General features: G+C 42.4%; 3 protein-coding genes across 3 annotated transcripts; 2 read left to right on the forward strand and 1 right to left on the reverse strand.

Annotated features, from left to right (window-relative positions):
• The first annotated feature begins 1,384 nt into the window (after positions 1–1,384).
• LOC120059970 (KATNB1-like protein 1) lies at positions 1,385–2,021 on the forward strand. Its single transcript, XM_039009048.1, has 3 exons — positions 1,385–1,471; positions 1,589–1,704; positions 1,922–2,021. The coding sequence occupies exons 1-3, from the start codon at positions 1,385–1,387 to the stop codon at positions 2,019–2,021; spliced, it is 303 nt and encodes a 100-aa protein (XP_038864976.1).
• Positions 2,022–4,199: 2,178 nt separating this feature from the next.
• Positions 4,200–7,581, forward strand: LOC120060232 (fibrinogen-like protein 1-like protein). The gene is made up of 3 exons (XM_039009393.1): positions 4,200–4,365; positions 4,579–4,743; positions 5,430–7,581. Exons 2-3 carry the CDS (start codon positions 4,596–4,598, stop codon positions 6,122–6,124), a joined length of 843 nt encoding a protein of 280 aa, XP_038865321.1. The 5' UTR covers positions 4,200–4,365; positions 4,579–4,595; the 3' UTR covers positions 6,125–7,581.
• Positions 7,503–25,281, reverse strand: LOC120060231 (muscarinic acetylcholine receptor M5-like). The gene is made up of 2 exons (XM_039009392.1): positions 24,676–25,281; positions 7,503–9,392 (listed from the first exon to the last, which is right to left on the reverse strand). The coding sequence occupies exon 2, from the start codon at positions 9,300–9,302 to the stop codon at positions 7,716–7,718; it is 1,587 nt and encodes a 528-aa protein (XP_038865320.1). The 5' UTR covers positions 9,303–9,392; positions 24,676–25,281; the 3' UTR covers positions 7,503–7,715.
• Positions 25,282–72,089: the final 46,808 nt, after the last annotated feature.

A 72,089-nucleotide genomic window follows, 5' to 3' on the forward strand; every position in this document is an offset into this window, starting at 1 on the left:
AACGGCCCCCCAATGCCTCCACTAGCGCACCGTAGTCGCCCCTCTCGTCCGGGGCTAGCGTTAGCAGGCATTCCGACGCCTCCTCTGCCAGGCTCAGGGCAAGCTGTAACGCTTTCGTCTCGTCAGACCACCTCCCGGCTCTAGCCAACAACTCGAATTGAGTGAAAAAAACTTCCCATTTACCTTGTCCATTGAACTTTGGTAGTTTAGCCGCTACCGTGGCTAATGGCAATAGGTCGCTGCCATCTCTGTTTACATAAGCAGGCCCAGCCATTTCCGCACCCGGTGACGTCGATATCCCCGTCGCCGTGACGTCTGCTCTCGAGCGGTGTGAAGGAAAACCCGCCAGTTCTGCCATCTTGCTGACTGACAATTTAACTCCCGCCAGGTGGCTCTTCAGCTTTCCTACGGCAGTCGCCGCCTGACCCTCCCGACCGGGTACCCCCGAGCCCACAACGGACACTTTGTCCGACTCTTCCTTAATTTTCCGCCTCGCCCCAAGCATCATGACCGTAGATGCGAGTCACGCTAAAGCCAACCCGGCCTATACTGAACAGCTAACTCGCCTAGTCTCTATCCCGTAGTTCGAAAGCACTTCTGACACCAATGTAATGACCCGGCTGGGTCATAAAGGGAAAAGAGACGGACTCTAGGTGTGCAGGTCAGAACACAGGTTTATTCCTAAACTGGGCTATTGTTCCGGCCACAGCCCACGCCGTTAAATGCCGAACATACACAATGTTACCCTGTCGAGTTAAGGGTCACTCTCATATGAACAGATCAAGGCCCCGAACAGAAAAGAAAGAAAGATGATACAGTAATCCCTATTTATGCATTTCCAAATCCCGCGGGATTACCCATCATACCCCCCCAACCTTTCCATCTGTCCTGACATATTTAACCCCTGCTAGTAGCCATGAGAACCATAACACACCCACAAACACAGAACACAATACCGGGTCGTTACAATATCATAGATGGATCCATAGCTCTGCCTATGAATTTGAGAGTGGTTCCATTTCTCCAGCCCCATCCTTCAGCTTTTCTACTGATACAGAGGCTGGGAGATGGCTTTGTTATTGTTAACTGCTGATGAAATCTTGAACTGGAACAACCCTCATAACTTTTTTCATTGCTTCATATAACTGATGATTGAATCTAGTATGTCTGAGTATTCAACCATGTCTTTGTTTCATAGATGTCTGGCAGGTCGTTCAAGGAACAACCCTGGAAGACTGAAGGGGGTTGTGTCGTGTACTGTAAGTGGAAGACCCACCATCCCACTATCATTCGGAGGAAGCAGCGAGCCACAGGGAGGACTTACGATGTGGCCAACAAGAAGAACGAAATGGCCTGTGTGCAGAACATGTAAGAAATCTTCTACATGGACCCATGGGAGTTTCCACCCACTGCCCCCAATGCTAACAAGACTGACAAGGCTGGTTCAAAAGACAATGACTACTTCACAGAGGTGTGAAATGTCAGTAGTCAATGTCAGTTGCCTTAAGGGTTGATTGTCTCATCATCGTGATATGCTTGGTGTCACAAATATTTGAATGTATTCCACCTCCGGTCCGCTGTTTTTCAGTTGTCAAAAGACCACAATACAATGACGGAGGTGCTCTTTGGAAGAAATTTGAGACTAAATCTAGCCTTGACCCTGTGGCGAAGAAATGTTGGAGAACTGCTTACATATTTTTTAAGGTACAGTAGAACTTGTAAAGATTGAAATATCTGAGGCTTTATTGGTCCAGGGATTTGATTCTATAATAGCATAGCCCTTTTGTCCTACAGGATCAAAGACACTTGTAAGTAATAACAAAAAGGTACATTTCTAATGTTTTTTTCCTAGTAAAAAACAATGATTACAATTTAAGTTTAATGCCATTTATGTATTATTTATCTAATCTTTCCCCGATAGTCTTGACGATGAGTCAGAGTCATCCAGTGTTTCAATTGGCTGTTGTGTTGACCTTTTCCCTCTAGTGAAAAAGGTCCTCACTAGTCCATATGAAGAGTGAGTACCACTGTTAATGACACACTATCCATTACAAATTCTTGACAATCCAACCAAACTGATACCATGTTGTCTTGCAGCTACCTGGTAGTTGGTTAACGATGGGTACAATCAGTGTTGAAACATTGGTGGCCAAAGCTCTCAACAAGTCGAGGTACTAACGCTCAATCTATGGATGGGTAGGTTTTAACAGAAAATATATGGCAATCTATCGTAACTTTGGTAATTTATACTTGAATAACTTTTAAAAAATGTATTCATATACAGTATTCATTTATTATGTCTGTGTCCATATTGTCCATGAGTTTAGTAGATAGACCATACATAGTTCAAGAGAAAATAGCCTAATTAATGAAAAAAAGCATCTAATCAACAATGACATTATTTTCAATCAATTCTGCAACTCTTCCAACATTTACTTTTTCCAAACTGCCACCAGTTTGATGCCAAAACAGTTCCTAGTAATATACCCTCCCTTTGCAACACTATTTAAAATACATGATCATTTGAATATAAGTACAAATAGTGTTTGTGATGTATGTGACCTTCGTTCTTGTTTTTCAGGCTATAGACTCTTACCTGTTTCAGTTGCCATGCTTGCAATGGTGGCCCATGTCAAGCTCAAGTCCTGATGACTTTGTTTCCAAATTCCCATTGTGAAACAACTCATAAGAACAAAATGGACTTGTGACTCAATGAACTGCACTACTTGAAGTTTTATGCTTGGAAAACATAACCTGGTTCATTTGAGGGCTGCTAAAGAGTGTCTATCTGACTCAGAGAGACACTCCAGACAATGATCGTGCCTTATTCTTTTTAATGACACAGTGCAGTCAAACAGGATTTCCCTGTGTTTTATATACTGTATATTTCCACACTATGAGGTTGGAATAATAATGTGAAATTGTGAAAATTATAATAATGCCCTTTTAGTGTAAGAGCTGTTTGAAAAGACTGACTGAAATTTCTGACTGTTTTAGTGGGATGGGGTTTTGGTCTTCCATGGTACTATCACCATGCGGTAAATTAGTTAATAGACCAATGAGAAAAATAATTCCAAACATCTCTGCCAATGACAGCTAATTTCCACTCCAACCACTCCAGCAAAGTTCTTGATGAAAGCAATTGCTCTTTGCTAAGAAGCTATTTTTGTTTCTTTTTGACCATTTTAATTGAAAACAGTCACAGTAAAGTACTTAGTTGTTACCCATAAGTGATTTGATATTGAGATAAAAATGGCTGCATTGGATCTTTAAAGCATTTTCATTTAATTAGAATTTGATATGACCACAATGCTATCATGATTTCACCTCAATGGCACAACATTAATCCAAAGGATGAAAGTGCATAGAACTGTCTGGTTACAGTAGTGAACCATTTGAAGTTGTATTTAGTTCATTAAAATGGTACTTAAACTTGTTTTATTGTAAACAAATAAATGATTTAGATATAAAAATGTCAGCCATAAAATGTTATCCTGTGTGGCTCAGTTGTTAGAACATGGCACTTGCAACAAACATAGCACTTGCAATGCCAGGGTTGTGGGTTTGATTCCCATGTGGGACCAGTATGAAAAAAAGTTTGAAAATTGATAAAAAATCTAATCAAATCAAATTGTATTAGTCACATGCGCCGAATACAACGGGTGTAGACCTTACAGTGAAATGCTTACTTATGAGCCCCTAACTGACAATGCAGTTAAAAAAATATGGATAAGAATAAGAGATAAAAGTAACAAGTAATTAAAGACCAGCAGTAAAAAATAACAATATATATAGTTTAAATAAAAAAAATAGCTGTAAAATAGCTATTTGCATAACAGGGACATGGTGATACAGTATGTGTGAGGATGGGGGAACACATTTAGGGGATGCCAGTTCTAAAAGTTGTCTTGTTTGTTGTTCCACTTGATCAGCTAAAACAAACTGACATTGCAACACCAAGACAAAGGTTACAATCGCTTCTTCCCAGCAGTGGAGGAAGTGTTCGGAAGGTGAGATATTAGGCAACCATCCCACCTGACACAGATAAGTTGAAGGTTGCTTTAACCCATGGTGTTTCCTATTGTGACGTGAAGCTGAGGCTGAAGTCCAGTCGTGACTGGCCTGTAGAGGCTGTGTGGAAGGGACTGCACCGCAGTGGACTGGTTGGCAGCCTGGGTGGCCTTGTTTGCTCTCTCTCTCTCTCTCTCTCTCTCTCTCTCTCTCTCTCTCTCTCTCTCTCTCTCTTTCTCTCTCTCTCTCTCTCTCTCTATCCATATAGTGCTATCAAAGTACAATGTGTGTATAACGGTTTATGGTCACAGAGCGCAGCACACACACACACACAGTGGAACAGTAACAGTGAAGGTAAGTGTTCATTCTTTACAACATTTCAGTAAGATTCATTGTTCTTAAAGTACCTGTTCTAGACATTGTATTCAAAAATGACAGATTTTTGTCCATGTATGAACTTGTCAAATACATGTATCTCTTGAATGGGCGTAACACAATTGTTAGAGAAATTGCATTACCACTCTGTATGTATGGTCAATTGAATCCACATGTCTGTTTACCCTGAAGGAACTTCCCGTTAGAAGATGCAGAGTTTTGGGACATGGACAGTGGCAGTAGCAGCAGCACTGGTGATCAGTCTGATGGGAGTACACACTAAACACCTGGTAGCTGAGAACACCCATCTCCTGACCTCTGAAGAGCACAAGATGGTCCTCAACCAGGGAATGAAAGGTATGGAGGACATTACTGTATTATTATTAATGGAATGTAATTACCAACATAATGTAGAAATGGATTCTACAGTAGGATTTATGGCTGTTTCTGTAGCTGTCATGTGTCATTTCAGTGGGATTTAATTTGGGCATCAAATTGTATTAATAGCCCTACGTGTGGTGCTTGAAGTATCATATCTTTGCTGATAGACAAACCCGTTTGTTTTGAGTCTGTAATTCTGGAGGTAGTTCAAATGCAAAAGCCTAGACCGAATTACTTACTGACCCTTCTACACTTCATACTTGACAACAGTGTTTCTATAAACTTCTTTCACGTTTCTTACCTGCTGCTGAGAACAGTAGTGTATTGTAGTGACACACTTTTGTCAGACTTAACAGCAGAGATGCTACGTTAGAGCATCACGGTTTGACTACGCTTGTCATGGACACGGTGAAATCCCATAGATTATGAAACTGCTAACAGTCATGAAGATTAGCCCATTGATGATAAGACAGGGAGTGGCAGGTTAATCATCGTGGTCCGTCATCATACAATACCTTGAATAGGTGTACACAATGATTAGAAAAATAAATCCAGATTATCTGCTTTGATTTACTCAACTTGAACTCATGTTACTCTTCAACTCTTTGTGCAATTTGCGTATTGTGGGTGTTAATTCAGTTTGTTGCTATTTCACCCTTCAGAGTACCCCAGGGACTGCTATGAGATGTTGATGGGTTCAGGGGGTCAGGCCAGAGATGGAGTGTACTTGATTCAGCCAGCTGACTACCCCATCCTGGCCTACTGTTTCATGCAAGATGGTGGTTGGACCGTAGTGCAGCACATCACAGTTAACAGCAGCGTGGACTTCGACCGCACCTGGGTCGAATACAAGCAGGGTTTCGGGGTACTGAATGGTGACCACTGGCTGGGGAACGAACACCTCCACCATCTCACCCGAGGGCCAGGACGCTACAAGCTGGGGGTCAAGCTGGTGGACAAAGATGCCGTCGCCAAGATTGGCGAGTATGACCCTTTCATGGTGGAGGACGAGCGGTCTGGGTTCAGGCTGCGTCTTGGTCTGTTCCAGGGCTCTGCCTTAGACGCTCTCACACAGGACACAGAGAACTACCTGCATGACAACCAGAGGTTTACCACCAAGGACCGAGACAACGACAACTACTTCCAAAACTGTGCTAAGCTGCAGTTCCAGGGTGTGGCGGGAGGGGGCTGGTGGTACGACGCCTGTGCTGGGGCCAACCTCAACCGCAGGAACGTGATCTACTGGCAGAAGGACTGCAACAAAGAGCACCTGTGTAAATACGCCTGGATGATGGTAAAGCCCTCAGACACAGTAAAGGTGGTCCACACTGGGGACTGTAAGAAGGATGAACTGTGAGTCTTGTCTGGAGATTAGGTTGATCCATACCATCTGTGGTTATTCTAATGCAGTGGTTCTCAAAACATTGTTTACGTAATAGAGACAATAGTTCAACACATTTAATTTAGAAATACATAGAGACATATGATCACAAAATGCTGGAAAGAAAACAGTTCAGTATCAACTGATTTGTCACGCATTTTTTGTAAGTAATAAAAAAAATCTATAGTTATTTTGGGGACTTCATACACTTACATCTCCCCCTCTACCTTTCCCCCAAAATTGCAAGTGCAGTTTTCTGTCTAAATGATCACAGACCACATTTTGTGGTCATTATATCATAGCTTATTACACATGTAAAACCACTTCTGCTGTATTTATTTACTCACTCACCTAATATCACTGAACGAATGTGTTGGTTGTTGGCACAAAAAACAAGATATACTGGATCAAAATAAGATTCACTCCAGTAAGTTTACAGTAGATTTTCTGATGACACATTTGATGGTTTTTTGATGGTTCTGGTCAATTGAAATTCTGTAAATGTAATGTCTAGCAATGGGGACATGAGAATTATACAGTGCAGCACAGAATGACCAAAACAAAAGCCTGTCTCCTGAGTACAGACAGACGTTAAACACATTCTAATTAATACATGACACAGAACAGTGCATGAATCAAACTCTACTGTCTCCCACTCAGTATGGATGTAAATGTTGAGGGCTATCACTGTACTGAGTGACTTATAGTGACCCTGGACAGATTAAATCACTCCCTGATATGATCCCATCCATAGGCCTGAACTGAACCCACTATGATTGATTAAAGGCTAATCCTTATCTGACAAGTCATTTGTCAGGTGTATACTTTATGCGGAAGTGTCCGATAAACTATTGCATGAAATCACGTGTTTTACACAGTTTATGTGCACATTAAAGCTGCTGAGTTGAGTAAGACTAATCGTTAATAGAATTTGATGTTGCAAACTCAGCATTTACTTTAATCAAATCTTTTCCCCTCTGTTTCTGTGGTGTCTGGATTCATTTGGATTGAGGGATGAATACATTTGTACTGTATATGTGTTTGTGCTTGTGTATTGGTGGAAAGATTGGCTGTTGAATGTTTGATTATTAGTATCTGACAAAAGTCAATGGTACATGTGAACAAGGCTTTGATGATCAGAGTGTACAATCGTTTGTTATCCAGCTCACTCTGAAATCAAGTCAAGAACTGTGATAGCCCTTAAAATAAACACAATGTAGTCTAACATAATACCTAGAAAACATTCAGAACATGTTTTTCTATGAAATATCGCTAACTTTTTTGTGCATGTTGGGTTATTTTTATATTTACATTTTCAATTATGTATTGGTGTACAGTATCAGCATTTGGGGCAAGATTATCAAACACTTTTGAATTCCTTGTGAGTAGTGATCAAGGTATTGATTAAAGAACAATACCATTGACAAACTAGAGTCTTGTCTCTAACCTTTGTACTTTTGACACACCCTACTTGTAGACATAACTCAAATACTGACAGAAATATTTCCACATCTATCTAGTCATATAGTCTTCATACTCGTTCCTCTGTAAGGAAGGTGTGAATGGCTCATGTTAGCTTGCTGCTCACTACAGGGTTTTGCCCGTACCAGTAAAGTTTCTCTTCCACTCTCTTCTTCTTCCACTGACAGAGCAGCAGCATGCGGAAGGTCTTCTGGAAGGTCTTGTTACAGAGGGCGTAGCACATTGGGTTGACTGTACTGTTGACATAGCACAGCCAGTAGCCCAGGTGCCAGAGAGACACAGGGATACAGTCAGAGCAGAAGGTGGAGATGAGCACCATGATGTTGTATGGTGTCCACGTCAGGATAAAGGCCAGCAGGATAGCACTGAGAGTCTGGGCAGCCTTCCTCTCTTTAATCAGCACCATCCTCTTCCTCTTGGTCAGCTGGATCTTCAGAGTGGTGTCTATTGGCTTGGAGGAGGAGGTGGAGGGTGGGGCACTCATGGAGTCGGCTGAAGAGAAAGATGATGGGGCCATGTTAGTGTCCCCGTTCTTGCTTTGCTGGGCAGCGCTGGTAGTGTCTTTGGGAACTGGTTTAAACTTGTAGGACACACACTTCTTACTCTTCTGGGAGTTGGTCTTTGGTGGCGTGTGGAAGAAGTTGTTCTCCTCATAACTGCTGAGCTGTTCTTTATCACAGCCTGCTGCACCCGTGCTCTGCCTACACTCCTGGTTCCGGCAGGTGGGCTGAAAGACCCCCGGGGACACGGGCCGCTCCTCGTCCTCCGAGGAGGCATAGCTGTTGAAGGTGGTCAGCTGGTCACTCTTGGACCACTCTTCGTTTGTGGCTGCTGCTGATTTGGCTGCATTGCTCCTGTTGGAGGAGGACCAGGAGGCCTGGGTTCTGTCCCGGGAGGCAGAGCTGAGCTGCTTGCAGTTGAAGCAGGATCTAATGATGGTTTTCTGGGGCTTGGTGGTACCAGCGTCTGTGGAACTGTTGATGCCCTGGAGCTCAGCGAGGTCCTTGGTGCGACGTTCCGTCTCCTTGTAGATCCGACAGTATAGGATGGTCATGATTGACACTGGGATGTAAAACGCGGCAATGGCTGTCCCAAATGTTATCACTGGCTCCGAGAAGAACTGGATCTGACACTGCCTTTCAGGGACTGTCCTTTTCCCCACAAAATACTGCCAGCACAGTATGGGAGGGGCCCACAGGATGAGGGACACCAGCCAGGCCATTCCTATCATGACCCCAGCCCGTTTGGGGGTGCGCTTGGCTCTGTAGGTCAGGGGTCTGGTGATGGAGAAGTACCGGTCAAAACTGATGACCAGCAGGTTCATCACTGACGCATTACTGGCCACGTAGTCCAAAGCCAACCAGAGGTCACAAGCCACACTCCCCAGTGCCCAGTATCCCATCAGTATGTAGGAGGTGTAGAGGTTCATAGAGAACACACCTATAATGAGGTCAGCTACAGCCAAACTCAGCAGGTAGTAGTTGTTGACTGTCTTCAGCTGGCTGTTTACCTTAAACGACAGCATCACCAGGACGTTCCCCACTATCGTAATCAGGCTCACGATGGCTGACACAGTTGCTATGGTTATGACCTCCCATAGACTGTGTGTGACAGGGTGGATGTCTGATGCATTGCCATTTATGGATAAGTTCTGTATTCCCCCACCTTCCATGTTGTTTCTCTAACGTTGTCCTTATTGTGGTATGAGTGGTATGGCTATGAGAGAGTAATCTGTTGGGTATGCCATCTTGAGTAGGCTATCCTAGAAAGAAGAACAAATAAAGTGAGTTAATAAAATAACAAATGCAGTTTACAAGTGATCTTTTCATGCAAAGTCAAACTCCATGCACAGTATATAAAAGAAAGGGTAGTGCCACAAATAGTCACTAGATGGCAATAATAATCAACAATCATCCCCATGTGAGTCTAGTAGTAAGTAGAGCACCAATGCTCACACTGGCCAAATATGGGGTCCATGCACCTTGCAAAACATCTTGTCTTGACAGTTTAAGACCTATAATGTAAATAATGTGATAACAGCACCTAAAAAGTATGCATGTTTGTGCTGTGTCATATTAAAGTGTATGGTTCTATTTTTGCTGCAAAAAGGTCTCTCACAGACAGTTTGTTACACTACAGAGGTACATTAGCAGACAAAGAGGCTTAGCAGATTGACACATTGTTGGCAGTCTAGCCAAATTACACTTTTTAAATCCAGGTCATTAAAATAACTAGTTCGTTGCTCATCAATATCAGCAAGCATGTTTCTTGTCTGTATTAAATGGATATAGATGTCACAGTATTATCTCAGTGGCTCTCTGTAACCAGGGTTACGATGAAGTGATTGCTTCTGATTCTGAATGACGAACACTGATATCAGTGGAGCTAAATAAAATGTGCTCAAGCTTTGTACTGATGGAACAATCAACAAACAGACAAAAGATGGCCATCACATTTCTGTCCCAGAGGTTGTTTGAATTGTCTGGCGAGGCGGTGGTTTTATCAGGTGTTTTCTCTGCCTCCTGGCTGAGTTTACCCAGCTGAAGAAGAGCAGCATCCCAGTTCTTGGGACACGTAGCACGCCATATGTACTGACCGGGATTGATAAAACACAATTAAACCTGGGCCTTTGCAGTTTCTCCACACACCTTTATGAGATGAATCCACCTCAGATCACTATGGCGGTGCTAAATCCCAATGTCTTGGTCTCTATTTTTCTATCTGTTTTCCTGGCTTCAGCCTCTCCACTCTGCTTCTGAATGGGCTGACTGGGATGTTTTATTTTAATGTCAAGACTGTTATGGTTTGTGATTAAGTAGATTGTAAATTAGCAACACATTACAGGCTACCAGGCTACCAGAATTGTCCTTTACACTTAACACTTTTTCTCCAAAGTGACCTACAGATTCTGAAGTGTCATATGTCAAATGGCCTCCATGGTAATTGAACATGCAACCTTGGATTCGATTCTAACCAATTGGGTTAAAAAAGAGTCCTACATCTAGCCCTGGAGACAGACTTCAAGTGCTCATTTCAACATTGCCCATTTCTTCCTGGCAGGTTATTCAGTGTAATGATCATGGACTCAGGCATTATGTCAATGGAACAGCACCCTTAGAGACTGTGGAATGAAATAATGATTGGAGTGATTGCTATCATTTATTCTTCTCTGTGTTTCTCTGTCACATCTGACAGCAATCATTTCTCCTTTCATTTCATTTTGTTCTTGACAATACTGAAGGAAGGAAAAGAAAACCACATCTCTAATAATATTGAGATGAAGAAATGGTGTTGTTAAGAGAGATGTGAGCAACATTTAGTGAGTCATATTTGATCTACATTGAGTATACCAAACATTAGAAACACCTTCCAGTTGAGTGTGAAAAACACAGCAACGTTGCAGTTCTTGACACAAACCGGTGTGCCTGGCACCTACTACCATACCCCGTTCAAAGGCACTTCAATCTTTTGTCTCGCCCATTCACCCTCTGAATGGCACACATACACAACAAGTCCATGTCTCAATTGTTTCCAGGCTTAAAAATCATTGTTTAACCTGTCTCCTCCCCTTGATCTACACGGTTTGAAGTGACATCAATAAGGATCATAGCTTTCACCTGGATTCACCTGGTCAGTCTATGTAATGGAAAGAGCAGGTGTTCTTAGTGTTTGTATACTCAGTGTATAGGGTTGACTGTGTCTACTACCATGAAAATACATCTAATGGGAGATCAGGATGGTAGCGTTTTTAGCATGTGCCATTGCCAACCTGTGCCTATGTTTGAAACCTGTGTCTATGTGTTACCATGAGCCTAAGTATGCAATGTCCCAGGTCATCTCATTGCTAACCCAGTGTTGCTGGAGAACTTCCAACATGGGTAATGTCCATTTTGTTGAGAGGGGATGAAGGTGGCATCACAGATGCTGAGTTTAGGGCCTTGTTAAATGGATATCCACTGTACACCTTGTCCATGATACTTAGGATCAATGGGATCACTCAGTAATGGAAGGATTCCCATTATCATCCATAAAGTAGACACTTGCTTAGTCATTCCCTTCCTCAAAACATCTGCATCATCAGTCTACTAAGAGATCTTTGTGTCACACACCAGATGCTCTTCAAATACATTTTGAGTCCTGCCGTAAGTTGTAACAATGGAAACATTGACAGTTTATTACATAAGACGTAGTATGGTGTGAAATATCTTGCTTAACTTGCTGTCTCAATTTTAGCTTTGCTGTCTCAGTATAACTATTATGATAGACTATCACATCCTCCATTTCTGATCCTGGATACCTGAATAACTCATCTGTTATCCTCTCAGCCTTGGAAGATGAATCTATACTCTGTCAGTTCATCTACCAGTAGTATTTTGACCCTATCGTGACCTATACTTCTGAGTAACTTCTCCACTCATTGGTATTCTTTTGGCACACCGTGGCAGCCTGAGGTCCACACAAATGACATTCCACTCACCACATGGAGGCTCAGCGAGCCCTTGGATCGCCCTTCAGCTTATTACTGTGACATTTTATATCACTCACATAATCAACATCACAGCACTGGAGAGCCCAGGTATCACTTGACAGCTGTTTTTCTTCTTCTGTACTGTCCCTTTAGATGATGAATTAATCTGTCTCCCTCTCTTTATTTCTCCTTCAATCTATCAGTCTCGCTCTCCCTCTCTTTATTTCTCCTTTAATCTATCAGTCTCTCTCTCCCTCTTTATTTCTCCTTCAATCTATCAGTCCCTCTCTCCCTCTCTTTATTTCTCCTTCAATCTATCACTCTCTCTCCCTCTCTTTATTTCTCCTTCAATCTATCAGTCCCTCTCTCCCTCTCTTTATTTCTCCTTCAATCTATCACTCTCTCTCCCTCTCTTTATTTCTCCTTCAATCTATCAGTCTCTCTCTCCCTCTTTATTTATCCTTCAATCTATCAGTCTCTCTCCCTCTTTATTTATCCTTCAATCTATCAGTCTCTCTCTCCCTCTCTTTATTTCTCCTTCAATCTATCAGTCTCTCTCTCCCTCTCTTTATTTCTCCTTCAATCTATCAGTCTCTCTCTCTCCCTCTCTTTATTTCTCCTTCAATCTATCAGTCTCTCTCTCTCTCCCTCTCTTTATTTCTCCTTCAATCTATCACTATCTCTCCCTCTCTTTATTTCTCCTTCAATCTATCAGTCTCTCTCTCCCTCTCTTTATTTATCCTTCAATCTATCCGTCTCTCTCTCCCTCTCTTTATTTCTCCTTCAATCTATCAGTCTCTCTCTCCCTCTCTTTATTTCTCCTTCAATCTATCAGTCTCTCTCTCTCTCCCTCTCTTTATTTCTCCTTCAATCTATCAGTCTCTCTCTCCCTCTCTTTATTTCTCCTTCAATCTATCAGTCTCTCTCTCCCTCTCTTTATTTCTCCTTCAATCTATCAGTCTCTCTCTCCCTCTCTTTATTTCTCCTTCAATCTATCAGTCTCTCTCTCTCTCCCTCTTTATTTCTCCTTCAATCTATCAGTCTCTCTCTCCCTCTCTTTATTTCTCCTTCAATCTATCAGTCTCTCTCTCCCTCTCTTTATTTCTCCTTCAATCTATCAGTCTCTCTCTCCCTCTCTTTATTTCTCCTTCAATCTATCAGTCTCTCTCTCTCCCTCTCTTTATTTCTCCTTCAATCTATCAGTCTCTCTCTCTCCCTCTCTTTATTTCTCCTTCAATCTATCAGTCTCTCTCTCCCTCTCTTTATTTCTCCTTCAATCTATCAGTCTCTCTCTCTCCCTCTCTTTATTTCTCCTTCAATCTATCAGTCTCTCTCTACCTCTTTATTTCTCCTTCAATCTATCAGTCTCTCTCTCTCTCTCCCTCTCTTTATTTCTCCTTCAATCTATCAGTCTCTCTCTCTCTCCCTCTCTTTATTTCTCCTTCAATCTATCAGTTTCTCTCCCTCTCCCTCTCTTTATTTCTCCTTCAATCTATCAGTCTCTCTCTAGTAGCAGGCAGTTTACTCTGGGCACCTTATTCATCCAAGCTACTCAATACAGCCATAAGAAGTTTTAACCTTTGAGTTGATTCTGTTTTAACCCTGTAACACAGAATTAACCCTCTTCCTCCATGAGTCAAAGGGCCAGATTCAAACCCATGCCGTGTCAGCGTGCATTGCGCTCGGCCCGCCACAGGAGTCGCTAGCGCCCGATTGGACAAGAACATCCCTGCCGGCCAAACCCTCCCCTAACCCGGACGATGCTGGGCCAATTGTGCGCCACCCCATGGGTCTCCCAGGTCACGGCCGGCTGCGACAGAGCCTGGACTCGAACCAGGATCTCTAGCGGCACAGCTAGCACTGCGATGCAGTGCCTTAGACCGCTGCACAACTCGGGAGGCCTGACTACATATATTTCTACTGTATACAGTATTTGTGTCTTTTTTATGGATTTGGCTGCCTTCTTTATCTTTGCATTAGTGTGTATGAGTTTTAGCTCAACTACAATCACAATAAAACCTGAAAGTGACATGGATTCTAAGGGCTAGATTCAATCCGAAGCGCAAATTGAAATGAAAAGGTAATTTTAGATTGAGCCGACATATACAGCAAGTACCATGAATGCAGTCGTCGCCAATGCAAGAACATTGCCTTAAATTTCAATCATGCTGTAGTGCGGATCTTCTCTTTTTATTTGAGGTATTTTCCTCTCTGCACCTCATTACATTGGTCAGGTGTGCGGTCAGGTGTGTATCAATGAACCGTATCTATGGCAGCACTCAGAGTAGATCTCAGGCTCATTACCCAAGTCCATTGGCAGTCAGCCATCAGCCTTCCACTGCCATGGCTTCTCTGTCCACTTGTCTCCACACGCACCGGCACTGACCACTCCTCAGAGTCACGTTTAACCTTTCCCTGCACTGCAGCGCTGCTCATGTTTGTGTGCTTGGGTAAAGCTAAAAGTGTGTGGGGATGAGGGTGTGTTTGTGTGTGTGAGAGAGAGAGAGAGAGAGAGAGAGAGAGAGAGAGAGAGACAGAGGGAGAGACAGGGGGAGAGAGAGTGCACGTGTATGTTGTTCTGTGTGCACGCTCTGGAGAGCGGCCTAAGGCTCTTTGGCACAGTGCATTCTGCATGCCTCAAGTCGGTCCAGTGACCCATGCTTAAGATCCCTGGATACAGTATCTTACATTCTGCAGGGGGACCTATGACAGGCTTCCCTTGAGGCAGGTTGTAGTGTAGTGGGTAGAGGGGGATTATATGCGCAAAGAGACAAATATCAGGTACAGTTTTCGGGATTATTAACCTCATGCTTAAGATAAATCAGTCCTCTAAAGCCATCTACACGCTGTGATGGTACATACTACTGGAGCTGGTTGACATGGTTTTCATCAATCTTTTAACATTTGTTTCATACCAATCATTTATAGCTATTATGCATTATCTATCTCCTAATGTACCATTGAATTACCTTCAGTGGGTGCTAATTTTCCCCTCCAGTACGCTAAGTGTCTTTTTACAACTGTGATGACAAACTTTGTAATGGCATTTCAATTCAGACGAGAGATGCTAAGTATCATTATTACATTCATTTTATGATCAGTTTGATGGATATGACAATAGCTGTCTGCTGTCTGCTGATGATACTCATGACCATATTGACTGTCTGTGTAACGATTTTCCTCCTCTTCAGACGAGGAGTATGAAGGATCGGACCAATACGCAGCGTGGTAAGTGTCCATGATAGTTTAATAAAACTGAACACGACAAAATACAAAAATAACAAAGTGAATGATAATGAAAACCGAAACAGTCCTGAAATGTGAAACAAACACTAACACAGGAAACAATCACCCACAACACACAATGGAAAACAGGCTACCTAAATATGGCTCCCAATCAGAGACAACGATAAACAGCTGCCTCTGATTGGGAACCACACCAGGCCAAACACATAGGAAAAACAACAACCTAGAAAAAAGAACATAGACTGCCCACCCTAACTCACGCCCCCACCAAACTAAAATAGAGACACAAAAACGGAACTACGGTCAGGACGTGACAGTACCCCCCCCCCCCCCCCCTCCAAAGGTGCGGACTCCGGCCGCAAAACCTAAACCCATAGGGGAGGGTCTGGGTGGGCATCTGTCCGCGGTGGCGACTCTGGCGCGGGACGTGGACCCCACTCCACCATAGTCTTGGCCCACTTAAGTGGTGCCTTTGGAGCGACCTCGGACTGGGGACCCTTTCAGCGGGCCCCGAATAGACGGGAGACTCCAGTCGCGCCGGAGTGACGGGCAGCTCCTGACTGACGGGCGGCTCTGGCAGCTCCTGACTGACGGGCGGCTCTGGCAGCTCAGGACAGACGGGCGGCTCTGGCAGCTCAGGACAGACGGGCGGCTCTGGCAGCTCAGGACAGACGGGCGGCTCTGGCAGCTCCGGACAGGAGGGAGACTCCGGCTGCTCAGGACAGGAGGGAGACTCTGGCTGCTCCGGACTAGAGGGCGTGGCTGGAGGCTCGCCTGCCCAAACACTCTCTCGCCACGGTAAGCACGGGGAGTTGGCTCAGGTCTCCTACCTGAGTCCGCCAATCTACCCGTGTGCCCCCCCAAAATAAAATCTGGGGCCGCCTCTCGTGCCCGTTACCTCGCGCCAATTCCCCGTAGTGGAATTGGATACTTCAACTGGTGACTATCATCCATTACCCCAGGATACTTCAACTGGTGACTATCATCCATTACCCCAGGATACTTCAACTGGTGACTATCATCCATTACTCCAGGATACTTCAACTGGTGACTATCATCCATTACCCCAGGATACTTCAACTGGTGACTATCATCCATTACCGCAGGATACTTCAACTGGTGACTATCATCCATTACCCCAGGATACTTCAACTGGTGACTATCATCCATTACCCCAGGATACTTCAACTGGTGACAATCATCCATTACCCCAGGATACTTCAACTGGTGACTATCATCCATTACCCCAGGATACTTCAATTGGTGACTATCATCCCTTACCCCAGGATACTTCAACTGGTGACTATCATCCATTACCCCAGGATACTTCAACTGGTGACTATCCGGGAGAATGAAGAAAAATTAGTGCTCTGTTGCTGTGTAAATCTGATAGATTTATTGACGGGACAAACAAACAATAGGTTTATGTTTCGGCATGAATCACCTTCATCAGAGACTTCAATAGGAAAAGGTTGGGAGGCACCTATATACCCTTACAGGGGAGTGTCCCACTCTTCATGTCACTCAAACATGTCAATACTGTCAGTAGAAGTAGCAACTACACCGGTTATTCAAACAAGAGTATGATCATCATTCAAGATTCCTACACATTCATTCCACTTAAATAACAAAAGACAAAGAAATAAACAAAGAAGAACGTATTTACAAAAAAGATGAGAAAGAGAGCTGTTCATTCAGACCCTTTGGCTCGACGCAATCTAAGCAGTCGATCCAAAGTGCCTCTCTGTAACAATTTCCTCACAATATTATTGCACCCTTATTCCCCAGAATTTCAAGGCAGAGGAGGAGCCATGATTAGCATTCACATAGTGCCACGCAATAACATATTCCATATTCTTGTACTACAATTTATGAAGTCTTTTATCTTGTATTCTTTACGAGTGTGGGTGGTAGAATACTTTTGTGTCACTTGAGTTGGAACAATGTGTGCAATGACCGCAGCGGTAGAAGTCATTAGGGGGACCTGTGGGAGACAGGTCCCCCTTCTTCTTCATTGCTGGAGTTTAACGGTGGTTGGCATCCAATATGTTGCATTACCGCCCCCAACTGAACTATAGTATTAATTCATTACACTGTGATACAACATGGGAAAAGGGTAAAAAAATAAAATACAAATATATTAAAAACTGCCCTGCCAACTAACTACACTCATTAAAAACCCACCACCCTATTCCACTATTTAACCCTATCTGATCCTACCCCAGGCCAACGACCTGAGAGGACAGGACACCCCCACTCACACCCTGTAACTCTTCTGAAGTCAAATCTTGAGCACCCTAGTACTTCTCTGCAGCTGCCACCACAACATCTATTTTCTGTGACTCATGTTCCATCTCTGTGGTACAGTTCACAGCCATTGCTATGAATGCTAAGAAGCCAAACTTACTGAAACATATATCACTCATTGGCCTCTCCCTCTGATCTGACACAGATCTACTATTCACTCTTGCTCAACCCTCCTCTACCTTCTTCATTGCCTCACCATACGACATCTTCTGCTCTTCTCTGACCACCTCAACCTGCCTCTCTCGCACCTGACACCTCCGAAACTAAACACTCCTCTGTCCCATGTCCTCCTGCACACTTCCCACATCTTGGAATCTCTCTCCTACACACTGCTGCGACATGCCCATAAACGTGACACCTATAATACCACAGTGTATTCAGCACAACAGCTCTAACATCATAACTCATATATCCTAACATTACTTTGTCAGGTAAAGACTCCGAATCACAACTCAAAGGAACAGACTGTGTCACCTCTGTTTCACCACACTCCCCACCGGATCTGCATCGCACCAACGGGCGGGCGTCACAAACACCAAGAATCTTCAACTTAAATTGCTACACCTCCACACTTAACGCTACCCCGGAAATCCCTCCCTTCAGTGGTGCTCTGTACCTAAGCGCAAAGCAAGATACAGGTCTTTCCCCAAGGTGCGTTGCACGGAGTGCCTGCTCCCTCTGATTACGGGTTACCTTCCCCGATTCAACAGCACTCACCATCTTTTCCACCCAACCTGAAACCACCCATGAAACCACCCATGGATTCTCTTCAAAAATCTCACTCCCACTGGACCAAACATATCTTTATCACAACCATGTCCATCAATGCAAGGCTCGGGCTCCGAGCTCCTCACAACACCTTCTACCACTTCCATTTCACTTTCAGAACTCGAACTGGCGTCCGGCTCACTCTGTTTGAACTTGACACCAATATTCCTCGACATACCCTCATACAACAAAAATCTACTCAAATCCTTTTCTGTGCCCCTCCTGACTACTAGAATATCATCAATATATAGGTGCCACATGACAATATTAGAAAATAATGGGTTAGATACAGCATTATTAATGATTTTTTCTTTACATTTACATTTACATTTAAGTCATTTAGCAGACGCTCTTATCCAGAGCGACTTACAAATTGGTGCATTCACCTTAGGATATCCAGTGGAACAACCACTTTACAATAGTGCATCTAACTCTTTTAAGGGGGGGGGGGTTAGAAGGATTACTTTATCCTATCCTAGGTATTCCTTAAAGAGGTGGGGTTTCAGGTGTCTCCGGAAGGTGGTGATTGACTCCGCTGACCTGGCGTCGTGAGGGAGTTTGTTCCACCATTGGGGTGCCAGAGCAGCGAACAGTTTTGACGGGGCTGAGCGGGAACTGTACTTCCTCAGAGGTAGGGAGGCGAGCAGGCCAGAGGTTTCTTCCCAGAAACCCAGAAACAAAGGAGCATAATTTGGCGCTCCCATCACTGTTCACTGGCGTTGGAGGTAAAAAGAGCCAGTATATTGAAAAAAAGTTAATAGATAATGCAATTTCCGATAATGTCAAATCAAAACCAGAAGGGGGCAGCAGACCTTCAAGGGTGTGTATCTAAAGTGGGATAAGCCTCCTGCATGGGGAATGTTTGTGTAAAGACTTTAAACATCCATAGTTACAAGTATATCATTAGGTTAAACTTTGACATTCTCAAGGAACTTTAGCACATCAGGGGTGTCGCCCAAGAATGCTGGGAGGGAAGGAATCAACTTTGTAATGAAAAAATCTGCAAAATGGGATACGGGTTCTGTGAAGCTATCATTACCAGAGACTATTAGCCCCTCTCCTTTTTAGTAATCCAACCTTGATGCATACAATTCACTCAATACGATCCGTAGGGTTTGCGTGTAAGGGGACATAGAATTCTCTATTGTTCATAATGCACTTGTGATATTGTTCATAACTTTGTACCACAACAGCACCCCCCAGGGCTAATTACAAGATTACAGTTGTTTTGTAGACCTTTTGAGTTCTACAACCTCTTCTGCGCTGAGGTTTCCTTTGAAGTATTTATGCTTACTGGCAACTTCTCTAAGGTCATTTTCAACCAGGTGTAATGGCTGCCAAAAAGTCACTAGAACTGACAAATACCTAAGCTATGAATGACATGATTAAATACAGTAATAGATTAATCCTATACTTGCAGGTGTTGCCTAACAGAGGAGAGTGGGGTAAGTTGAGATTCTCTTTTTACATTCGGCATCACTCCAAGTGAAATATAGTGAAAGTGAAATATAGTATTCTTCTAACAAATATATCTACATATATTTCAGGATGCTGTGTATCTCTGGAAATAATCCAAATTCATGTAAACATTACAATTTTGAAAACACGGTAACACTTTATTTAGATAGTCCATCTGTAGATGCTCTACAGACTATTTACAGACTATCAGTAACATTTCAACTATCTACTAGACCTAGCCCTAACCTTAACCTTAACCCATATCCTAACCCTAACCCTAACCCTACCCCCAACCCTAACTTTAACCCTAACCTGTTATTCTAAACCTAGCCCTAACCTTAACCTTAACCCATATCCTAACCCTAACTCTAACCCTACCCCCAACCCTAACTTTAACCCTAACCTGTTATTCTAAACCTAACACTAACCTTAACCTTAACCCATATCCTAACCCTAACCCTAACCCTACCCCCAACCCTAACTTTAACCCTAACCTGTTATTCTAAACCTAACACTAACCTTAACCTTAACCTTAGTAAGCAGTTGCTTATCAACAGGTAGTTTATTGATAGTATAACCGTCTGTAAAGCATCTACAGATGGACTATCTGGACTATCAAAATAAAGTGTGACCGAAAACATAGCTTGTGCAAAAAAAGTTCTAAGCTAACATGTAGAATTGTTTTAAAATGGTCATACCAAGGATCATTTAGCTATTCGATTTTGAATTTTAAGACCTCCAAAAGTATCAACATATTTTATAATTTTTTGGGGGTGATGAAACATTGAATTTGGCATTATTGCTATTAGCCAATAGAAATGCATTGAATTCACTACAGATTCACTACATGCAACAACAGATAGTTCCCCAAAAAATCTAAAAGAAGTTTGTTCTGAAGTTTCTGTCCTCTACATCTGAGAGATGTATGAAATATCAGGAAAATATATACTGTATATATTTTTTACATGCACTGTATTCATCCCCTTAATTTCCACAGAGGGGTCATATTAGTGTGTAGCCCAAACTGTTCGGACACTACAGACAGAAGTTGTCAGATGAGGCTGTACAGACTTCAGATGAGTCTTGTGGGACGTCCTGGAGCAAAATGGAGAACACTATCATATTTGTGAGAGTCCCATCTCTCAATGGAGTGGCCATAATAGTTTATAGGTTAAACCTTTCTGACGCTAGAGACGTTTTCATGAGAAGACCGATTTTCAGGATGTCTCCTGGTCTGACAAACATAGCTCTAGCTCTGCCACCTTTCACTGCAAATGCGGAAAAGCGATATCGGTGGATTGAGACGTAGCCCATGCAAAATCACATATTTCTGGCTTAAACAGACAGATTTTGATGGGGATGTTTTATTATGTTAATTAGATAACCTAGGGGCTGCAGAAATAGTAGGCCAAGGGTTAAGCATATTTTAACACAGGCTTAACACCTAACAAACACTTTGTATTTTTTTTTACACTTTTAACATAGGCCAGGCCTAGTCGTTACCTCATATCCCAGCGAAAATGCCTTGCATTGCAAATGGGAAGAAAACACTTAAATATGCTCAACTTGCCATTGGCTCAACTTACCCTCATATTGAAGCTTATAGAGACCCCAACTGATGTATAGAACAATCTTAAAATTATCTACTTTGGTTTAGATATAAGCATCATGAATCCTCTACAACACAATAACACAATAAATGAATTTGACCTATGTTGCTTCGCACTGGGCACAGACGTCAGATCAATGTTTATTTTTGATTTGCATTTGGTTGAGTTGTCAACTAATGTTAATTCAACATGAAATCAGCAAAACATTTCACCATGACATTGGATTTAGGTTAAAAGTTGAATGAAAAAAATACGAAATTCCCCTACGTTGATTACTTTTAGCAAATCAATCAGTTTTCCAGTTGATTCAATGTCAAAGCATTGAATTTATTTGTTGAAATTATGTGGAAACAGCATTGATTCAACCAGTTTTTGCCCAGTGGCTTACCACTTTTTCCATGTGGTTTCTTCCTTCACAGACTCAATGAAATGATGACCTCTTCCTAAATATTTAGTCAAATTATCCATTTTATGTGTGGTTTCCTAGAAACAGGGGTGGATTAACTTTCTCCTTTGGCTCAACTTAACCCACTCTCCCCTATAGCAACTCTAGTGAACTCTGGTTCTGATGATATACAGTCTTGTAGAAAGCCTTGACTTCTCCCCAGACATGATTCCTAATGGCCTCGTAATAACATTGAGGTTCTTTTTGTTCCCATATGTGAGGCTCCAAGGTCTTTACCACTGTCACATTTGTCATGTCTCCAAGTTTGGCAGATCCTTCCTGTTTTGTGGCAACCTATCCCTGAATATTTGATAGCCTTGTACCTCAACACATTTCTTTAACGCTCCACCAAGTTTGAGGGCTCTGCAAGGACTCGTTAAAATCACGCTCCACTGCTTAATCCTTTTTTGTCATTTTCATTCAGTCAAAGAGCAGAGCAGGGGATCGAGGGCTGGAAGGGTCACATAGCCCCTTCAATGGGTAAAATAAAGATTTCATGGTTTTGAGTGGTGGAGGAGTGTAACCTTAGGATGAGAGACAGCCTACGGTTGTACAGTAGCTAGATTTCTTGGGACCATTTGGAGACAATTCCACTGTGTACGAAATTCAAATGAAATGTTATCATTTTTCTGTTGAGTTACAAGATAACAAGTTCTAGGGCTTTAGTGTTATTCTCTTCATTTGCTTTTTTTCTGCACATGCTCATTCTTCTGCACCTGTCCCCTGCCTCCGGGGGAAAATGAGAGGTAAAGAGAAGAGACACAGGCAAAGGAGAGATAGGGGGAGGAGAGTTGGTTAATTAGAGGAGAATAAGAAAGCTACAAAGAGCCAGAGGGATGTGAAAGGAAGCAAGACTAGAGGAGGGAGGAAGATGAAGAAAACATGATAATAAGGAAAGGGAGAATAAGATTTTGAGAAAATAAACAGAAGGATACTTAGTGGGAGAGAGGTCAGGGATATATATATACAGTGGGCTCCAAAATTACTGGCACCCCTGACTGGCAATGCACAAACAATACTTTAAAAAATATAAACAATATAATTATAGAGATAAACTCAAAATACCAACATGTGAGAAATACTGTACTTTATTAATGTTTCAATGGAACCCACCAAAATCATACAATTATTTATTACAAAATACATTTCACCAAAATCAAGGTTTCATAATTATTGGCACTCCTCATTTAGTACTTAATGCAACCATCTCTGGCAAGGATAACAGCATGGGGTCCTTTCCTGTAATGTTTGACAAGGTTAAGGAACACATTTGGAGGGATTTTGGACCATTCCTCTAAGCAGATCCTTTCAAGATCCTTCACATTCTTGGGTTTGCACTTATCAACTACCCTCTTCAACTCAGCCCACAGGTTTTCGATTGGATTGAGCTCCGGCGACTGAGATGGCCATGGCAGAACATTGATTTTGTTGTCACATAACCATTTCTGTGTGGATCTTGAGGTATGTTTTGGGTCATTGTCTTGTTGGAAAGTCCACATACGGCCAAGTCCCAGCCTTCTGGCAGAGGCAACCAGATTGTCAGCCAAAATTGCCTGGTACTTGGTGGAATTCATTATGCCATCAATCTTAACCAGTGCCTCTGGACTTCTGGAATTAAAACAACCCAAAAACATCACTGACCCCCCTCCATATTTCAACGTGAGTATGAGGTGCCTCTCCTTGTATGCATCTCTGTTTCGACGCCAAACATGCCGATGCTGTATCGTTTGTGGATCTTCTTGTAGCCATTACCAGATTTATGATGGTCTACGACCATCTGTCTCTTTTGAACTGCCAGTTCTTTTGTTTTCTTCATGGTGTTGGATGACAAAGGGATATTGCATGCGTGTTACCTCATTTTTATACCCTAGTGAAAAAGGAAGTGATATAATGGCTCAAAATAGTTCCTTAACACTTAGATAAACTTAAATAAGTGGAATTTAATTCCTGGTTTAATTTTGGTAGATGTTATTTACAATAATAGTATTTAAGGGTGCCATTAATTGTGAAACCTTGATTTGGAAGACATTGATTTTTTAATTAAATCAATAAATGATTTTGGTGGGTTCCATTGAAACATTAATAAAGTACAGTATTTTTCACATGTTGGTATTTTGAGTTTGTCTCTATAATTATATTGTTTATATTTTTTTAAGTATTGTTTGTGCATTGCCAGTCAGGGGTGCCAGTAACTTTGGAGCCCACTGTATATATGGGATGTACAGGGGGTGGAATACACAGGCGGCTGTCAGAGGAGAATATAGTGATGGAGGAAGAGGAAGATTAAAAGTGATGAATGGGGAGGAAAATTAAGTAAATGTATAGAAATGTGACGTGAGAGCAAGGTATAGAGACATACAATACATGTGCATAAACGTGACCTGAGATAGAGGTATGACTTTTCCAAGAGCTGCTACCTCCTCAGGAAAGCTGTCTGTATGTAATTCATCCGTGATTCACTGTAGAAACCTAAATGTGTGTGCTGCTATTTGATACAGTTACCCTACGTGACTGCCTGCTCCTTTTTCACTGTAACTCTTTCTCTCTGTTTGAGCACCACCTAACTGTTCCTTTCATGAAGGTAAAAGGATGCATTAAATATACATGCTAAGACCTCTCAGACATGCTCGCAGCAGTTTCCGCTCGCCTTTATAGAGGTCAAACTTCTGTGCATATAAAACTCCCAGAAGAATCACTTGTGTTCCTCTAGAAAAAGCAGAGCAAGCCACAGACACATACTCACAGTTGACTTTCACTATCCAAGCGGCCAAGCCCCGTTGCCTTCAGTGTGACAGCAGGATCTGCTTGATGTGTGAAGATAGATTCTCCCAGTTAATATTTAATCCCTTTGTTTTGCTCTGAACTCTCAAGGTTAATCTCAGGGCTGAAAAGTGTAATCACAACCCTGGGAAAGAGCATGAGGATGAGGTCACAGCGGATGAGAAATCTAACTGACAGTATCCCAACATGCTACAGAAGTCCAGATATATAGATCCCAAAGTGTAGAGTAATATTGTATGTCAGGAAATTGAAGGCTTTAGTTGTCACCGCTCAGACATTGACAACAGAGGAGAGGACATCTCTTCGGAGAGAAAAAATGTAGAGAAATCAGTCAACGTAGCAGTCCAATGAAGAAAATGATCCACAAGTTGCATGGTATCCTTACTTTGTTATTTGTGAATTAACCAATGCTCTAGAGGAGTAGAGGAAGGTTTCTGATGAGGAGAGAGAGAGAGAAAGAGGAGGGGTGAACTTTCCCCCTGAACTGCTGTGGACTAGCTGGTGACGCTCACTCCCTTTCAGTGAAGTTGGATCTCAGTCAGTGTCTGTGGCAGAGAGGAAAAGAGATGATGCTTGATCCCTGCTAATACTACTGTCCTCCCTGACAGACACAGATGTAGCTGACGCTAGCTGGGAGGAGAAATTCCCATAGGGCTGATTGGTTCATCATGTTTCGGGACAGTGAGCATGCAGCCCAGCCACGGAGCCAAGAAGAGAGGGAGGAGAGAGGGGTGGATCTGAGAGGAGGTTTGGAAGGTGAGAGCAGAAGGGAGAGGAGGGGTGTGACTGGGAAGGAGGGGGGGTGGAGAGGGGTGATGGTCTATCTGCATTTCTGTGAGTACGCACAGCACTAACGAGCAGAACAGAGCCGACTCATACAGAGTGAGCCCGTTAATTAGCCTTAGGGCACAGCTATTGTCTCCTCCCCAAAGAGCAACAGGGAGACACAGCCCAGGTTATCAGCCATGATTGGTGTCTGTGTATTGAAACAGCTTTGGGTGAGCAGCACTGACTCCAACTGTAGCTTTCTGTGCCGCTCCATAAATCACACTGCTTTTCCCCTTTTTACAAGCAGCATTGACCTGGACTGGCCAGATAAGGATGTTGCTGAGGCTACAGCGTTTCTCCATGGGACCTTTGTCTGTGTTTTTGTGCGCCTGCATGGCTGGGTTTTTATAAACTAGATGGGATACAGCTTATCTCAGAAATAAAATAAAAACTATTTTAGACGTCAATATGACATGAACTGTATCCCATCTAGCCATGACCCGGCTGCCGTGTGGAGAAGCATTTGTTGGGCATTATTAGTAGGGAAAGGCTAGGGCTGTGGCTGTGGCCAGGGCTTTATCAGACTAAACCCCTTATGTCTTATAATCCTGACGATAGGTGCTGATCTGTCCCATGTGGCCCCATTAAATCACCAGGGGAATGACACAAAGAGATATTGACAAGCACATTCAGAGATGGAAACAAAGATATTAGTACATCACATAGAAAAATATAATCATCATCATCATCATAACAATGGTTTCGTCAGAAGGTCAGTGCTGTATAAAGGCTTTCAAATAGGGCACTATTCTTTCTTTTTATGTCTTACTAGTTCCATCTGGAATAATGTTGTATAGTTCCCTGGTCAGAAAATGCTTATTCTGGAATTGTACCTATTATACATGTATTGGTGTTGGTCAGCCGAGACGACGGTCGTTACACACAACTCAGTGGATGGAGATGTGTTTTAACTGGCTTTCAGCTCCCTGAGGGCAGAGTGAGCTTACCACTGGCCCAGAGAGACAGATGACAGTCCCGGAACCCCCCACATCACTCCAACCACAGAAGGAATTATGGGATGTCTCTGTCTGAGATAGTAATGAGGCCATGGAACAGTTATATAGGAATGACATGCTGGGTGTTTTTCATTAAACCCTATCACCACATCTGTCCCCCAAATCTCCCTCAATAATGCCTCTGTCAGGCGCCAGGTCAAGGGAGAGGCACACCTGGACTGGGCTTATCTGAGATGTACCGCTGACTGGTTCTTGGTTTATGGCTTGATCGTCATGAGTCTACCCTCACCCTTCACACACATGCATATTTTCAGCCTTTTTTTAATCATTAATGCTGAATGGTTTGTATTTTCCACAAAAATCTATTCAAATCTACATGACCTGCATTATTCATGACTTTGCCAATAATGCATTAGATAACACATCAATAAATCAGTGATTTCAATGGCCAAAACATGTGCTTGGAGGAAGTCAAATAGAACATCTGACCTTTTACTGTGAGTAGAGCAGTAAAACATCTGTTTCATGGCACCAGCTAAATTATGCCTAAATGATGCCAAAACCCCAGTGTTTCTCCTTAGACCTAGTGGGGATGAGTTGTAGTATAATCTCTCGTGGACAGATCTACGTCAACATAACTGGTAGCCTACCGTAGAATCTGTCAGGAAGGAATAGGATGTGTGGGCTAATGAGCAGCAGTATTTCCGGTGTTTGGGTTTTCGTCGCTGGTTATTTGGACAAATCACCTGCGTATAGAGGGTGGAGCTCCTCGTTCTGGTTCCGCTCCTCATTCTAGCATCTATTAATAATCCCTTCTCTTAACATGTATGGACCCAGACCTTAATCGAGCCGCTGACCAATTACTCAACACTCAGTTCTGGATTAATTAGTTGTAGTATGATCATGACTGTCCCATGTTCTCTGTATCTCTGTGCTCTCTCACATCACATCTGATGACATACCTAAATTCTCTGTATCTCTGTGGTCTTTCACATCACCTCTGATGACAAAACAAAATTATCTATATCTCTGTGCTCTCTCACATCACATCTGATGACATACCTAAATTCTCTGTATCTCTGTGGTCTTTCACATCACCTCTGATGACAAAACAAAATTATCTATATCTCTGTGCTCTCTCACATCACATCTGATGACATACCTAAATTCTCTGTATCTCTGTGGTCTTTCACATCACCTCTGATGACAAAACAAAATTATCTATTTCTCTGTGCTCTCTCACATCACATCTGATGACATGCCTAAATTCTCTGTATCTCTGTGGTCTTTCACATCACCTCTGATGACAAAACAAAATTATCTATATCTCTGTGCTCTCTCACATCACATCTGATGACATACCTAAATTCTCTGTATCTCTGTGGTCTTTCACATCACCTCTGATGACAGACCAAAATTCTCTTTATCTCTGTGCTCTCTCCCATTGCCTCTGATGACAGACCAAAATTCTGTTTCTCTCTGTGCTCTCTCCCATTGCCTCTGATGACAGACCAAAATTCTGTTTCTCTCTGTGCTCTCTCCCATTGCCTCTGATGACAGACCAAAATTCTGTTTCTCTCTGTGCTCTCTCACATCACTTCTGATGATTGGCCCATGTTCTCTATAGCGCGGTGCTATCTCTCATCACCTCTGATGATGACGGCTGATGTGTCAAAAGCTCCTGCTGCCTTTCAGACCCCCAGGGCAGAGCTGTTTCTCCACAGGTCACCATCTGATCTGCCTGGCAGTGAGCAAAGAACGGAAATGCAGCCAGAGATGGATCACATCTGTCCACAGTCCACAGGGGATTGCTTATCTCCTGACCCAATGTTGCACCCAAACGCTGACAAAAGATCAGGCTCTGTATTGTTGTTTTTTTGTGGCGCTGTAACAAAACATATTTGTCTGCCTCAGAGCGTTCAGCCCTTATCTCTATCTAGGGATTAGATTCAGGTTGCTGAAACACAGATACTATACCTATTTAGGAAAAATATGTTTAAGATATTATTGAATGGGACATTCCACAACCATATTACTGGTGATGGGTAGTCAAAAAAGATGATCTCCTCACATCCAATGAAAAAGGGAGGGATCCTTTGATGAAATGATCAAAGATGCACTTGTTTATCCATGATGACATTGACTTCTATAGTGACATATCCTATTCATGGGTGCCTGGGGCAGTATACATCAGGACTTTGAAGAGAGATGAGCATCTCTCTGTTTGTCTCTGTCTTCCTATCTCCTCTCTGTGTATCTCTCTGTGTCTCTCTGTGCCACTCAGCAACAGCTCCTCGACTGACATATTGATTAATCAATAACTCTCCTTGTTTCTGTGGATTTACAAATCCCCCTCTGAGCAGCTAGCTTTTACCTTTTAACTTTGTAAGAGACTGGGCTGTTGTAAACAACCTACCAAACCTTCAGCACTCTTTTTATTTGCTATTCCTGAATTCAATATTTATTTATTGTACTGATGTAATCATTTTATTGGCATTTTTATTAGAATATTTTTATTGAACGGCTGAAAAAACAGCTAAAGATTTATATCTCTTCTTTGACCGTTTGAACAAGGCTGATTAAGAAAGCATCCTGTAGTTTCATTCATATTTAATTACTAATCTAAATTGGAATTGAAACCCCCCAAAAAACGACATATGACTCATTAAACCAGTGGAATTGTTCATGAATGACTACTGCACTCAAACCCCTGGTTTGCTGCACTCAAACCTTGTCAACCAGGTTTCACCGTGACATGTGAGTCCTCTGAAGAAACCTTGATAGAAGAGATTAGCTAAGCGGTGACTCTGATTGAGCTGTTATTGTGAGGTTGTGGTTTGCACTCCTTTAAGTACACCTGATACCATTCTTCCCCATCAGGTCATACGTCAGTGACCTTGTCTGGACCAGACCCAGGTTGACGTGTGTGGAGGCAGAGATACAGTTGAAGTCGGAAGTTTACATACGCCTTAGCCAAATACATTTAAACTCAGTTTCACAATTCCTGACATTTAATCCTAGTAAAAATTCCCTGTCTTAGGTCAGTTAGGATCACCACTTTATTTTAAGAATGTGAAATGTCAGAATAATAGTAGAGAGAATTATTTATTTATTTCATCACATTCCCAGTGGGTCAGAAGTTTACATACACTCAATTAGTATTTGGTAGCATTGCCTTTAAATTGTTTAACTTGGGTAAAACATTTTGGGTAGCCTTCCACAAGCTTTCCACAATAAGTTGGGTGAATTTTGGCCCATTCCTCCTGACAGAGCTGGTGGAACTGAGTCAGGTTTGTAGGCCTCCTTGCTCGCACATGCTTTTTCAGTTCTGGACAAATTTTCTATAGGATTGAGGTCAGGGCTTTGTGATGGCCACTTCAATACCTTGACTTTGTTGTCCTTAAGCCATTTTGCCACAACTTTGGAAGTACGCTTCGGGTCATTGTCCATTTGGAAGACCCATTTGCGACCAAGCTTTAACTTCCTGACTAATGTCTTGAGATGTTGCTTCAATATATCCACATAATTTTCCTGCCTCATGATGCCATCTATTTTGTGAAGTGCACCAGTCCCTCCTGCAGCAAAGCACCCCCACAACATGATGCTGCCACCCCCGTGCTTCACGGCTGGGATGGTGTTCTTCGGCTTGCAAGCCTCCCCCTTTTTCCTCCAAAAATATCGATGTGTCATTATGGCCAAACAGTTCTATTTATGTTTCATCAGACCAGAGGACATTTCTCCAAAAAGTACGATCTTTGTCCCCATGAGCAGTTGCAAACCGTAGTCTGGCTTTTTTATGGCGGTTTTGCAGCAGTAACTTCTTCCTTGCTGAGCGGCCTTTCAGGTTATGTCAATATAGGACTCGTTTTACTGTGGATATAGATACTTTGTACCTGTTTCCTCCAGCATCTTCACAAGGTCCTTTGCTGTTGTTCTGGGATTGATTTGCACATTTCACACCAAAGTACGTTCATCTCTAGGAGACAGAACGAGTCTCCTTCCTGAGCGGTATGAGTGGTCCCATGGTGTTTATACTTGCGTACTATTGTTTGTACAGATGCACGTGGTAGCTTCAGGCGTTTGGAAATTGCTCCCAAGGATGAACCAGACTTGTGGAGGTCTACCATTTTTTGGGGCGGAGGTCTTGGCGGATTTCTTTAGATTTTCCCATGATGTCAAGCAAAGAGGCACTGAGTTTGAAGGTAGTCCTTGAAATACATCCACGGGTACACCTCCAATTGACTCAAATGGTGTCAATTAGCCTATCAGAAGCTTCTAAAGCCATGACATCATTTTCTGGAATTTTCCAAGCTGTTTAAAGGCACAGTCAACTTAATATATGTAAACTTCTGACCCACTGGAATTGTGATACTGTGAATTATAAGTGAAATAATCTCTCTGTAAACAATTGTTGGAAAAATTACTTGTGTCATGCACAAAGTAGATGTCCTAACCGACTTGCCAAAACTATAGTTTGTTAACAAAAAATTTGTGGAGTGGTTGAAAAACAAGTTTTAATGACGCCAACCTAAGTGTATGTAAACTTCCGACTTCAACTGTAAGTACTATATGACTGGGAGAGCCACTTACTGGGCCTCGTGCTTCAATCAGCCAATCAGATAAGATTCTAAGAGGATATATGTGGTTCTTACAGTTCCTGACTGATACCTTCTATCTAGTGGGATATGCAGCGGTACAACTGTAATTGTAAAAATCTTTTTTACAGGTTTGATAGGTTTTTAATGATGAACAGGAAGACAAAATACTTACCCTTAAATGGCCCTCCAGGAATAAGTCCAGAACATCAAATATGCTTGGTTTGGTCATAAATGAGAGTTTGGGAAATGGGTTGCCACAACGACAAGCGCAGCTAATATCTTGTAATGATCATTATAATGGATACCAATTCAGCCTCTTTGACACCAGAATTGTAATTTCAGACAGTGAGCGCTGGTGAGTTAGGGAATGCAGTGCAGGCATTAGCCTACCCTTACAGATGCAGACAAGTCCATGCAGGTGTGTTGGGGTTAGAGTTCTTACTGCAGCAGACACTGAGGTATGACTGGACAAACAATATGTACAGTCTCCCTATCTATCTGGCCACCCACTGTCTGAGTGATTTATTCTCCGCAGCCACTGTGTCAAGGCTCTGGGGGGGGCCAATGACATGGAGAGAGCCTTATCAGCCAATCCCAAAATAAAAAATCTAACCCATTCTCTGTGACACTATAACAACCACCTCAGTCTGAACCTAGATAGAGAGAGAGAGAGATGGGTAGAGAAAGAGAGATGTGTAGAGAGAGAGAGATGTAGAGAAAGATGGCGAGAGAGAGAGATGGAGAGAGAAATATGAATGGATATATGAATAGAGAGAGAGAGAGAGAGAGAGAGAGAGAGAGAGAGAGAGAGAGAGAGAGAGAGAGAGAGAGAGAGAGAGAGAGAGAGAGAGGAGTGAGAATACTGCAAATAATTGATCATGGCTGCTCATGCTTTGCCCTCCCGGTATGGCGCTATCCTGCCAACGTGTAGTGCTGGTATGCCAGGACTGTCTGTGTCTGTGTCTGGGTAATTGGTCTTATACAGAGACCACCCGCTACACTCCTCCATCTGTTTCTCTGAGGTGGGATTAATAGATAGTCCTCAGGAGATAGAGACAAGCTCCGCTCCTACTGAGAGGTAAAAACAAAACAGCAACAAAAACAATTCCTAACAGAAGTAACCAAAAGGCTATCTATTGCTGTTTTTGAGAACTCACTAAACATTTGAAAGGAATTGAACACTATGTTGAGATGTGATGTTAAGTATTTTGGTGTTTTCCCTTGACATGGTAAGTTCTGTTCAGCCACGCATTCTGATTGGCTAAACGGTGGATTCCAGACATGCATTACCCAGATTCCACTATTCTTCTTATTATGAGCTGTATCAGCTGTTTAGCCTATTAGTCTAATATCAGCTTGTGGGCTTTTACTAAACATGCTATGCCCTGCAGGGAGATGAATTCTTGTCAGAGTCCTGAGGACATCATCCTAATCTGCTGTACTGTATCTGCATGCGATGTTTGACCGCATCAGAACCTCTACTCACATGCCAAATGTCAGGTAACTTTCCCAGAATCACCCTAAGGAGAATGATTATTTAACTCAGACCCAGGGTATGAGCCACTAGCCTCTGTCTTTACTGAAGCCTGGTGTTTTTCTCCTCCGGTACAGGCAAATAATTCCGGGGAAATGGAATACTGTTTTCAGTCACTCTTGATGAGAATAAATATCATTATGATAAATTCCACATTAAAGTCTAGTATGACCCTGCTAAAAGCCTGGAAATATAGGCTACGTCAAAGATGCAAAGATGCTCTTTGCTAACATTTACTCCCTTATTGGTCATCCTTTATCAACATTATGTTTGTGTATTTCATGGAAACTCTCAAACAAATCAAATGTTATTTGTCACATGTGCCGAATACAACCTTACAGTGAAATGCTTACTTACAGGCCCTTAACCCACAATGCAGTTTTAAGAAAATACCCCCCAAAAAGAAAGAGAAAGAATAACAAATAGTTCAAGAGCAGCAGTAAACAACAATAGCGGGGCTATATACAGGTGGTACTGGTGCAGAGTAATTATGTACATGTAGGTAGAGTTATTAAAGTGGCTATGCATAGATAATAACAGAGCGTAGCAGCAGCATGGGGGGGGGGGGGGGGGGGGCAAATCAAATAGTCTGGGTAGCCATTTGATTAGCTGTTTAGGAGTCTTATGGCTTGGGGGTAGAAGCTGTTTAGAGCCTCTTGGACCTAGACAGGGCACTCCGGTACCGCTTGCCGTGCAGTAGCAGAGAGAACAGTCTATGACTAGGGTGGCTGGAGTCCTTGACAATTTTTAGGGCCTACCTCTGACACCGCCTGGTGTAGAGGTCCTGGATGTCAGGAAGTTTGGCCCCGGTGATGTACTTGGCCGTACGCACTACCCTCTGTAGTGCCTTGCGGTCGGAGGGGGAGTAGTTGCCATACCAGGCAGTGATGCAACCAGTCAGGATGCTCTCGATGGTGCAGCAGTATAACTCTTTTGAGGATCTGAGGACCCATGCCAAATCTTTTCAGTCTCCTGAGGGGAATAGGTTTTGTCGTGCCCACTTCACAACTGTCTTGGTGTGCTTGGACCATGTTAGTTTGAGTGGACGCCAAGGAACTTGAAGCTCTCAACCTGCTCCACTACAGCCCCGTCGATGAGAATGGGGGCGTGCCCAGTCCTCCTTTTCCTGTAGTCCACAATCATCTCCTTTGTCTTGATCATGTTGAGGGAGAGGTTGTTGTCCTGGCACCACATGGTCAGGTCTCTGACCTCCTCCCTATAGGCTGTCTCATCGTTGTCGGTGATAAGGCCTACCACTGTTGTGTCATCGGCAAACTTAATGATGGTGTTAGAGTCATGCCTGGTCATGCAGTCATGAGTGAACAGGGAGTACAGGAGGGGACTGAACACGCACCCCTGAGGGGCCCCCGTGTTGAGGATCAGCGTGGTGGATGTGTTGTTACCTACCCTTGCCACCTGGGGGCGGCCCATCAGGAAGTCCAGGATCCAGTTGCAGAGGGAGGTGTTTAGTCCCAGGGCCCTTAGCTTTGTGATGAGCTTTGAGGGCACCATGGTGTTGAATGCTGAGCTGTAGTCAATGAATAGCATTCTCACATAGGTGTTCCTTTTGTCCAGGTGGGAAAGGGCAGTGTGGAGTGCAATAGAGATTGCATCATCTGTGGATCTGTTGGTGGGGTATGCAGATTGGAGTGGGTCTAGGGTTACAGGGATAATGGTGTTGATGTGAGCCATGCAACAGCCTTTCAAAGCATTTCATGGCTACAGACGTGAGTGCTACGGGTCAGGAGTCATTTAGGCAGGTTACCTTAGTGTTCTTGGGCACAGGGACTATGGTGGTCTGCTTCAAACATGTTGCTATTACAGACTCAGACAGGGAGAGGTTGAAAATGTCAGTGAAGACACCTTCCAGTTGGTCAGCGCATGCTCACAGTACACGTCCTGGTAATCCATCTGGCCCAGCGGCCTTGTGAATGTTGACCTGTTTAAAGGTCTTACTCACATCGGCTGCGGAGAGCGTGATCACACAGTCTTCCGGAACAGCTGATGCTCTCATGCATGTTTCAATGTTGCTTGCCTCGAAGCGAGCATAGAAGTTATTTAGCTCGTCTGGTAGGCTTGTGTCACTGGGCAGCTCTCGGCTGTGCTTCCCTTTGTAGTCTGTAATGGTTTGCAAGCCCTGCCATGTCCGACGAGCGTCAGAGCCAGTGTAGTTCGATTTGATCTTAGTCCTGTATTGACGCTTTGCCTGTTTGATGGTTCGTCGGAGGGCATAGCAGGATTTCTTATAACCTTCCGGGTTAGAGTCCCCGCACCTTGAAAGCGGCAGCTCTACCCTTTAGCTCAGTGCTAATGTTGCCTGTAATCCATGGTTTCTGGTTGGGGTATGTACGTACAGTCACTGTGGGGACGACATCCTCAATGTACTTATTGATAAAGCCAGTGACTGATGTGTGACTGATATTGATAAATTGATAAAGCCCATGACTGATCCCGGAACATGTTCCAGTCTGTGATAGCAAAACAGTCCTGTAGTTTAGCATCTGCTTCATCAAACCACTTTTTTATAGACCGAGTCACTTGTGCTTCCTGCTTTAATTTTTGCTTGTAAGCAGGAATCAGGAGGATAGTTCTGATAGAGTTCTGGACACATTAGTGTTGATGACCCCACCAAACCTGATGAGTTAAAAGTCCATCTCTGACTACCATGGTTCTCCCTAGATATACACCTTTGATGTGGAGGGTATCTTTCACTTGCACAGTCACAAGGCCATTGTCACATTTCTTTCTGCATGACCAGCTGTGGGGACAGATCTAGCTGTCTATCACCCATGTTGTCTCTCGCCTGGTGAGCATATCCTAGTCTACACTGTCTGCAGCTGATTCTCTGTTTCACAAATAACTATCCCCTTCTGTATTAGCTTTGCTCAAACATATTTATATATATACTGATTTGTCAGTAAGAAATATCTACGTACAAAAAACCCTGGTGAGCCTGACTCGTCAGTAAAGCTTGTATTGCCTGGATATCAGTGTGATCTTCTGATTTAGTGCCTCATCCCAAGAGGCTGTGATACAGTGCCTTCAGAAAGTATTTTTACCCCTTGACATATTCCACATGTTGGTATGTTACAGCCTTAAATAAAAATTGATTCAATGTTTTTTTTTAAACATGTTTTTAGACATTTTTGCAAATGTATTTAAAATGAATTACAGAAATATCTCATTGACATAAGTATTCACACCCCTGAGGCAATACATGTTACCCTTTGGCAGCAATTATGGCTGTGAGTCATTCTGGGTAAGTTTCTAAGAGCTTTGCACACCTGGATTGTACAATATTTGCATATTATTCTTAAAAATGTTTTTAAAGCTCTGTCAAATTGGTTGTTGATCATTGCTAGACAGCCATTTCAAGTCTTGCCATTGATTTTCAAGCCGATTTAAGTCAAACTTGTAACTAGGCCACTCAGGAACATTCAATGTCATCTTGGTAAGCAACACAAGTATATATTTGGCCTTGTGTTTTAGGTTATTGTCTTGCTTGCAGACTGAACCAGATTTTCCTGTAGGATTTTGCATGTGCTTACATATAGCTCTATACATTTCTTTGTGTCCTAAAAAACTCTCTAGTCCTTGCCAATGACAAGCATACCCATAACATGATGCAGCCACCACCATTCTTGAAAATATGAAGAGTGGTACTCAGTGACGTTTTGTGTTGGATTTGCCCCAAACATAACGCTTTGTATTCAGGACATTAAGTTAATTTCTCAGCCAAATTTGTTGCAGTTTTACTTTAGTTCCTTATTGTAAACAGGATGCATGTTTTGGAGTATTTTTGTTTTGTATAAGATTCCTTCTTTTTGCTTTGTTATTTAGGTTAGTATTGTGGAGTAACTACAATCTTTTGATCCATCCTCAGTTTTCTCTTAACACAGCCATTAAACTCTAACTGTTTTAAAGTCACAATTGGCCTCATAATGAAATCCCTGAGCGGTTTCCTTCCTCTCCGGCAGTTGAGTTAGGAAGGACACCTGTGTCTTTGTAAGTGACTAGACGTATTGGTACGCCATCCAAAATCGAAATAATAACATGCTCAAAGGGATATTCAATGTCTTCTTTTTTTTACCCATCTACCAGTGGTGGAAAAAGTACCCAATTGTCATACTTGAGTAAAAGTTAACATACCTTAATAGAAAATGACTCAAGTAAAAGTGAAAGTCACCCAGTAAAATCCTACTTGAGTAAAAGTATAAAAGTATTTGTTTTTAAATATACTTAAGTTTCAAAGTAAATGTAATTTAAAAAATATACTTAAGTATCAAAAGTAAAAGTATAAATAATTTCAAATTCCTTATATTAAGCAAACCAGACGGCACCATTTTCTTGTTTGTTTAATTTACGGATAGCCAGGGGCACGCTTCAACACTCAGACATCATTTACAAACAAAGCATGTGTTTAGTGAGTCCGCCAGATCAGAGGAGGTAGGGATGACCAGGATGTTCTCTTGATAAGTGTGAATTAGACCATTTTCCTGTCCTGCTAAGCATTCAAAATGTGACAAGTACTTTTGGGTGTCAGGGAAAATGTATGGAGTAAAAAGTACATCATCATCACACATCTACCAATAGGTTCCCTTCTTTGCGAGGCATTGGAAAACCTCCCTGGGCTTTGTGGTTGAATCTGTGTTCGAAATTCCCTGCTTGACTGAATTACAGATAAATGTATGTGTGGGGTAGTCATTAAAAATTCAACACTATTATTGCACACAGAGTGAGTCCATGCAACTTGTTATGTGACTTGTTAAGCAGATGAGCTTATTTAGGCTTGCCATAACAAAGGGGTTGAATATTTATTGACTCAAGACATTTCAGCTTTTCATTGTTTATTAATTTGTTAAAAAAATTCTAAAAACACAATTTTACTTTGACATTATAGGGTATAGTGTGTAGGCCAGTGACACCTTTTAAATTCAGGCTCTAACACAACAAAATGTGGAAAAAGTAAAGGGGTGCGAATACTTTCTGAAGGCACTGTATGTGCTTGTCCAAATCCCTCAGCCCAGTAAACATTTTCCTCTGGTTAAAAACCAGCCAGCCAGAAAAGCTCTCTGCTTCTCTCTAGTAGTCCAGGCTGACTGTTCAACCTGTCAGCCTGTCTATCTGCCTTTCTTTTACAGTCTATGATGGTCAAGATCACATGGAGAAAATCTTAAATTATTCAATGTCTAGTACTTAGAGAATATCTAACATCTCTACTATTATGCCTCTATGCTACTATTAGGAATTCTGAAGAACTGGTTTCTGGTTGTGTGGGTTAGAGTGTTACAGGTGTGTACTGGAGGCGAAGTCAGGTGCAGGAGAGCAGAGTGTAGTTAACAGGCGCACTTTTTATTGCGGTCCAAACGAAAGCTCATAAGTACATAAACGTGATCAAAACACAGAACATGAACAAAAGTCTGGCGCGTGACAATACCCACATAACATAAAACAATTTCACACAAAGACATGGAGGGGAACAGAGGACTAAATACATGTAGTGTGATTAGGGAATGAAAACCAGGTGTGTATGGAACAAGACAAAACAAATGGAAATAAGAAAAATGGAGCGGCGATGGCTAGAAAGCCGGTGACGTTGATCGCCGAATGCCGCCCGAACAAGACTTCGGCGGAAGTCGTGACATAGAGTTGTTTTGCATTTGGAACTTAGCAGTAGTTCACAGGCAGGTTGTGAAAAAGCTAGATAATAATAGCGTATTTATTTAATTGTGTAATATTACATTTTAAATAGCCTGTATGCATAATGCTCGTGTTCTTTTTACAACATGTTTTGTCATTCATAAAATCATTTCATAAAGTAGTCGCTATTTAATTAAACAAAATAATTAATTGCAAAATATTACCTGGTGACATTTTGAATGCTCTCCAACAGACTACATTCAATTCTCGTACCAAAGCATCCTGACCGATTTGACTTTTTATTTCAGCGAGACCCAAATTTCACATTATGTCCACAAACACTTTTCCTGACCCACATTTCCACATGAAGAATCACAGGAGAACAGAAGAACAGAATCACAGAAGTGATTCATATTTCCAAGGAATGGGAGAACTACATGTTGTTTGAGTATTACTACACACGGTGTGCTCCGGCCATTGTGTGATTAGGCAATGGTTGTGATAGCTGCCTTTGAGAAAGAAACCTGCTACTCTATAGGAAGGTGAGACTTGTATGGCTGATCTTCACGGATGACTGGAGTTGCTCACTTAGTCTTTTTTCAACATCACTGCTCACGTATAAAGGAGTGAAGCTGGGGGTCAAAGGCTCTTTCTCCTGCACAGGGCGATGGAGGAAAGGTTATTGTGATGGCTCCAGTCAGGCAAACGTGTCAGGTGCCGGGGCTGGGCATTAGGAGTTACATCACAGACAGATGTCTCAGTCAACACTATCCTGTAGGAGTGGGGACGTAGCAATACATTTCAAAAGTACTCCGTTCCATTAATTCCATTCCAGCCATTATAATGAGCCCCTCCTCCTATAGCTGCTCCCACCAGCCTCCTCTGGAATGCACCCATAGAGATCAATGTCCACCTAAGCCTCCTTCAGACCAGCTCAAATCAATCTCTGGTACAATTGTTGTTACATTCGGAGTGCTGCGGATTCTGCACACATTGACTCTGTTGTATTTCATCCAGCACTAACCAGAACATAATTTCTGACCAGGGTACACCACACGTCCATAAAGATGAAGAGAGAGGTTGAAAGTGCACCATGAAGTAATAAAGTCAATTTCAAACGGAATTAATAGAATCTAGCAGATTATATAGTAGATCTCTGGGAAACATTTTAGACTTGGATTTCCAAAGCAGCATTTAGGTGATTCTGATCTATTAAGATTAGTCTGTCAGAGAAAACCTCCTCACTTTGAAGTGTTTGAATTCAAACCAAATACCTTCTCTCCGTGTTAGTAGCAGGTGAGTAGCAATGTGCTCTGTCTACACATGAGAACTAGCAAGCCAGATGGGGAGTGCGTGAGGGATGAAATAGGATTGTGTATACAGCACCTGCTACTATCCCAGTACAAGTATACACTTCCCTTGCTTTACTTTATTAAAGCTGTATTGATTGTTGGGTGAACCCCCATTTGGCAATAAAGTTAGCCCCTTGAAAAATATATTTGGACTGTCCCAGAGTGACATATTTCTCAGCCTTTCAACTCACAGAGACAGACAAGAGTAAGAATGAGTTTTGCCATTTAAAATGAGCTTACAGTTAAAAATGAGTTTACAGTTTAAAATGAGTTTACAGTTTAAAATTAGCTTACAGTTTAAAATTAGCTAACAGTTTAAAATGATCTTACAATTTAAAATGAGCTTACAGTTTAAAATGAGCTCATTACTGTCTGGTGCTCTCAATTGCCCAGCAGTCTTTTAAAAATAGTCATAGAAAAACAGCCACAGTTGTAAGACATTGAGATTTCCTCCATAGACTTCCATTGGTTTTACAGAGTAAATCATCTCCTGTGTGTCAGGGTTAAGTCTTATTTCATATCCAGTAACATTATGGGATGGACAGATGTCTATCTGTAATCGTCTCTCTTCAGTGGTTATTTGATTTGGTCCTCGTTACTGTATAATCCAAACATAATCCTCTGATAACGGCTCTAACATTGGGTTTACACTGTTAGCAAACTACTGGGTCTGAAGTGTTTATGTCATGACAGATTAATGAGGGAGAAATTGCTGTATTATGTTTGTGTTGTCATTTCTTTTTTCCTGAGATGATGAAAAGCATGTACAGCTATGCTTACAAATGTGCTGCCGAGACTTTGAGACAGGTTTGGAGTTTAAGGAATATCTTAATGTAATTTTTGGTGTCCAAATGACATCAATGAAATAGGTTTAATAGAAGAGGGATTCCTCTATATTGAAAAATATTATCTTTAGATGTTTTATTATTCCTAAATAACAATTGGACAACTGGAATCAAAATAGTAATCATATTACAGTGCAAGCAGTAAAGCTTCATATTACAATTTATTTTTCTTTGTAGTACCTAGAGATGAAACATTGAGTCTTAAAGGAGGCCTGGGTAAGGCCAAAATGTCACAAATGTTCCAACTTCAATGAATTATTTCTCAATTATGCTTTAAGATACAAATATCAAATATTTCTCAACAATCCTTCCTACACTGGACTTTTCTATGGATTACATTTCGTGAAAATCCCCCAATATCATGTTCTTTTTTTGTTCTAGTTTAGTAAGGAATCATCCAGAAGTATGATGACGCACACACACACACGCACACGCACACGCACACGCACACGCACATACAGTTTTAAAGATTGTAAACTCCAAGTGCCCTTTACCCCATAAACCTTCCTGCTATTAATAATGTATTTTCTCATCTCAGTATAACTCTAAGTGCTTCTTTACATGAGGGAGAAGACAGGAGCAGCCGTACTATTGGCAACATTAGTCATGATGCTCTGATATGGCTGTAGTTCTGCGGGACACAACGAAGGTGACCTAACCTCTGTGGCATACACTTGTCACTGAAGTCTGCAACACGCAGGCCAAGCCATATGGAGGCCTGTCAGTCAGCGTCCATCAGCCCCATTACAGGCAAACCACACCAGCCACATTGTGCCTGCCAGTGTTGAAAAATTAATTTACACATTAATATTTTTAAATAGTTTCACCCACACCGCTTGCACTCGTGAATGAGCGTCTGCGTTGCCAAGCGCTAAAATAGAACGTGGTTTTCTTTGAGACGCTCTGTGCACTGCAAGTCCCCTCCTTATTGGATACCAGGAAGATACAAACCCACGCGGGTGCTTGAAAGACAAACAAGGAGAGATTAATCAAAGATAACTAAAAACGAACTAGGTGTTTTTCAAAGATAACTAAAAACGAACTGTGGATTAATCATCGGAGTAGAGAAACACATGATTTTGAATGACTCCAAAATTCTACAATGAAGCAGTTAAAATAAGACCATATGTACGTCAGGTAAAATAACAACCCAATGTTCATCTAGGATGTCACGATTGCTTGAATGATGGTCGGACCAAGGCACAGCGTACTTTGAGTTCCACATAATTTTTATGAATAAAGTGAAACTTAGAGAAAAAAGAAAAGAATAAACGAACCGCGACGATAATGCAGTGCTAACAGGCAACTAAACATAAACAATATCCCATAACCCACAGGTGGAAAAAGGCAACTTAAGTATGATCCCCAATTAGAGACAACGATTACCAGCTGCCTCTAATTGGGAATCATACACAAACACCAACATAGAAAATTAAACCTAGAACACAACAATGAAATAATAAACTAGACTAAAACCCCTAGTCACGCCCTGACCTACTCTACCATAGAAAATACAGGCTTTCTATGGTCAGGACGTGATATAGGACAAACTAGCTAGCAATAGCAACTAGCTAGATTTCCATTAATATTTAATGTGTTTTAACATGCCACCAAAATTAATATAGTTGGTTCACAGTTGGTTTTAATATTTTAACCTGCATAACACGATCGTGTCTGATCGCAAGCACGTGGCCGGTGTAGTCAGCATGTTAGCCACGTTACACTGAACCAGAGGACACTTGGCTCTATCTGTAGGCCTATGCACGGTGCACACTGGACCAAATACCTGCTCTGATTTTTATTTTTGTAGTCTTTTGAATAAGACCTTGAAAGGAAGAAAAAGAGAGATATGCACATTCCATACCAGTCCTGGTCATACTATGATGAAAGAATGAGAGGCCCACACAGAATGTTGCTTCGCCCCAGAATTTTTAAGCAATAAGGCCCGAGGTGGTGTTGTATATGGCCAATATACCACAGCTAAGGGCTGTTCTTAGGCACTACGCAAACCCCCAGTATTTTATTCCGTATAGCGCTGGGGAGGAGCAATATTCTGCAGTATGGTCCTCTCATTATGTTATCAAGATCGTGAGAGGAAGGATCATCAATTCAGTATTGACAACATAAAGTATAATTTCTTACCTTTGTGTGAAGGAAATTAAAGAGTTTGCAAGTAATCTAAAGACAATGATGTAGTATCTTGGTAAAGGTTAGGCATGAGTCATCATTAGGAGCAGAGAATAGCAGAGCCTTGTGTAGTGACTCACTATCTATCGCTCTGCTTTTTTCTACCAGTCTGGGTCCTCACAGAGCTTTTAAAGCCTGAGCTCTGTGAGCGTTGAGCGTTGATGTGAAAGGCAGGCTCATCCTTAATGTGAGTCTGTCTAACCTCTCAGTTCTCATCACGGGCTGGGACTCCAGAGCTTTGACCATTTGTTGGAGCAAGTCCATATAGAATTACCCCTGTTCTGCCTGCCGATTCACCTAGTGGAGCCCCGGGGACTAACGTGTTGATGGCTGTGTTGACTTAAACCATCCTCAGTAAGATGGTTCCCTCAGCTCAAAGTGTTAGGCTGGGGGAGGTGTTAGACACGGTACAGTAGCCAGCCTCTTCTAACCCTGAGGCCTGGAATATTCCCTCAGAAAACCCCCAACACACACATTCTAAACTAAAAACACAGCCCACACTACACCTCTCCCTCTCTCTTTCTCCCCTGTACCTCTCCCCACATGCAGTAGTCTGGCTCCTGACATTTGTAGTGGTCCCGCAGTGCTGGAGCAAAGCTGTCAGAGTCCATCTTGTCTGCAGCGGCTCCACTCACATATCATCAAACTCTGGAGTTCTACCCAACAATGGCAAGCTAAAGGACTGTAGGGGAGGGTATAAAGGATTCCACAATGTCTAAATTGAACAAATGGGGATGTCAAACTTTCCTACGATTGGTTTGAATCAAGGTGAAGTTAAGGTGAAGTCTGTGTGTCAATTAAAGTGTTGAAGAAAAGCTACAGTATAGCTACTCCTGATGTCATTATGAGGATTGATGTTAGACATGCACTACAACCCCTATGTCCCCAGAGTAATGTATGGCTGAAACATGCCCTATGTCCCCAGAGTAATGTATGGCTGAAACATACCCTATGTCCCCAGAGTAATGTATGGCTGAAACATGCCCTATGTCCCCAGAGTAATGTATGGCTGAAACATACCCTATGTCCCCAGAGTAATGTATGGCTGAAACATACCCTATGTCCCCAGAGTAATGTATGGCTGAAACATACCCTATGTCCCCAGAGTAATGTATGGCTGAAACATACCCTATGTCCCCAGAGTAATGTATGGCTGAAACATACCCTATGTCCCCAGAGTAATGTATGGCTGAAACATACCCTATGTCCCCAGAGTAATGTATGGCTGAAACATACCCTATGTCCCCAGAGTAATGTATGGCTGAAACATGCCCTATGTCCCCAGAGTAATGTATGGCTGAAACATACCCTATGTCCCCAGAGTAATGTATGGCTGAAACATGCCCTATGTCCCCAGAGTAATGTATGGCTGAAACATACCCTATGTCCCCAGAGTAATGTATGGCTGAAACATACCCTATGTCCCCAGAGTAATGTATGGCTGAAACATACCCTATGTCCCCAGAGTAATGTATGGCTGAAACATACCCTATGTCCCCAGAGTAATGTATGGCTGAAACATACCCTATGTCCCCAGAGTAATGTATGGCTGAAACATACCCTATGTCCCCAGAGTAATGTATGGCTGAAACATACCCTATGTCCCCAGAGTAATGTATGGCTGAAACATGCCCTATGTCCCCAGAGTAATGTATGGCTGAAACATACCCTATGTCCCCAGAGTAATGTATGGCTGAAACATGCCCTATGTCCCCAGAGTAATGTATGGCTGAAACATACCCTATGTCCCCAGAGTAATGTATGGCTGAAACATACCCTATGTCCCCAGAGTAATGTATGGCTGAAACATACCCTATGTCCCCAGAGTAATGTATGGCTGAAACATACCCTATGTCCCCAGAGTAATGTATGGCTGAAACATACCCTATGTCCCCAGAGTAATGTATGGCTGAAACATACCCTATGTCCCCAGAGTAATGTATGGCTGAAACATACCCTATGTCCCCAGAGTAATGTATGGCTGAAACATACCCTATGTCCCCAGAGTAATGTATGGCTGAAACATACCCTATGTCCCCAGAGTAATGTATGGCTGAAACATACCCTATGTCCCCAGAGTAATGTATGGCTGAAACATACCCTATATCCCCAGAGTAATGTATGGCTGAAACATACCCTATGTCCCCAGAGTAATGTATGGCTGAAACATACCCTATGTCCCCAGAGTAATGTATGGCTGAAACATACCCTATGTCCCCAGAGTAATGTATGGCTGAAACATACCCTATGTCCCCAGAGTAATGTATGGCTGAAACATACCCTATGTCCCCAGAGTAATGTATGGCTGAAACATACCCTATATCCCCAGAGTAATGTATGGCTGAAACATACCCTATGTCCCCAGAGTAATGTATGGCTGAAACATACCCAATGTTAACTTTCTCTTAGGGCTTATAGGAGTGCTGTAGAATGTGTGAGGGCTGTAGAATGTGTGAGTGCTGCATCACTCTGATTCTGACGTGGCCTGCCTTCATTTTTTTCCATTTCTTTCCATTTTTTTTTTTGACCCCTTTTTTCTCCACAATTTCGTGGTATCCAATTGGTAGTAGCTACAGTCTTGTCTCATCGCTGCAACTCCCGTACGGACTCGGGAGAGGCGAAGGTCGAGAGCCATGCGTCCTCCGAAACACAACCCAACCAAGCCGCACTACTTCTTGACACAATGCCCATCCAACCCGGAAGCCAGCCGCACCAATGTGTCGGAGGAAACACCTGGCGACCTGGTCAGCGTGCACTGTGCCCGGCCCGCCGCAGGAGTCACTAGTGCGCGATGAGACAAGGATATCCCTGCCGGCCAAACCCTCCCTAACCCGGACGACGCTGGGCCAATTGTGTGCCGCCCCATGGGCCTCCCGGTCATGGCCGGCTGCGACAGAGCCTGGACTCAAACCCAGAATCTCTGGTGGCACAGCTAGCACTGCGATGCAGTGCCTTAGACCACTGCGCCACCCGGGAGGCTCCGTGGCCTGCTTTCTCTGCTGCTTTTTTTCTCTCCTTCAAACAAACATGTACTTTTTCTTTCTTATGAAAAAGATGAGAGACTGCTAAATGATTTCCAGAGGTAATGACTGAATTAGATTTCAGAGACAGCTCCACATTACAACTGAAGAAGAAAAACAGTGTTTTATTTATTTCTTCAACCTCAGACCCACCTGGCTACAGATAGTCAGGCGTCTTTTGTATGTGTGACTTTTACATTGTGGTCGAAGGAGATGTGTGGAGCCATTGCTCCATTGTGGCTTTTGAAGTCCGGTTCTTTGTGTGCACGTCTCAGTGCCCTAATGATCCAACCTGACTCATTATCCAGGCTCTGGACCTGACGCTGCCACGGCCACACGGTGGGCCCAGCTCTCCTCACTCCACACAACTCACAAATTACTCCAGCTTAGTCCCACACTGAGAAACAGGTGGCCTGCAAGTCACCCTCTTTAATGGCTCCCAAGGGAAAAATAGACCTGTACCTAACTACATGTACCTCATCCAATACCACAAGTATCCAATGTTAATGTAGGGCTTTGTCCCTTCATGTAATCAACAATGCTCTTATATAACATGATTAAATCGGATTCAAGTAAAAGTTTGGTTGAAAAGCATTGATTGATTATAAACATATTATTGTGCTCTCTTCAGGAGTCAGTGGACCATGCAGTTCCATGGTTTGTTCTTACCTGAGCTGTCAATAAGCTTGGCTTGATTTTGCTGAAACTATAAGGTTGAAGTAAAGGTCTTTCCACTCATGCTCAGACGGTGACATAATATTAATTTCATTCAGTGACTCACCAGTCACAGAACATGACAGCGTGCAGTCACTCAAAATGTAATTATCATTGAAATGTTATGTTTCTCCCCTTTTGAATTCAAAAGAGATTCATTACCTGCTCCGAGGGTTCTATTCAGCCATTTTAATGGACTTTTTGAACATTTGGGTGAACATATACAGTGGGGAGAACAAGTATTTGATATACTGCCGATTTTGCAGGTTTTCCTACTTATAAAGCATGTAGAGGTCTGTAATTTTTATCATAGGTACACTTCAACTGTGAGAGACGGAATCTAAAACAAAAATCCAGAAAATCACATTGTATGATTTTTATGTAATTAATTTGCATTTTATTGCATGACATAAGTATTTGATACTTCAGAAAAGCAGAACTTAATATTTGGTACAGAAACCTTTGTTTGCAATTACAGAGATCATACGTTTTCTGTAGTTCTTGACAAGGTTTGCACAAACTGCAGCAGGGATTTTGGCCCACTCCTCCATACAGACCTTCTCCAGATCCTTCAGGTTTCGGGGCTGTCGCTGGGCAATACGGACTTTCAGCTCCCTCCAAAGATGTTCTATTGGGTTCAGGTCTGGAGACTGGCTAGGCCACTCCAGGACCTTGAGATGCTTCTTACGGAGCCACTCCTTAGTTGCCCTGGCTGTGTGTTTCGGGTCGTTGTCATGCTGGAAGACCTAGCCACGACCCATCTTCAATGCTCTTACTGAGGGAAGGAGGTTGTTGGCCAAGATCTCGCGATACATGGCCCCATCCATCCTCCCCTCAATACGGTGCAGTCGTCCTGTCCCCTTTGCAGAAAAGCATCCCCAAAGAATGATGTTTCCACCTCCATGCTTCACGGTTGGGATGGTGTTCTTGGGGTTCATCCTTCTTCTTCCTCCAAACACGGCGAGTGGAGTTTAGACCAAAAAGCTCTATTTTTGTCTCATCAGACCACATGACCTTCTCCCATTCCTCCTCTGGATCATCCAGATGGTCATTGGCAAACTTCAGACGGGCCTGGACATGCGCTGGCTTGAGCAGGGGGACCTTGCGTGCGCTGCAGGATTTTAATCCATGACGGCGTAGTGTGTTACTAATGGTTTTCTTTGAGACTGTGGTCCCAGCTCTCTTCAGGTCATTGACCAGGTCCTGCCGTGTAGTTCTGGGCTGATCCCTCACCTTCCTCATGATCATTGATGCCCCACGAGGTGAGATCTTGCATGGAGCCCCAGACCGAGGGTGATTGACCGTCATCTTGAACTTCTTCCATTTTCTAATAATTGCACCAACAGTTGTTGCCTTCTCACCAAGCTGCTTGCCTATTGTCCTGTAGCCCATCCCAGCCTTGTGCAGGTCTACAATTTTATCCCTGATGTCCTTACACAGCTCGCTGGTCTTGGCCATTGTGGAGAGGTTAGAGTCTGTTTGATTGAGTGTGTGGACAGGTGTCTTTTATACAGGTAACGAGTTCAAACAGGTGCAGTTAATACAGGTAATGAGTGGAGAACAGGAGGGCTTCTTAAAGAAAAACTAACAGGTCTGTGAGAGCCAGAATTCTTACTGGTTGGTAGGTGATCAAATACTTGTGTCATGCAATAAAATGCAAATTAATTACTTAAAAATCATACAATGTGATTTTCTGGATTTTTGTTTTAGATTCCGTCTCTCACAGTTGAAGTGTACCTATGATAAAAAATTACAGACCTCTACATGCTTTGTAAGTAGGAAAATCTGCAAAATCGGCAGTGTATCATATACTTATCTGAGTATAAAATATCTGAGTTTTTGTTTGTTCTATTTTGCAGTAGTGTTTGAGCTGATGGCATTCATTATACCATCTATTATTTGTTTAACCTGCACTGAATCATGTTAAAACTCTACTCTCCTCAAATTGTGTGTGTGTGTGTGTGTGTGTGTGTGTGTGTGTGTGTGTGTGTGTGTGTGTGTGTGTGTGTGTGTGTGTGTGTGTGTGTGTGTGTGTGTGTGTGTGTGTGTGTGTGTGTGTGTGTGTTTGCGTGAGTGTATGTGTGTGCGTGTGTGTGTGTGTATGTGGCTGTGAGCATGCATGTGTGTGTGTTTGTGTGTGTGTGTGTACGAGACGATGGGAGGAATAGGGAGAGGGAGGGAAAGAGTTGAGAAAGAGAACAGTGCCAAGGCCATTATAGAAAAGGGGCACATTAATTGGCACAATGGGAAACAGTTGAAGGCCTCCCTTTAATTATTCTAGCTTCATTCCTGTTAAGGTCACATTGTACCTGATGTTCACCTCCATTACATTTGACTATGTGATCAAATACAGGAGCTGGATATCTACAAAACAAGGACATTCTGTACACATGAAAGCACATGCGATGGGCTTTGTGAAGTGTGAATAATGATATGCTGGCTTTGTTACAGCTCCATCCCCATATCTTAGTAAATGCCCTTTAAAAGGCCATGCATTAATGAGCACGAAATGGCAGGATGTTGAGCAAATAAGCTCGTAAAAAAGCCATTAGATTTGTTTGCTGCTAAAATGTCAGAAACAGTTTAGATCTTCAAAAATACCTTCACTAATTAATATCTGACAGTGGAGGCAGTGGACGACTAAAAAACACAGCCTTCCACCTCTCTCTCCATTAGACTACAACAGTGGACCCCAGGAAGAGTAGCTGCTGCTTTTGCAACAGCTAATGGGGATCCTAATAAAATACCAAAAAATACCAAACAGACCTGCAACTTAAGAAAGAAGAAAATATGAGAAAGATATGGATCAACTATAGAACTGCGATACTGTTTATCATCAATACTGCTATCAAAATATACCAGAAACATTTTTTTTATCAACTATAGCAAACCAAATTCCCAATCTCTATACCTCAGAATACTTTTATGTTCAACAGTAAATCCTGGGTGCAGACAAGGACCTGTTTGAACTTGCAGACACAAGAGATAGAACAAACATTTCTGCTGTCTGCCCTTCCTTCGTGTGTTTATATCACTAGATTCCCTAATCCATGTGATGCATTGATGCCTGGGAGTGACATCCTCTAAGCTGTGACACCATATGTGGCACGTGAAAGGTGACAAGGCATTTGTCACAGTCATTATGGGATGTGAAGTTATGAGGAGCCAAGAGTGGTGCCAAGTCAGGCAGCTGCCTGTCAGAGGGCTGTTTCTCTGAGCCTGGCATAGACTCATCCTAGGCACTGCTACTCGGTCAGGCAAGTCAGGCAGCTGCCTGTCAGAGGGCTGTTTCTCTGAGCCTGGCATAGACTCATCCTAGGCACTGCCACTCGGGGCCCAGATGACTTTAGGGACAGAGTGCATGTGCATGTTGGCGCAGGCTATGTTTGTTCTTAACCCTCAACCCGTTGTAACTTAGTTGTTTCTTCACACCCTCACACCATTTATCAAATGTACTGATGTCAAAATGCATTTACAAAATAAAATCTATTACACATTTTGTTTTAGCAGGAATAAGCTAAATTTGTCCCGAATTGTTTGATTGCATTCTCGACCTCAAGTTTCTAAACCAATTTCCAAGCTGTGGATTCCAACATGTCTGAACATGCATGTTGGCTGTGCCACTACAATTGGACTACCTCTCCTTGTTGTTGAAATCATGTTTATTTGAATGTATTGGCTGCCTGTAGCATTGGGATGCATGCTGAATGTTAATTGGGTGGGATGTCTGTCAGAAGGAGTCCTCAGTGGTTCCCTGGCTGCAGGGCCTCTTCTCAGCACCACCAGAGCTGTCTCTTGGGCCGTATAATGGGGACATTTATTTTAGGAGCCTGGTGCTCATTGAAGAGTCTGTCATGCATGCTCTATCCAGAGACGAGCAACAACGTTCCTGTGAACTCTAGGAAAGTATCTCTGCCACACACACACACACACACACAAACACACTCACAGCCGATTAAATTAACGGTTAAATGCAGAAGACACATTTCAGTTGAATGCATTCAGTTGTACAACTGACTAGGTATCCCCTGTTCTCTTCCCTAACTCTGTGCTTACTCACATACGTATTTGTGCACAACATGTTGCGTTGTGCACAAACAAGGCAAACAAGGCTTGCCATATTGCTCTGGTTCCAGTGACATCGGCATACTAAGTAGGATGGTGCTTTGCACATGAATGGCTCACCGGCTATCTGGCTTGTCTCTATCTCTGTGTGTAATTACTGTATGGATGCTCCTTTTGAGGGTGCCAGACTTGAAACTGTATAACCGTGGTGTGGAGTGTGTCTCCTCCATCGCCGTCAGCACTTTTCAGTCTCCCTGCTTTTATGATGTATTGGCCACAGTGACTGGATGCTAGGCTGAGCAGCCAGAGAGTTGCAGAATGAACGCGAAGTAAATACACACGCAGGCTGCTGAGACTTCCTGACGCAATGGCTGTCATGATTACTGCATTACATAGCCTGGCTATTTACTAAATATTGAAATGAAGGTAGACCCAAATTCAGAGGAGGCTGGTGTGAGGAGCTATACGGGCTCATTGTAATGGCTGGAATGGAATTTATGGAACGAGTCAAACATGTGGTTTCCGTATGTTTATATCTGTTTGATACCATTCAATTTACTCCATTCCAGCCATTACAATTGGCCCCTCCTCCGGTAGCTCATTCCACCAGCCTCCTCTGCCCAAATTGCATTGTTTGAACTGAAATTTGATTCTCCCATCGCAGCGCATGGTGGATGTATTGAGATGGTAGCTTGCCCTTTTTTGAGTCTGTGACATGGATGTTTAACTTTGATTATAATGTGGTAATGAATAATTGATGAGAGTCTGTATCCCAGGGTGCCACATGCTAATTGGCCAAGGCTGAACTGTGCTTAGAAGGTGTGTGATTAGAGAATTAAACAACCTTGCATAACTCACACAGGTGGGCGTCGCTGAGAGGACCCAACCGTCTGTCTGTGTGCCCACATTTATAATAGCCTCTCCTCATCAGCTGTTTACCAAAGAGCTCCTAATCAACTGTCTGAACAAAGGCCTGGTGGAAAGGCTTGGCGACAGTCAACATGGACATCCCCACTGAGTCTATAGAAACAGAATGGTTCTGGCATTATTTACACTCAAACAGATTTCTCTGTGATGGATTTAGATACATCTAGAGATGTAGGTTGATTTAGACTGGGTGTGGGACAGACAGGGGAGAGGTGCCATCTCAGAGGGCAGCTGACGTTGACACTTCTGCCAAAAATTGACCACCTCAGGAGTGGAGCCTGCTAATGAAGCCTCCAGTCAATAAGTCAGTTCCGTAGCCCCCGTGGGCCATTAATAACGTGTGTCCCAAGCTGACACGGAGGATGAGAAGAACAAAGAACACACGCCAGAGGCAGCTCCCGTCCCAGACCACAGGTGGAGGTCAAACCCAGGAGAACCAGAAGGAGAGAGTGGAGGGCAAACCCAGGAGAACCAGAAGGAGAGAGTGGAAGTCAAACTCAGGAGAACCAGAAGGAGAGAGTGGAGGTCAAACCCAGGAGAACCAGAAGGAGAGAGTGGAAGTCAAACCCAGGAGGACCAGAGGGAGAGAGTGGAGGTCAAACCCAGGAGAACCAGAAGGAGAGAGTGGAAGTCAAACCCAGGAGGACCAGAGGGAGAGAGTGGAGGTCAAACTCAGGAGAACCAGAAGGAGAGAGTGGAAGTCAAACCCAGGAGGACCAGAGGGAGAGAGAGTGGAGGGCAAACCCAGGATGACAAGTGGAGGTCGTGTGTGTGTGTGTGTGTGTGCGCGCGTATGTAGCGAATGTGTGTGGGTTTTGTGTGGGATTGTCAATGTAGTGTGTGTGAGACAGTGTGTACGGTTTGTATATATAGTATATTGAGTGTGCGTAGGGTCAGTGCAAGATAGAGTCAGTGCAGATAGTTCAGGTACCGTTAATTGACTATTTAGCAGTCTGGCTATTAGCAGTCTTATGGCTTGGGGGTAGAAGAGCCTGTTAGTCCAATAGCCGATGCTCCGGTACCTTTTGTCGGTGAACAGTCTATGGCTTGGGTGGCTGGAGTCTTTGGCAATTTTTCAGGCCTTCCTCTGACACCGCCTGATATAGAGGTCCTGGATGGCAGGTAGCTCAGCCCCGGTGATGTACTAGTAGTTATTACTGAAAACACAAACAGGCCCAATCACACACAGTGTCCTTTTATCAAATACTAATCTATGTGGGGAGTTGGCTGGTCATCTCTCCAAAAAGACAAAGAACCTTCTTGTTGCACTCAACTATTGTATTGGCCTTTTCATGTGGGCTATACAAAATGTTGGTCATACAATTTCTAAAAATGACATTTTTACAGCAAGTTGATATAGCCATTGACCATAATATTAAGCCAATGACCATAGTTAAGCCATCTTCTTCTATATGACATACAGTGATGTATGTGTATTTCCCCCCTCTGAAAGCCAAACACTAAGTGTATCATCAAGCTCTGGCTCACAGCATTTGATTTAGTCTTGACAGAGACAGAGACAGTGACAGAAACAGAGACAAAGACAGAAACAGAGACAGAAACAGAGGTAGAGACAGAGACAGAGACAGAGACAGAGATAAAGACAGAAACAGAGACAGGGACAGAAACATAGATAAAGACAGGGACAGAAACAGAGACAGAGACAAAGACAGAAACAGAAACAGAGACAGGGACAGAAACAGAGATAAAGACAGAGACAGAGACAGAGATAAAGACAGAAACAGAGACAGGGACAGAAACAGAGATAAAGACAGGGACAGAAACAGAAACAGAGACAGAGATAAAGACAGAAACAGAAACAGAAACAGGGACAGAAACAGAGATAAAGACAGAGACAGAAACAGAGATAAAGACAGAGACAGAAACAGAGAGTGAGATAAAGACAGAAACAGAGACAGGGACAGAAACAGAGATAAAGACAGGGACAGAAAGAGAAACAGAGATAAAGACAGACACAAAAACAGAGACAGGGACAGAAACAGAGATAAAGACAGAGACAGAAACAGAGAGTGAGATAAAGACAGAAACAGAGACAGGGACAGAAACAGAGATAAAGACAGAAACAGAAACAGAAACAGAGATAAAGACAGAAACAGAGACAGGGACAGAAACAGAGATAAAGACAGGGACAGAAACAGAGATAAAGACAGAGACAGAAACAGAGACAGAAACAGAGATAGAGACAGAGACAGAGACAGGGACAGAAACAGAGATAAAGACAGAGACAGAAACAGAGACAGAAACAGAGATAGAGACAGAGACAAAGACAGAGACAGGGACAGAAACAGAGACAAACACAGTGCATCAAATATGTTTATTAGTTCACATCATGCTGCAATCTCCTGCAATCAAACATGCTGCATTTTACTGAAAGGTTTTGGTGTTGGATCTCATCCTTTCTGCATCTCTCTGCACTGCATAGTGTTCTGCTCAGAGCTGTTACATCACCAGTCAGCGATTAACAACCTTGGTAACCAAAGCCATGGGACTCTTATGGTTTAACGGCACCCCCTGACCAGGATCCAGTCCGGAATCGAGATAGCGTATGAATAAATCAGATGTAGCATAATCAGAAATGCATGTAAGGAGAAATTAAATGTAACTATATCACATGTGTTGTATGGTGTTCTGACGTACATACATGTGTGTGTGTGTGTGTGTGTGTGTGTGTGTGTGTGTGTGTGTGTGTGTGTGTGTGTGTGTGTGTGTGTGTGTGTGTGTGTTTCAGGTTCTGGGATCTTCACTGTTGCTTCACTCTCAATGTGACCTCTGTCACCATAGCTATATGTTCACACATGTAGTCACATCGCAGGTGCTCCTATCCAAAGCCATGTAGTCTGAATGACAGGGTCCACTGGGGTACAGCTATATAGATTGCTCCCATTTAATACACACCACAGGCACCATCATTCAGGACATGTTCTGGCCAGTAGGCTGTTGGCCGTAGTCCAGGGGAGGACAGAAAATGTAATAATGAAATAGAAGCCTGTAAAAGAGACAGGAGGAGGAGCAGCTCTTCCATTGTCTCACAGATATTTATCTACAGTAGCTCCCTTTCTGTTTGCTTTAAGGAGATGTCTGTGGTGTCAAACCATCTATATTCTCTGTTGATTCCTAGAATAATTATTCAGAGCTGGGTGCAGCACATAAGCTTTATTGAAATCTAATCACACAAATGTCTGCTTCTGAATCTATGGAGTGTTATTGCACTTTTACTAATGAGCTTTTAATGGCCTTAAAGAGATTGAACGGGATCTTAAGGACTTGAAAATTCGTAACATATTGTACGAATTGTAGGAAAAAAAACAATTTATTTATTTTTGTTTGTTTTTGCAGGACGTAACATATCATGTAAAATGGATACCGTTTTTTTTTTTAGAACTCATCTTTAAGTTATGAGAGGACCTATCTCTTAAAGTATGATGGAACCATTAGTTATTTATTGTGGACTTTACGGTGTGTTACTCTTGTTATTTCATTACTGGTAAGATGGAGTAGGTTTTCATGACAAGTCATCTGACTGGATCTTGCTTTAATAATTGGGGTTAATTACTGTATTACATGCTCATCCCTGACCTCCCTTGCTATTATTCTGATTAAAGCAATCCAAGAGATTACCATAAAGCCAGAGGTGTAAACAGGTTTAGCAATGCAAAACTAAAGCAAAAAGGCAAATGTTTGAACCAGCAGAAATGTGATGAATACAGTGAAATTCAAGGCAGGCCCAAAATGCTGGTTGGGTCATTCCACGAATGGAGTACATTTTGTGTAGTGTAATATGGTAAAAATAAACAATGAATTTCATTTAATTTGAACATGCTGTCATTAAGAGCATATGTTCAACTTCATAAAGTACATGCTATCCCATTTCAAGGGGTTGAAAAAAAAATACTATAGTAAGTGCCATTAAAATAACAGGGTTGACCATATCAGGGTTGAGGTTTTTATCTTTAATCAGCCATAAATCCCCTTGTGACAGGGGGAATGAAAGCGTGTTGTGTGCAACAGGGAGGGTCTAGTATTAATTGTTAAAACATTTCTAGCCTGTCTATATATGGGTAACGGTTTACATGTTATGCGAGAAGCACTCAGCTGTCCACCACAAAACACCAGAAAATGGCCAAAAGGAGGACAACCAGCTTACCTGCTGTCACACTATGATTTGACTGTTATTATGTTCAATGTTTTTTATATATTTTGAAAAGGAACAGTTTCACCATATTAAAATGAGAGTTCAGTTCACATAACAAGGTTGACCTTAAAACGAGGGACAGACGTAAATTAATCACTAATCACAAGAAATAAATAATAATCTTAAGAAATTACTTTGTCAAAGCAAGAACATAACTAGGGCTGGTGAAATCTTAGAGAAATAATGGGGTTAAGTGGGTTGAAATCTTCCTAGAAGTCTGAAAAACATGATGAGGGAGAACGTCAAAATGCAGTCTTTTTTCATATTAAAAATCTGATTTATTGAATTTCCCATGTGGTCTATATTAAAGGGGACTTCATTTATTTATTTATTATAACAGGCTTTTAAAATGCAATATTGGTGCACAATTTCAACTTAAAATATCAAAAGGACACAAAATGTACTCTATTCGTCGAACGACCCAGTTACATTTCTGAGCCTCTGCTGAGACTGGCTTCAAAGAGTAATGAACTCTGCCCTCTCTATTCCATCTTATCTGCCAGGTATCAGGGATGAGGGCCTCGTGCTGCTACAATATGTGGTGCTGAATCTCATCACAGTATTTCTCCTCTCTCAGACAGCCCAAAGTAAGGGTCAAGATATTATTCAGTCACCTCCAAAATGTTGCCAGATTCTAACGGTACCCTGTCCCTGTCCCCCTCCTGACTCAGTGTGCTTGGCTTTAGGACAAGGTCTAATTTAGGCTCTCTTGAGGTCATCTCCTGCCTTATCAGCGCAATAGAACGGTGGAGTACGGAGCGCCCTGCCCTAGTCAGTTCAGCACAGCTCAGCAGGGCTCACCTTAGCACATCTCTACAGCTCTACAGTAGGCGACTGTGTTTCCCCCCCTGCAGCATCCTTTCACTCTGCTGGCAGGCCTTTCACTCTGACCTTGTAACTGATCCCCCTGATGAGGACTACCTTTCACTTCCTTAAGAAAAAGACATGGGCAAGGACTTTGTGATTATGCTGATAACTGGTGTTGATATGCCAGATATGAGCGTAAATTCCTATTAGTGTAGGAGTACTTCAGTACAGTGAGGACTGCTAATGTAAAACATTAGCTAGGTTTGCATTCAATGGTGAGACATTCATGCAAATATTGGAAAATCCGCATTAAGAAAATATGCAACTTTTTCCAACAGTGGTGTCCTTCCACCAAAATGACATTCATTTTTTTTACTCCGTTTTTTCTCCCCAATTTCATGATATCCAATTGCGATCCAATTAAGATCTTGTATCATAGCTACAACTCCCCAACGTGTTTGGGAGAGTCGAAGGTCGAGTCATACGTCCTCAGAAACATGACCTGCCTCACGCTCTTCTTAACACCCGCCAGTTTAACCCGGAAGCCAGCAGCACCAATGTGTTAGAGGAAACACCTTTCCAAATAAACTTTTTGTGCATAAAAAAATCAGTGCGTGATGACATAGGCCCAGTGCACATAAAATTACATTTTTTGCTTAAGTGTTCGTGTACCGGGTGGGAATGTCAACCTCATTTCCTGCATTTTTACACATGCCAATATGCCATCTCTATTTAGAACAAAAACTAAGCAAAAATGCCCACAGTCATCAAGCTAGGTAAGAGATCATTATTAAATATGTTTAATAGTGGCACGGCGGTCTAAGGATGCGCCACCAGAGGAGTCACAACAGACCCAGGTTAGATCCCGGGCTGTATCACATCCGGCCGTGATCGGGCGGCGTACAATTGGCCCAGCGTCGTCCGGGTTAGGAGAGGGTTTGGTGGGTCGCGACGTGTCTGAGTACATTTATAATTATTTAGTTAATTACTGGAATTGATTTGGCCAAGTGCATCTGTGCTCTCTGTTCAGTGCGCTCTCTGCTTAGCAGCGGTCTCTGCTCAGCTTGGCAGCTGGGAGATGCCCGTGTGCTTAGCGGTTCACCGGATCTTTTTTCTACAGTTTTCTTGAAGAATTGCAGACATGATGCAGCGCTGTCGTTCAACAGCAGATGATGACCTGTCAGCCACTGATTTGTCATTTCCACTCGCCATCACTCACCGCTATCATCAAATGGAACCATGCTAGCCACAAGTTCTGACTGAGCTCAATTGTCATGAAACGCAAATACAGGGATGAGTTTCTCTCTTTTTCATACACACTTTGAGAAATAACGCCCACAATGTGTTTTGTGCGGGGAAGTGCTTAACGTTAGTAATGAGTCTCAAAACGAACAAATTAATACAACGACACGTCATGACCAAACATACAGCATGATGGTAAACCCAGGGAGTTATTTCAGAACAGGGCATAATGCTTCAGGAAACAGTGCTTCGACAGTGGACAAGTAAGTCAACTAGCAAGGCGTTGTTGTAATTTTATAACAGGCGATGATAAGCAGAAATAAGGGAGTACTAACTCTCACAGTAGTATATTTGAGTTTCGCTTTCAAACAATCCCGTGGCCTTGTAAATTACACAGCTAATAGCTAACATTAGCCAAATCAAGCTAGCTAGTTACTAATGGTGCAACCCTTAGAAGCAGTACAGATGAAGATGAAAAATGATCAGGCCTACTGTACATCTTACTGTAGAAATTATTGTTGAAAACTAGTCTAGGTTGGAACTGTTGCTGTTAAAATACAAGTAATAATTAATATTCTGAACTGGAATAAACTGATTGAAGCAAGATGCTTTTTGAGGCAAACACTCACACAGTTCTGGGTTTCTCATCTCCAGCAGGAAGCGACCTCCTGCCTGACTGAGAAAGCAGTATATGTTCTGATACAGTTTGGCACCACATACCTGTGCAAGTCAGGGTTCTCAACTCTGACATACTTAAAAAAACAGGTACAGAAACGGTCTCATGGCTGAGTATGACCTCAGTGTTGCACTTTAAAAAACTGAGCCCAGAATAGACATGCTTGTTGAAAACTTCAACCAGCCACACACCTCTCATTAGGACTGTGTGTGTTTTCTGGTCTACATCTGTGTGATGTGATCAATCAGTTTATTCTAGTTCAGAATAAAAAATATGTATTGTTTTTTAAACAGCAATAGTTCCAATCTAGATTTTCTTTCAACAATAATTTCTACAGTAAGATGTACAGTAGTCCTGATCATTTTTCATCTGTACTGTTACTTAGGGTTGCACTATCAAAAAGCCTGTGTGTGCGTCCTGTTACTCATCTATGTGATGTGATCAATCAGTTTATTCCAGTTCAGAATGAAAATTAGTTATTGTATTTTAACAGCAACAGTTCCAACCTAGACAGATATGTGAGAGTGTTTTTAATGGGGGAAAATAAACATGAATATATATTTATATGAATATTTAATTTCATTGTTATTGTCTATATTGCATTTGTTTTAGGCATAAGGGCAATGAAATGTACCGATATTTACATATAGTTGCATATTTTCCTAAGCTTGGGTCCCAGAAAAACACAACATTTCTAATTTGTGTCCCAGGCTGAAAAAGTTTAAGAACCCCTGTTATAGGCCAAACATAGCAAGTGTCGCTGTAATCATTCTTGCTGTCATCATTCTTCAGGTGCGCCTGTGGTCTCAATAGAGTAGGCTATAGCCTATGCATGGGCGGAGATGCATGAGTCAGTTATCTTTCCAAGGAAATTAACTTCCTAAATAGTTTACTACATTGCCTAGAAATAGGCCTAGATATTGATCACCCATATTTCTCTGTCTGAAAATTTTCCCACTCCTAAAAGTTAGGCTATAAAAACAGCTCAAGAGAAAGTGCAAGTCTCTCCTACTCTGCTCTCTTCAAACTACATCTAGCATATTGTCTGATACAGCCCAGTAAGTAATACAACATATGAGCCATGTGAGAATATCTGGTAATTGTAAATATTTCTTAAGTCATTTTTGCACATTTGATATTGCCTATAGGGCACAAAATTGCTGGGACCATGGCTGGCAAGTGAGCTGCGTCTCATACGCCTAAAATAACATTGCCGGACTGCGGTTGAGTTTGGGACCAGTTCTTGCAGAGACGGAATGAAAAGCTGCTGGTGCGAGTTGGAGCGGGATTAAGAAATCGATCCTGTGCAGACCTCTACTGTGCACCATGACAGTGAAGCCTGTAATGTTAGAGCTGTTTATTACTGTGTCAGTGTGAAAAGTAGGGAATTAGCTAGGGAAACTGACAGATCAATAACGTTACATTGTCATACTGACCAATAAAAACTCACATTGCACTGAGAAAAAAGTCAGAATATCAACCTTCTATCGTTTGGCTGATGGTTTCATCATTTGATTTAGGACTGTGACTGTGGCAAAACATTTGGCCAGCTCTCTCTCTCTAACGGTACATCAACTGGTGAAAGCTAGCCAACTTAATTTACTCTGTTGAAACGGGACAAATTAAAGGCTACGAAACATTTCCATACAAACAACTTCTGTTAGATAGTAATAATAGCCACCTCATATCGCTATCTGACAGATAGCTAGAGGCTCGTGCTGACCTGGCTGTGGTAGCTACATGGCTGTGGTAGCATAACACCCCTGTCCCCCAGTGACAGTTGCGCCCCTGGCGTCACAAAAACTGTTTTATTAATAAATAGCAAATGTCCCTACTCTGGTCTTGGCACCTGCGTTCTACCTAACAGCTTGCAGACACAGTTCAATTATTATGGATGAGAGCAAGAATATTGTTATTTGTCAAACGGCAGTCAAGCATCAATCGTCATGTCACCAGAGTAAGACCCTCGATATTGATTGGAAAGCAGCATCAAGCTCATCACCGGACACTTCACCACCTGGTGAAGTATATCATCATTTATTTGTAGCCTAATAAACTGCATGGTTTCCCAAGTCATAGTGGGAGGACCACATGACTCAAAGTTTACTTTGATATTATGGTGATTATCAATATTTGCGCATAAAAGCGGTTCATTTCTTGCATAAATAATTTTACAGACACAAAAAGATCCCACCATGTCGAACGAGCAAATTATCTGCCAGCGTTTATCAGATTTTACCGAAACATCCTATTTCCAGCTGTTATTGATTATTTTTAATACGGTAGGACTGTAGGCCTACTCGCATAAAAACTCTAGATGGAAACGTGGTTGTTGTATTGATTAGTGTTTTCTTTTTAAAGCACACACTCAACTTGAAGTGCGCACCCATGATCGAATCTTATGATGGTGTTTTTTCTGAAGTCTGTTTGAATGTAGCTTATTGAATGACTCACTAAGAGAGTATTTGCTGGAGATGTTGAAAGCTGCTCTCACTAAGGAGATGTCCCCTGTGCTGAACAGAGGATTATTTTTTTGTCTCCTGATGCTCAAACACTTAAACTCTCAGCAGGGAGCTGCAGAGCAGCATAGAAAGCACAAAAAGAAAGTTCCTCTGTTAATGCCTTCCCACTGGGCACACCATGTAATTTCAACGTGGATAATTGGGTAATATTTGATTGAGACGTTGATCAATGAGATTCCAACCTATAGTCACCCACTCAAAAAAGACAGCCAAAAGTTAGTTACATTTCTAATGTGTTATCAGTTATTACTGTGCTTTCAACAACCAAATTCCAATGCAAAAACAATTTTCTATCAATGGGCTTTCAATCATTTAAAGCAGAGCAAAGTTCAAACGGGACTACGATGTCAGATATTTTGTCAATTTATAAAACATATGAATTACTAATTTTAAGGTTGAATGCTATTAGTTTGTAAGATAGCCTTAACTTTAGGCTATTTACTGTATTTCAAAGTAATATTGAATTGTGTTTGGTTGATATGTTGGATTGTTGTCTCCATCTTAACTAAAAATCTAAGTTAAGGCATAGGACTTTAAATAGAGTTTGCACTTGATTTAGTCCTATTCTTTAACTTAGATTTTTGGTTGAGATGGAGACATGAATCCAACATATCAATTATTAGTTTGTAGACAAACCAGAATTAAAGCCAGACTAACACGGAACCCAAACCAGCTGCGCGCGTGCGCCATCGTGCATACATTTATTTTGTCCCCCCACACCAAACGCGATCACGACACGCAGGTTAAAATATCAAAACAAACTCTGAACCAATTACATTAATTTGGGGACAGGTCGAAAAGCATTAAACATGTATGGCAATTTAGTTAGCTTGCACATGCTAGCTAATTTGTCCTATTTAGCTAGCTAGCTGTTGCTAGATAATTTGTCTTAGGATATAAACATTGAGTTGTTATTTTACCTGAAATGCACAAGGTCCTCTACTCCGACAATTAATCCACACATAAAACGGTCAACCGAATCGTTTCTAGTCATCTCTCCTCCTTCCAGGCTTTTTCATCTTTGAACTTAAATGGTGATTGGCATCTAAACTTTCATAGTATTACCACGACGACCGGAAAAAACAGTTCATCTTTCAATCACCCACGTGGGTATAACCAATGAGGAGATGGCACGTGGGTACCTGCGTCTATAAACCAATGAGGAGATAGGAGAGGCAGGACTTGCAGCGCGATCTGCGTCAGAAATAGAAAGGAGTTCTACTTTAGCCCTTGGCAACGCAGACGCTCATTGGCGCGCGCGAGCAGTGTGGGTACAATAATTGAATAACATGGATTTCTAAATGTATTTTGTAAAGCTCACGCACACGCGACGTGTCCGGTCTGGTCAGCATGTAAGTAATTGGCACAGATGGAACTATCCAAGCAGAAGATGCATCTCCTTCAACTGTGATATTTGGTTGCCTTGACAACTAAACACAATTCAACTTCACTAAATATCAGTGCATTTGAAATCAACTGGAGCTTGAAACCCTAGGCCTATTGTATTTTCACATTTTTGTTGAATTCTGGGTTGAATTGAAACAATATGGGGCTCCCGCGTGGCACATCGGTCTAAGGCACTGCATCTCATTGTTAGAGGCATCACTACAGACCCCGGTTCGATTCCAGGCTGTATCACAACTGGCCGTGATTGGAAGATCGATAGGACGGCGCACAATTGGCCCAGCGTTGTCTGGGTTAGGGTAGGCCGTCATTGTAAATAAGAATTTATTCTTAACTGACTTTCCTAGTTAAATAAAGGTTAAATAAAAAATAATAGCTGTTGATGACTTTGCAAATGCTATATAGCATCATTGATGATATATGAATAATAATGTATATACACATTTAATATTCTCTGTTAAAATACCCTTTGGAATGACTTCAATAGCAACAGTGTATCTATTTAATTTTTAAGTGGAGATCTCTCAACAATTATTCTCACAATAACAAATTGGTAAAATATCATAGCTAAGCAGGGCTAGGTGAAAACCCTGGATGGGAGACCAAAGGGTAGCTGTAGATAGATCAATTCTCGGGTAGGAGGTACTCCCCAGCCTATAGTTTTCTTTTCTGATAGTGGATATAACGTCGAAGATCTGACATTGTTTTAAAGGTACATATTCAAATTCATGTATTTTTTTGAAATTTGGTTATCATGATGACATAATCCTGTGGTTGAAATTTCACTCTCAAAACAAATCCAGTGTATTTTCCACATACTGTAGATTCCACATCACAATACATTGACAAATTACGTTGAAACAACATTGATACATTGAGCTGTGTTGAGGCATAATAACACTAACTTCTACTTAGACTTATGTTACGGTGAATTATTCTCCACTAGTCAGCTTTACTGCCCCCTGCACTCTATGTAAATGAGGAAGAAAGACCTGACATCCTACAGGAAAGAGAAGACACCATTCCGACTGTTTAATGTGTCACTGTGGAACTGTGTCTCAGATGTAATAAGGCATACTGTACAGTACATCAACTCCAGGCCTAGTCCCTGAGGCAGCAGTGTCACGACCCGAGCGGATGTGAGGATTTACCCAGTCGCGCAGAGCACTTACATAATTACTTCAATTTCTAAGACAAAGCTGGGATCGAACCCACCATGAGCCCGCAATCCTGTTAAATCACGTCTTAGAACGCACTGACCATATGAGAATTCACAGCAAATATGCACTCTGAAAGAAAGAAGAGATCAGAGAAGGTAAATTTGGATTTAAAACAGTGTAATCCTGGGATCTCTTCAATCACCTTTCTGTCTTGCTCCTAACACACACTGCAGCATCAGCTCTCTGTCTGTGTCTCTATTCTACTGTAGCTCTCTATTTTTACGAATGGACAGAGGGGACTCCGTCCTCTCAGAGAGTGCCCAGTGCCACACACAAGCACACACCATGCACGTACGCACACAACCCAGCATCCGGACACAAAAATACTGTATACTAGGGATCATCAACTAGATTCATCCACGGGCTGATATTTTCTTGAGCGGATGGTCGGGAGGCCAGAACATAATTACAAATAATTTGTGAACTGCAAATTGACCGCAAGAAGCCCAAACAGATATAGGACTAAAATTTAATTATTATTTAATTGAAACCTTGCTTACATTTGTATACAATCACATACAGTTGAAGTCAGAAGTTTACATACACCTAGGTTGGAGTCATTAAAAGTGGTTTTTCTACCACTTCATACATTTCTTGTCAACAAACTATAGTTTTGGCAAGTCGGTTAGGACATCTACTATGTGCATGACACAAGGCATTTTTCCAACAATTGTTTACAGACAGATTATTTCACTTATAATTCACTGTATCCCAATTCCAGGGGGTCAGAAGTTTACATACACTAAGTTGACTGTGCCTTTAAACAGCTTGGAAAATTCCCAAAAATGATGTCATGGCTTTAGAAGCTTCTGATAGGCTAATTGACATCATTTGAGTGAATTGGAGGTCTACCTGTGGATGTATTTCAAGGCCTACCTTCAAACTCAGTGTCTCTTTGCTTGACATGGGAAAATCCAAAGAAATCAGCCAAGACAAAAAAAATTGTAGACCTCCGCAAGTCTGGTTCATCCTTGGGAGCAATTTCCAAAAGCCTGAAGGTACCATGTTCATCTGTACAAACAATAGTACGCAAGTATAAACACCATGGGACCACGCAGCTGTCATACCGCTCAGGAAGGAGACGCGTTCTGTCTCCTAGAGTTGAACGTACTTTGGTGCGAAAAGTGCAAATCAATCCCAGAACAACAGCAAAGGACCATGTGAAGATGCTGGAGGAAACAGGTACAAAAGTATCTATATCCACAGTAAAACTAGTCCTATATTGACATAACCTGAAAGGCCGCTCAGCAAGGAAAAAGCCACTGCTCCAAAACCGCCATAAAAAATCCAGACTACGGTTTGCAACTGCACATGGGAACAATGATCATACTTTTTGGAGAAATGTCCTCTGGTCTAATGAAACAAAAGAACTGTTTGGCATGATGCTATCGTTATGTTTGGAGGAAAAGGGGAGATGCTTGCAAGCCGAAGAACACCATCCCAACTGTGAAGCACGGGGGTGGCAGCATCATGTTGGGGGGGTGCTTTGCTGCAGGAGGGACTGGTGCACTTCACAAAATAGATGGCATCATGAGGCAGGAAAATTATGTGGATATATTGAAGCAACTATGTGGATATATTGAAGCAACATCTCAAAACATCAGTCAGGAAGTTAAAGCTTGGTTGCAAATGGGTCTTCCAAATGGACAATGACCCCAAGCATACTTCCAAAGTTGTGGCAAAATGGTTTAAGGAAAACAAAGTCAAGGTATTGGAGTGGCCATCACAAAGCCCTGACCTCAGTCACATAGAGAATGTGTGTCCAGAACAGAAAAAGCGTGTGCGAGCAATGAGGCCTTACAGTCCTGACTCATTTACACCAGCTCTGTCAGGAGGAATGGGCAAAATTCACCCAACTTATTGTGGGGATCTTGTTGAAGGCTACCCAAAATGTTTTACCCAAGTTAAACAATTTAAAGGCAATGCTACAAAATACTAATTGAGTGTATGTAAACTTCTGACCCACTGGGAATGTGAGGAAAGAAATACAAGCTTAAATAAATCATTCTCTCTACTATTATTCTGACATTTCACATTCTTAAAATAAAGTGGTGATCCTAACTGACCTAAAATAGGGAATTTTTTACTAGGATTAAATGTCAGGAATCGTGAAAAACTGAGTTGAAATGTATTTGGCTTAGGTGTATGTAAACTTCCGACTTCAACTGTATCTTTCTAAATTCAGCAAAAAAATAAACGTCCCTTTTTCAGGACCTTATCTTTCGAAGATAATTCGTAAAAATCCAAATAACTTAACATATCTTCATTATAAAGGGATTAAACACTGTTTCCCATGCTTGTTCAATGAACCATAAACAATCAATGAACATGCACCTGTAGAACGGTCGTTAAGACACTAACAGCTTACAGATGGTATGCAATTGAGGTCACAGTTATGAAAACTTGGGACACCAAAGAGGCCTTCCTACTGACTCTAAAAAACACCAAAAGAAAGATGCCCAGGGTCCCTGCTCATCTGCGTGAATGTGCCTTAGGCATGCTGCAAGGAGGCATGAGGACTGCAGATGTGGCCAGGGCAATAAATTGCCATGTCCGTACTGTGAGACGACTAAGACACCGCTACAGGGAGACAGGATGGACAGCTGACCGTCCTCGCAGTAGCAGACCACGTGTAACAACACCTGCACAGGATCGGTATATCCAAACATCACACCTGCAGGACAGGTACAGGATGGCAACAAGAACTGCCCGAGTTACACCAGGAATGCACAATCCCTCCATCAGTGCTCAGACTCTCCACAATAGGCTGAGAGAGGCTGGACTGAGGGCTTGTAAGCCTGTTGTAAGGCAGGTCCTCACCAGACATCACCGGCAACAATGTCGCCTATGGGCACAAACCCACCGTCGCTGTACCAGACAGGACTGTCAAAAAGTGCTCTTCACTGACGAGTCGCGGTTTTGTCTCACCAGGGGTGATGGTTGGATTCGTGTTTATCGTCATAGGAATGAGCGTTACACCGAGGCCTGTACCCTGGAGCGGGATCGATTTGGAGGTGGAGGGTCCGTCATGGTCTGAGGCGGTGTGTCACAGCATCATTGGACTGAGCTTGTTGTCATTGCAGGCAATCGCAACGCTATGCGTTGCAGGGAAGACATTCTCCTCCCTCATGTGGTACCCTTCCTGCAGGCTCATCCTGACATGACCGTCCAGCTTGACAATGTCACCAGCCAAACTGCTCGTTCTGTGCGTGATTTCCTGCAAGACAGGAATGTCAGTGTTCTGCCATGGCCAGCGAAGAGCCCGGATCTCAATCCCATTGAGCATGTCTGGGACCTGATGGATCGGAGGGTGAGGGCTAGGGCCATTCCCCCCCAGAAATGTCTGGGAACTTGCAGGTGCCTTGGTGGAAGAGTGGGGTAACATCTCACAGCAAGAACTGGCAAATCTGGTGCAGTCCATGAGGAGGAGATGCACTGCAGTACTTAATGCAGCTGGTGGCCACACCAGATACTGACTTTTACTTTTGATTTTGACCCCCCCCCTTTGTTCAGGGACACATTATTCCATTTCTGTTAGTCACATGTCTTGTGGAACTTGTTCAGTTTATGTCTCAGTTGTTGAATCTTGTTATGTTCATACAAATGTTTACACGTGTTAAATTTGCTGAAAAAACACAGTTGACAGTGAGTGATTGTTTCTTTTTTTGCTGAGTTTATTATTCATGGGAATACTTTAAAACAGATTTCCTAAATTAAAAACACTTGGAGCTGATTTGCTGCTGTTTTTACTGTCTTTCATGTCCCCCAAAAATTACCCACGGGCCGCAAGTTGATGAACAATTGATGTGCTTAATCTCTTACTACAATGTCAGTGCAGTGCCAATCTGCAAATAGAACACACTCTCCATATTAAGCCCCTGTGTTTCAGGTCATTCACCTTCACAAGGGTAAACCGTGTAGAGTATATCTCCTATCCTTACTACCATTTTAATAATCTCTGTTCACAAAAAGCCCCTTCTTCTTACAAACAATTACTATATGAGTGCATGCTTTGATTGCAAAACATGCCTTCTTCATTCGTTCATTCCTCCATGTGCTTTGAGCTGTAATTAAGACTTTAAATTGAGATAATCTGTACCAATTTGTATTTATTTGTTTATTTTAACCTTTATTTAACTACCAATTAGTCGCCCATTTTAGCAAAAGTTAACATCCAAATCTCCTGGAAATTCCCACCAAACACAAATGGCAGGTTGACAAAATACATTTCTTGATGTCAATAAAGCCACCAAGGAGTGAGCTAATGTCAGTCTTCTTTGTGCCAGTAATCATAGGTTAATAGGTTATGGCTTAATAGGTTATGATCCCTATTCAAGATTGGGCTCTTTGTTTGTGGTGTGTGAAAGGGATTTCATTAATTGAACCAATTGTGCTATTGTGTGTTTTTTCTTTTTTTTGTAACTTATTTTGTATATAATGTTTCTCTTATGACCGAAAAGAGCTTCTAGATATCAGGACAGAGATTACTGTCCTGGAAGATTTTTTTTTTTAACGAGTCGGACGCGAAGGATTTACTTCAGACAACCGCAAAGGCCCAAATCCGTGTGATTCGCATGAGAAAGAGATGGAGATATTGGGGACGTAGGTCTGGGTGCTTTGTAAGGATCCGATGACGTATGGGTAATCTGCCTCTACCATCAGTACTATTAGCCAACGTACAGTCATTGGATAATAAAATAGACAAACTACGATCACGAATATCCTACCAACGGGACATTAAAAACTGTAATATCCTGTGGGTAAGAGGAGGCTTTACAACATCCTTACCTTTGCAGCGAGGAAAAACATCATTTTACAGTGGATTAGTGATAAGGTTCCTTCTATTAAAGATTGGCATAAGATACTATTTGAATGGGTGCCTCTGGAATATCTGACATGTACATTGCATTCTAAAACAGATCAGTTCTACAGAGTAAGTGGAACCCTATCTAAATTACCTAGAACCTGACGTATCAGCTATTATGCTGCAAGGAATCTCTTAGAATGGTGGTGATCTATGTATTTCAGAATTACACTGTACGTTCCATGTGTGGAACCTAACTTCTTAGTTTAAACTGAGCGTTTTTGTTTAATTTCTGTTTGTAAGTTTGTTTAAAATGTATGTATTGAGAGACGCAATGATGGGGATGGGGTGAGAGAAGCGCAGAGCGGGGAGAGGAAAATGGTGTACGTATGTATGTGTATGTATATGTATATATACAGTGGGGGGAAAAAGTATTTAGTCAGCCACCAATTGTGCAAGTTCTCCCACTTAAAAAGATGAGAGACGCCTGTAATTTTCATCATAGGTACACTTCAACTATGACAGACAAAATGAGAAAAAAAATCCAGAAAATCACATTGTAGGATTTTTAATGAATTTATTTGCAAATTATGGTGGAAAATAAGTATTTGGTCACCTACAAACAAGCAAGAGTTCTGGCTCTCACAGAGCTGTAACTTCTTCTTTAAGAGGCTCCTCTGTCCTCCACTCGTTACCTGTATTAATGGCACCTGTTTGAACTTGTTATCAGTATAAAAGACACCTGTCCACAACCTCAAACAGTCACACTCCAAACTCCACTATGGCCAAGACCAAAGAGCTGTCAAAGGACACCAGAAACAAAATTGTAGACCTGCACCAGGCTGGGAAGACTGAATCTGCAATAGGTAAGCAGCTTGGTTTGAAGAAATCAACTGTGGGAGCAATTATTAGGAAATGGAAGACATACAAGACCACTGATAATCTCCCTCGATCTGGGGCTCCACGCAAGATCTCACCCCGTGGGGTCAAAATGATCACAAGAACGGTGAGCAAAAATCCCAGAACCACACGGGGGGACCTAGTGAATGACCTGCAGAGAGCTGGGACCAAAGTAACAAAGCCTACCATCAGTAACACACTACGCCGCCAGGGACTCAAATCCTGCAGTGCCAGACGTGTCCCCCTGCTTAAGCCAGTACATGTCCAGGCCCGTCTGAAGTTTGCTAGAGAGCATTTGGATGATCCAGAAGAAGTTTGGGAGAATGTCATATGGTCAGATGAAACCAAAATATAACTTTTTGGTAAAAACTCAACTCGTCGTGTTTGGAGGACAAAGAATGCTGAGTTGCATCCAAAGAACACCATACCTACTGTGAAGCATGGGGGTGGAAACATCATGCTTTGGGGCTGTTTTTCTGCAAAGGGACCAGGACGACTGATCCGTGTAAAGGAAAGAATGAATGGGGCCATGTATCGTGAGATTTTGAGTGAAAACCTCCTTCCATCAGCAAGGGCATTGAAGATGAAACGTGGCTGGGTCTTTCAGCATGACAATGATCCCAAACACACCGCCCGGGCAACGAAGGAGTGGCTTCGTAAGAAGCACACTGTATATGCTCAGGTATGTGTAAGTGAGTGCTGTTTTTTTTTGCTTTGTCTCTGTTGTTGTATCTCTTAATATGGGTGAAAATTGTGAAATTCAAATAAAAATACTGTTACAAAAACTGTAATATCTTATGTTTCACAGAGTAGTGGCTGAACGACGACATTAGTAACATACAGCTGGCGGGTTTTACGCTGCATCGGCAAGATAGAACAGCCGTCTCCGGCTAGACAAGGGGTGGGGGTGTGTGTATATTTGTAAACAACAGCTGGTGCATGAAATCTATTAGTAAGGAAGTCTCAAGGTTTTTCTCGCCTGAGATAGAGTATCTCATGATAAGTTGTAGACCACACTATCTACCAAGACAGTTTTCATCTATATTATTCGTAGCTGTCTATTTACCATCACAAACCGATGCTGGCACTAAGACCGCACTCAATGAGCCATTATCCAGAGGCCGCACTCCTAGTGGCCGGGGACTTTAATGCAGGGAAACTTAAATCCGTTTCACCTCATTTCTACCGGCATGTTAAATGTGCAACCAGAGGGAAAAAAACTCCAGACCACCTTTACTCCACACACAGAGACATGTTTAAAGCTCTCCCTCGCCATCCATTTGGCAAATCTGACCGTAATTCTATCCTCCTGATTCCTGCTTACAAGCAAAAACTAAAGCAGGAATCACCAGTGACTCGGTCAATAAAGAAGTGGTCAGATGACGCAGATGCTAAGCTAGAGGACTATTTTGCTAGCACAGACTGGAATATGTTCCGGGATTCTACCGATGGTATTGAGGAGTACACCATATCAGTCACTGGCTTTATCAATAAGTGCATCGAGGACGTCGTCCCCACAGTGACTGTACGTACATACCCCAACCAGAATCCTTGGATTACAGGCAACATCCGCACTGAGCTAAAGGGTAGAGCTGCCGCTTTCAAGGAGTGGGACTCTAACCCGGAAGTTTCTAAGAAATCCCGCGATGTCTTCCAACGATCCATCAAACAGGCAAAGTGTCAATACAGGACTAAGATTGAATCGTACTACACCGACTCCGAAGCTCGTCGGATGTAGCAGGGCTGGCAAACTATTACAGACTACAAAGGGAAGCACAGCCATGAGCTAGACAAGCTAAATTACTTCTATGCTCTTTTCGAGGCAAGCAACAATGAAGCATGCATTAGAGCATCAGCTGTTCCGGACGACTGTATGATCATGCTCTCCGTAACCGATGTGAGTAAGACCTTTAAACAGGTCAATATTCACAAGGCCTCAGAGCCAGACGGAATACCAGGAGGTGTACTCCGAGCATGCACTGACCAACTGGAAAGTGTCTTCACTGACATTTTCAACCTGTCCCTTACGGAGTCTTTAATACCAACATGTTTCAAGCAGACCACCATAGTCCCTGTGCCCAAGAACACTGTCACACCCTGATCTGTTTCACCTGTCTTTGTGCTTGTCTCCACCCCTATTCCAGGTGTCGCCATCTCCCATTATCCCCTGTGTATTTATACCTGTATTCTCTGTTTGTCTGTTGCCAATTCTTCTTGTCAGGTCTTACCACCGTTCTTTCTCACCTTCCTGTTTCTCTAGTTGTGTTTCCCATTTTTTCCCGTTTCTGACCCTTCTGCCTACCCTGACACAGAGCCTGCCTGCCATCCTTACAAACCTCTGCCTGCCCTGGCCCCGAGCTTGCCTGCCATCCTGTACCTGCTTGACTCTGTCCTGTTCACGAACCCCTGCCTGCCCTCAACCTGCCCTTTGCCTGCCCCATGTTTCTAATAAATCTGTAAACTGTGCTATCCGCCTCCCGTGTCTGCATCTGGGTCATACCCTTAGTCGGGATAACAATAAGGTAACCTGCCTAAATGACTACCGACCCATAGTACTCACGTCTGTAGCCATGAAGTGCTTTGAAAGGCTGGTCATGGCTCACATAACACCATCGTCCAGGAAACTCTAGACCCACTCCAATTTGCATACCGCCCCAACAGATCCGCAGATGATGCAATCTCTATTGCACTCCACACTGCCTTTTCCCACCTGGACACCTGGACAAAAGGAACACCTATGTGAGTGCTATTCATTGACTACAGCTCATCGTTCAACACCATAGTGCCCTCAAAGCTCATCACTAAGCTAAGGATCCTGGGACTAAACACCTCCCTCTGCAACTGGATCCTGGACTTCCTGATGGGCCGAGCCCAGGTGGTAAGGGTAGGTAACAACACATCCGCCACGCTGATCCTCAACAC

Source organism: Salvelinus namaycush, chromosome 15 (genome assembly GCF_016432855.1).
Source record: "Salvelinus namaycush isolate Seneca chromosome 15, SaNama_1.0, whole genome shotgun sequence".
In the NCBI taxonomy this organism is placed as follows: domain Eukaryota; kingdom Metazoa; phylum Chordata; class Actinopteri; order Salmoniformes; family Salmonidae; genus Salvelinus; species Salvelinus namaycush.

Excerpts from the sequence above, each read along its gene's own strand:
- LOC120059970 (XM_039009048.1), top strand. The coding sequence starts at position 1,385 with ATGGACCCATGGGAGTTTCCACCCACTGCCCCCAATGCTAACAAGACT. Across the intron at positions 1,472-1,588 it reads ACAATGACTACTTCACAGAG|TTGTCAAAAGACCACAATAC; the intron begins GTGTGAAATGTC and ends GCTGTTTTTCAG. Across the intron at positions 1,705-1,921 it reads CTGCTTACATATTTTTTAAG|TCTTGACGATGAGTCAGAGT; the intron begins GTACAGTAGAAC and ends TTTCCCCGATAG.
- LOC120060231 (XM_039009392.1), bottom strand. The coding sequence starts at position 9,302 with ATGGAAGGTGGGGGAATACAGAACTTATCCATAAATGGCAATGCATCA.
- LOC120060232 (XM_039009393.1), top strand. The coding sequence starts at position 4,596 with ATGCAGAGTTTTGGGACATGGACAGTGGCAGTAGCAGCAGCACTGGTG. Across the intron at positions 4,744-5,429 it reads CCTCAACCAGGGAATGAAAG|AGTACCCCAGGGACTGCTAT; the intron begins GTATGGAGGACA and ends TTCACCCTTCAG.